This window comes from Budorcas taxicolor, chromosome 2 (assembly GCF_023091745.1).
Source record: "Budorcas taxicolor isolate Tak-1 chromosome 2, Takin1.1, whole genome shotgun sequence".
Classification (NCBI taxonomy): Eukaryota; Metazoa; Chordata; class Mammalia; order Artiodactyla; family Bovidae; genus Budorcas; species Budorcas taxicolor.
The window spans coordinates 4,101,929-4,170,723 of record NC_068911.1 but is presented as its reverse complement, the minus strand read 5'-3'; the positions used below and the strand labels follow the sequence as shown (position 1 = coordinate 4,170,723).

Genomic DNA, 68,795 nt, shown 5'->3' with positions numbered 1-68,795 from the left:
CAAATGCCAAGTGCGACTTTATGACTGAATGCGACTTAGCCACCGAGCACCAGCATGAGCGTGCTTACTGAATGGCTCCCTTTATTTAGGGGAAGAAGTTAGTCCCAGAGATGCCCTGACCCGGCTGAGTCACTCAGGGAGCCCGGACTGGGCCAGCTCAGCTCCCCGCCAAAGGCCTGGGCCTCCGGGACTGAAAAGAGAGCCGTCTCCCCCCCGCACCCCAGTTCCTTCCAGGACGCCCCACCTCCACCCAAGTCTGGGCTCAAGGATGAGGGGGTCCCCGAGGATGCGGAGAAGGCCCCGCCCGGTCTCCCCGCTCCCTCCCTCTCTCCCTGAACCCTCGGGCTCTACGCCCACCGCTACCCCCGCTTCCTCCGCTCCCGCGGGTCCCTCCAGGAGCCCAAAGCGGGGGTGTGGGTTGGGGGCGGGTGGAGAACTCCGGGGTGGGTGCGGCCAGAGCTCGGGGGTGGGGCCTCTGTGCGGGCAACACCCCCTCCCCAGCCTATTCGGAGCATCCCTCCCGCCCACCCCCAGCGCCCAGGAATTCCGCTGAGTCACTTCCGAGGCCGCCACTGCGCCCACGCGGAGAACAATAAGTGTCATTCAATTCACTAGGCAGCGGCCCGGCGCTCACCTGGGAGACCCGGCCTCTGGCCTGTCGAAACGCCCCTCCTTGGCCAACAAGGCCAAGCCTCCCTCGTCCCCTGCCGTTCTCCCCACGCCATCCCTCTGGCCACGCAGCCTCTTGCCTCAGGGCCTTTGCATTCTCCGTGCCCTCTGCCTGGCACACTCTTCCTGCGCATCACCACCCCGCCCCGCCCCGGCCCTTCCCGGTCACTGCCGAGGCCCCTGCTCCAGCGGGGATGTCTCCGGGAAGAGCGAGGAAGCATCAGCGAGCCTGACCCGCACACTTTAGGATGGGCACCTGTACTGGGAAAGATGTGCGAATGCAACCCGGGAGCGCCGCGTGCCGCACGGTACAAGTGGACAGGTGTGTGCGCGTGTGAACGTGTGCGACCGCCGGGCAGCGTGGAGGCCGGGCGCGCCGAGCGTGCATCCCGAGAACTCCCAGCCCACGCGATGTCGGTCTCGGAGTTTTTGTCTCCCAGCTCCAAGCCCACCCTTCTCTGCGAGGCTCCAGTTCGGGGCTGTGAACTACCATTCCCAGAATGCCTGGTTGCTGCGGAATTCCTGTCGGGATTCTCCAATTGGAGGCGCGGGGGCTCTTAACCTTTCACCCACGCGGATGCCGTTAGCATCTGAGGATACGGAGGCGATCCTTCTCAGAATCATGCTTTTAAAAAAAACCGCAAACATTTTAAGGGTTCCTGGTGTGTTTATTCCATCCTGTGTTTTTTAAACTGGTAATATACACATGACATGTGCCTTTTCCTAGCCCATTTCCAACAGTGGAAACTGGCAGACTTAATTTTGGGGGCTCCTAAATCACTGCAGATGGTGATTGCAGCCATGAAACTAAAAGATGCTTATTCCTTGGAAGGAAAGTTATGACCAACCTAGACAGCATATTAAAAAGCAGAGACATTACTTTGCCAACAAAGGTCCGTCTAGTCAAGGCTATGGTTTTTCCAGTAGTCATGTACAGATGTGAGAGTTGGACTACAAAGAAAGCTGAGCACCGAAGAATTGATGCTTTTGAACTGTGGTGTTGGACAAGACTCTTGAGAGTCACTTGGACAGCAAGGAGATCTAACCAGTCCATCCTAAAGGAAATCAGTCCTGAATATTCGTTGGAAGGACTGATGTTGAAGCTGAAATTTCAATACTTTGGCCACCTGACGTGAAGAGCTGACTCATTTGAAAAGACCCTGATGCTGGGAAAGATTGAAGGCAGGAGAAGAAGGGGACGACAGAGGATGAGATGGTTGGATGGCATTACCAACTCAATGGACATGAGCTTGAATAAATTCCAGGAGTTGGTGATGGACAGGGAGGCCTGGCGTGCTGCAGTCCATGGGGTTGCAAAGAGTCGGACACAACTGAGTGACTGAACTGACTGAGCCCGTTTTAACTGCAGCTTCCTAGCAGTAAGATATTCACGCTTGCGAAACAACTTTCCAGAAGCTTTTCATTTTGCAAACCTGAAACTCTATACCCAATAAATTCCCCTTTTCACCCTGGCCCCAGCGCCCCAGACCCTGGTAACCACGCTTCTACTTTCTGTTTCTGTTTGACTATGGAGCTGTTTCAGGTCAGTGGAATTGTACAGTATTTGTCTTTTTGTGACTGTTTTAATCACTTGGCATAATGTCCTCAAGGTTCATCCGCCTTGTGGCATATGTCAGAATTTCTTTCCCTTTAAAAAGCAGAATCATATTCTATATATATATGTATATATATACCACACCCATTTTATTGATCCATTCATCCATTCACAGACAATAAGAATCATGCCTTTCAATGCATAAAATAAAATGCATAGAATTACAAAGGAATTACAAAAGGATACTGTAGCAATAGCAGTTGTCAAGAAGTTGAGGGGCTTCCCAGGTGGCGCTGGTGGTACAGAACCTCCCTGACAACACAGGAGATATAAGAGACACAGGTTCAATCCCTAGGTTGGGGAGATCCCCTGGAGAAGGAAATGGCAACCCACTCCAGTGGGTTGGAAAATTGCCTGGAAAATCCCATGGACAGAGGAGCCTGGTGGGCCACAGGCCATAGCGTCGCACAGAGTTGGACATGACTGGACGACTCAGCACTGGCAAGCACAAGTTGAGAGCGCAAATGTGTGATACAGTGACCAACAAAAGTATTTCTTTATTATACGTTGAATAATTACATGCCTCAACTCTAGAAACTCTAGGGTGTGGACTCCAGTGGGATTTCTGCCCAACAGACTCCAGTTTTCTAATTTTATGGCTCAAGTGATCAGTTAGTATGTGGTAAATCCACTTCATTCCTGAGGACACCACGATCCACTAGCTGCCATCCGAAGTTCCTGCAGGCCAGAACTTTCCGGAAATAGCCCCATCTCTGTGTCACTTGCCCACCTTGACTCTAGCACTTAAGGGCTGGTGCTTGGACCCTGCCCTTCAGGATGGCATCAGCCCCCTGGGATCAGGAGCCCATGGCAGTGGAGCACCACCCACTCACGGCAGCCCAGAGAGGAGGGTTGCTGGTGCCCGGGCACGCTGGCATTGCCTTGCTGATATATTTCTCAGAGGCATGCAAGTCACACGTGCCAAATCACTTTCTTCTGATTCTTCCTCCAATCATGCCTGGGAAGTTCTCTCACGCCTGCCTCAATGAATGTAGACCACTGATGGGATGGGATGTAACTCCAGACAACAGACCAAGCAAATTGTTGGAGGCCCTTTCAGCTGCACCAGCTGACACATTGCATCCTGACCCCGGGACGCAAACTCACGTCCGTAAATCCAGCCCAGTCCAGTCGCACAGTCTCCCTGCTTAACTTCCGTGGACCGGACACCAGTAGAGCCCATCTCCATGGAGCCCAAGCTTCCTGTTGATGGAAATTAGCAACATCTATCTTTCTCTTGGGGTATCAGCTGTTTCCTCTGGGGTCAGCTTTGACCACTGAGCCCCTGGGGCGTGCTGAAATCAGACCCTAGTTCTGCGGCCGAAGGCCACAGGGATGGTGGAGCTAAAGCCTGTAACAGGGGTCCCTTCAGGTGAGGGTGTTGGAGTGCCTTCCAGCCAGAGAAGGCTGGATTCATCAGATGCTGGAGGAGGGGCTGCTTTCACCAGTGGGAAGACTAATAAACCCAGATTCTCAGCTTCATCTGCATCTACCTGGGTGTCCAGACTCAGGGCGCCCAGTTCTGTGGTGCATTCGTGGGCATGAGAGGTGGGCGTTCCCAGTACTCTCCAGACCTCAGCTTCCTCATCCGGAAAAGAGGCAGAGAAATGTTCACCCCAGTAGGGTGGCTGGGGGCTGCCACTGGAGAGTTCAGTGGGTGGATGACAGCTGGGCCCTGAGGCAGCTAAGGACGCTCCTCTCGCTGGATGCTTTCCCACGGCCGCTTCTTGTCCAGCAAGGCCTAGGGGAGGCAGGGCCTGCGGCGGTGAGGGTGGGTTGAGAAAGGGATGCCATGAACGGGGCGTGCCTGTGAAACTCTGGGCTTGGTACAGGGAGGATGGAGCCGGTCCCCAGTGCATCCTGTGGAGACGTTACCTTGCCAGGGAAGACTGCCCCCACTAGAGGGCACCCAAGAGCAATGTCTACCAATGGTCCTGCCTCCAGGCTGGCCCCACTGGCTGGCCTGTACTCTCTCTGCCCAGGACCACTAACCTCTCCGGGACCCCCTGGCCTCTCCTTCCTACTCCAAGGGCCTCCCCTTCACTTGGGCTGCTTCCTGGCCCCTTCCTACTTTGTGGTCCCCTGGCCACGCTCCCGACAATTCTCTCTTGCTCATGCTTGTCTTTAGCTGGGTCAGCCTGGACCTTGTCCCTTAACCTCGCTGCCTCTGGGGGTCTTCCGTCCCCATCAGGGTCCTGGTGGCTTTCATCGGAGCGCCCGGGTGCAGCGCCCACCTGTGTGTACCCCTAAGTCTCGGGAGGAAAAGCAGACTCTCGTTTTACTTTCTCTTCCTCTCCCCGAAGGCCCTTTCTTGACCCCGCACCCTCCCCCAATTCCTCCTTGCTGGCTTGGCTGGCCCTCTGGAGCCTCCTGCACCGAGCTCCGTGGGCAGGGCTCCAGGACTGACTGGGTGGCACACCATCCCATGTCCTCGCTGCCCATGGAAGCTGCCTGTGGACCTGGCCACCTGGAGTCCGAGGCCAGGCGACCTGCAGGCCTGTGTCCTGTTGAACGTGCCAGCCCCGAGATTCACCTGGAGTGACCCTAGCCCCAGGGATGGGGCAGCCAGGACAGGACAGCGGGGCCCGGCTTGGCTGGCCCCGTTTGTCAGAAACACAAGCCTTTCCAGGCCAGGCCAGGCCAGGCCATTAGCCACTCCTGTACAGCTCAGACACCTTCATAGGCACCCCCCGTTCATGGCACCCCTTTGCCCGGCCTCCCCCAGGCCTTGCTGGACAAGTAGGGGCCATGGGAACCATCCGGCAAGAGGAGTGTCCTTAGCCGCCCCAGGCCCAGCCATCACAGGCCGTTTAGCCTACGGCCTAAAGACCTTCCCCACCCCAGCAAGTCCTCCTCTGTCCCGGGATTGTTGAGGAATAAGGGGGCCTGACACCCTCCCTCTTCGTGGAGCACCTACTGGCTGCCTCGGGCTCAGGCTCAGCACTTGGCGTGCACCCATCCGCATGGTTCTAACACACCTGCCCCAGAACAATAATGCTGGCCCATCATACAGAAGAAGAAACTGAGGGTCAGAGAGGTTGACCACTGAGTCCAACTCCTGGCTCCGTGCTTCACTCATTCCTTTTGAAAAATGTGAAATATTCTGAGTATACAGAGAAGTCTAGAGAGGAATGTAGTTCACCCCCAGATCTTCTCATTATTTCACCGTATTCAGCTCTGTTTTCTTGAAGAAATACAAGGTTTCAGAATCAATGGATACTCCACCCTGAAGCCCTGGTGGCCCCTTGCCATCTTTTTAGATGGCCCTGAACGATAAATGGGAGTGTCCTGTGCACCCATTCCTTTTTAGTTTGGTTTCGGTGCAATTTAATCTATAGTAGAGGTCACCAGCCCTGACTGTACAGCTGGGTCCTGAGTGGAAGGCCCTGGGACCACCACCCTAATTAGCACACAGGCAGGGGCCCCACCCCCCACCCCCACCCCGGACGACCACCATCCTGACTGCTGTCACCCTTGGCTGCCTTTGGCTGTAAGGGGCCCCTGAGCCATGCTGCCTGAGGCTGCCGTCTGAGTGTTCCTGACCCGGCACGTAGGTCGCATCTCGTGCCCTTCTTATCTACCGCCACTCCTGCCGGCCGGTATTCGGTGGTTTCACAAAGTATTTTTTACGTTTTGCAAACTGGACCTGACGACCTTATGCTTTTCTCCCCGGGGCTTTGATGGGGTTGATCTCGGTGCAGACCTCGGCCTCCTTCGCAGGCATCTTCTGGAGGGCGCTCTGGTACCAGGCAGCTCTGGGGTTAAAGCGCCCGCGCGCCGGCCTGGTGGGCCGGGGTACGGGCCACGGGTGTCCGCGGCGGGCCCCAGCTCGGGACCCCCCCAGGCCAAGCCCCCTCCCCGCAGCTTCCCCGAGGGTGTCCCCCGCCAGGGCCCAGCCGCGGCTGGCCCTTCGGAGAAGCGGGGACGTGTCGAAAGGCGCAGCCCCACCTCGGACCCCTCCGGCGCCCCGCGGATCACGGGAAGTTCGGGGAGGAAGCTGAGCGCTGCGCGCGCCGGGCGGCCCGCGGGCCGCATGACTAAGTTTGGCCGCGCGCCGCGCCGCCGGTTGCCTTTTATGGCGCACTCGCCGGCGGCGGACGTGGCTGCCCGGGGCCCCCGGCCGAGGGGCTGCGGGCACGGTTGAGAGGGGGCGGCCGGCGGCGGAGGTGGGGGGGTTCAGCTTCGCGAACTTCCCCGGAGGGCCGCCCATCCTCTGGCCCGCTTCCCCATCTCCACCCCCAGCTGGCCAGGCCCGGCCTCCCCATTCACCCAGAGGGAAACTGAGGCCGGGGAGGGGTGCCGTCCCGCCGGGGTCACCTCGCACTGCGGCGGGGTGGCTCCCGATGACACCCGAAGGCCCTGCTTCCAAGCCCGGGGCCAGGCCGGCAGGACTCACACCTCCAAGGGCGCGGAGCTGCGTTTATTGAGCGTTCCCTTTTCGTCTCCCAGCCTCCAGATTTCTCGGCCTCCCAGCAGTCCTCTGAGTGCGGGTTTGGGTCCGCGAACCCCAGGGCTCTCTCGAGGTCCGGGTGGGGATGGGAATGGGGGACAGAAGCAGCTCCCCTCCCCCTCCTCCCCCTCACCTGCGCCGGCTGGCTATTTATTGTACTTTACATTTGCACAAACCCAGGAGATGAAAACCATCTCCCCATTTAATAGATGGGAAACTGAGGCTGTGAGGCTCGGGTCTGGGAGCTAAGTGGCAAGGCACCGAGGGACGTCTGGGAGCGGGTACCCCAATCCTAGGGGTATCAGAACGCACAGAGGCCCGGCACGAAATAGATCTCTGTTGGCACCTGCGGCGCAGCTTGACCCTGGGGCACGCTGCGGTTTCCAGATGTTCTTCCGCCCCCGCCCCCGGCCCTGCCACGCTGCGGGCCTCACTGTGTTCACATGCACCACGGGGGGACTCCAGGGGATCCGGTTTAGTTTGGAGCGGGGACCCCACTCGGGGTGGCGGTCTGGGAAGAGAGAGCAGCGATTTAGAAAATTCGGGCGCGGGGCTGCGCCCCCCTCCCCACCCTGCGTCCCCCAGGCCCGCGGCGGCTCCCTGGGGGGGAGGGGCCGGGGGTGGGCAACTCCGGCCACCCTCTCCGGCCGGGCCTGTGGGGCGAGCACCCCCTCCCCGGGCGCTCCCAAACCTCGCCTTTTATGGAGAGGAAGCTGGGCCAAGTGGGCCGGGCCGGCCCGAGGGGCGGGGTGGGGGCCTGGAGCTCCGGCCGGCCCGCGCCGGACACGCACTGGGGGCGCCGGGGCTTATCTCTTCGCGAGCTGAGCGGCCCTGGGACCCGGGAGGCTCTGAGCCGCGGCCACGTGAGCCGCGCGGGCCTGGGAGCGCCAGATAATGACCTCCCCACCCGGGCCGCGAGCGCCGAGCCCGCGGAGGCGGGGCCTGCGCCCCTGGGTAGCCGGCCCGCCCCGGGCTCCAGCCTCCCGGGGGATGGGCTTGAGAACGCTCACCTTGGGACCCCAGACAACGGCTTACCTGGGGTGTCTGGGTGGACCCTCCACCCTCTGATTTGACTTAGGCAGCCCCCCTCCCTCTGACTTGGGAGAGTCAGGGCCTCTGTCCCGCAGCTCAGTGTCCCCGCCCAGACTCCCAGCAGAGAAAGTTCTCCTCCACCTTCAATGGCCTCCACCCACAGCCTGGGCCGCTTTGCGGGAGGAGGGCCAGGATGGGCTATGGAGTTCTGAGAACCCAGTATTCCGCCCGATCCGCGTGGTCCAGGGTCCAGCTAGAACCCTGGGAGGCTGGTCCCAGGCCATTGGGCTCCATTTTGCAAATGGGCACACTGAGGCCAAGACAGAGCAGGGCGTGGCTCTGGGTGGTTCCGAGTTTCTGCTCATGTGCCGTGTGGCCCGGGAACCCGGACCAGAGGGTCTGGGCACGGAGTGCTGGCCTGGATATGCCCGAAGAGTCCTCAGGACTGCCATGTCATTCTCCTGAGCCCCCTCTGAGATCCCCTGGCCTTGAAGGGACTTTGCAGGCTTAAGGAGCTGAGTGACAGAAGAGGGGTGTGTGGCAGGGCCTGAGGACTCTGGTCCAGCCCATCGGCAAACATCCTGTGTCACTCACACAGCCCCCTCCCTCCCCCGGGGTCAGCAAGACCTGGCCCGTCCTTCCTAGGTGTGGGGTCTGCTAAGGTCTCTAGGCCTGTAACAGACACCTGCCCCCAACCCCAGGCCTGAGGTGACATTTCCATGGAGGGTGGGGACAGGTGGGGGTAATACATGTAGACTTGCAGGTTCCTGAGCTGGAAGGCTGGCTGGCACCACACCCAGTACACCCTGGGGAAAGGTCACTGTCATGATTAAGTCTAGATAGGCCCGCCAGTGCCCCTGATGACAGGGAGAGGCCGGATTGCAGCCCCTGCCCTTGGCCCTTGGCCCTCTGTTCACAGGAACCCTGGGAACGGGCTAGGGCAGAGCCAGGAAGCTTAGGTTATCAGTTGTTCCACGACCACCTTTCTCCTCCTCCCTATACCCGCCACCTGCTCCTCCAAAACCAACTGTGAGCAGGCACCACAGAGGGGCCACTGGTCCCCGGTTCTTTCCCGGGAAAAAGAGCGGTGGTGACCACAGCCCAGCCGCTCCGTGCTTTTTGACCCCTTGACTCACACTCTGATTTCATCCTTCCGGCAGTCCCACACAGCTTCCACCCCCATTTCACAGGTGAGAAAACTGAGGCCCTTTCCAGGTCAAGGGACTTGCCCAGAATCACAGAGATGACAGGTATGCCCCTTCCTGCCTCTTGGGGTTGCCATGGGGACAGAGTCAAATTATAGAACATCAGAAAAGTGAGCATATCACAGACAAACAAGTTATCATTCTCATGACTATTATTATCATTATTTGTGTACCTATATTTCTAATACGAACTTCTATTTGGCTAGAAGCAGAGAGAAATCTGCCATCTGAGGCTACAGTTTGCTTTGGAGCCTCCTGGCCCTTTCACAATGTAGAGCCAGCTGCTGAAACATGGGACGTGGCCCTGCCCCTCTCCTGCTCCCACACCCTCTGTGGCTCCCCATTACTGTTGCTGACGAGTCTCAGCTCCAGAGTTTATGCCCCAGTCCTCTGGGAACACACCCGCCCCAGGCATCCTGGGCGCCAGCTAATCCCCAGGCCTAGGAAGCACTTTCCTGGCTGAATTCCAAGGGGACATTCTTTCTCTGTGGCCCTGCTGCTTGTTTCCTTCTCTGGGCCAAGGTGGAGGCTGACGAGGAGAGGAAGGGGCGCCTAGACATGTAGGGGGAGGGAAGCCCAGAGGCCTGACAGCTGCTGCCTGCTGCAGGGTTCTTGTCCCTAGTCTCCAACGGGTTCTTTGATGGGTGTCACGGAACCCCCAGCGCTGAGCACCAGAGGCTGGCCTGGTAAGCTTGTGTCCAGCTCCCAAGAGGACCTGTCTCTTGCTCTTATGGGCTCTAGAAGCAAAGCTTAACCCAGCTCTGCGAGCCTCACTCAGACCCTGCCCACTTCAGTCTCCCCACCTGTACACATGGACCAGAATTCAAGGCCCAGCACATTCCTTCCAAGGGATAAGGACACATAGACCCCTCTGAGCTGTGCTAAGAGGGCTCCCCCAAGCCCACGCCCACCCTAACTCTGCTTGCCCAGCTGGGGTCTTGCCCAGTTGGGCCCTCAGTGTACTCTGCTGAGAGCTGACCAGAGCAGAAACGCTGTTGAGCCCAGACCTCCATACTGAGGTTTCTATGGACTCCAAAGGGCCCAGCCACATCAAATGTTTGCAGTTCTCCCAACATACCTTTCTGTCAAGCCCTCTCTAAATTGGCTCCTTTGTGAACTCCTATTCACATGTCAAAGCCCAGCCCCCAAAGCCCCATCCTATAGGAACCCTTGCTTGATCCTCGGACTGAGTTGCTCCTCCTCCAGTTCAGCACCTCGTGTGTTCAAGATATCAGACAGTTGTTTTCCCCAGGGACCCCTGGAGAACAAGGTTCAAGTCTGACCCGTGAGTGTTATCAGACACCAGGTGAGTCAGCTGCAGCCCAGAGACCCGAGGACTTGCTGTGACACCTACTCTCCTATATTCCCCGTCAGCATCCGCTGGAAGGTGTGAGCCCTGAGCTGGCCCACCCCGCCCTCCCCAGGCCTATTCCTCATCAGCTTTGGCAGTCCTAGGACATTATTCCTGCCAGGGCTGTGCCCACACCCTCCTGGGACAGGGTGCTCACACCTTGGAGAGACAGCACGTCAACTCCTGTAACCTCTGTTCCTGCCATAGAGAACTGGATCCATTCATCTTCCCTTCCCTTCCTCTCCTCCTTCCTTCCATCCTTCTATCTGAAGACAGAAGCTCAAAACTGCACTAACTTACACCCTGAGAGGGGGACCCCACAGTGACCAAAACGGACATGGTCCCTGCCAGTGGAGCATGGAGGAAGAGAGCATGATCACATAGTTACATCCAATAATTGGCTGTGATGAGCATCAGAAAGAAGTGTAGGAGCCACAAGAACGTTGCCCTTGTCTAGGAATCCAGGGAGGCTTCCTGGAAGAGGTGATGTGTACACCAAACCCTAAAGGAGAAGCAGAACTTAAAGAAGCAGAAAGGATGCGTGTGGGGAGCAGAGTCCATTACAGACAGAGAGAACAGCAAGGGCAAAGGCCCTGAGGCAGATAGAAGTTTGGTGTTCTAAGGATTAGAAGGCAGAGTGTCTGGGAACATAGAGTAAGGCTGGAGGGGCATGGGGGTGGGGTTAGCCACACTCCCAAACTAGCCACAGTCTCTGCACCTCTGTGCAGTGTCAACGTGCAGCTCCTTGAATTGCCACAAGCTGAACACTCACAGCTTCCCAGCACCCAGATCGACAGACAGGCTCCAGAAGCTTCCATCACGCCCTTTCTAGAGGTCCTCCACGTAGGGCACCGTCTTCTGCACACAGATTGGCTCCCCGTCTTTAAACTCTATGACAACAGGATCAGAGAGAATCCATTCTTGCCTGTGAAGTGGGAGTTCACTGTGGTTTTCATTTGCATTTCCCGGATAACCCGTGATGTCAAGTCTCTTCTTATCTTTCCTGGCGATGTGGAGATTTGGGTGGACTTTCGTTTAAAATGCCCCTTCAGGGGCTTCCCTGGTGGCTGAGTGGTAACAAAACTGCTTGCCAATGCAGGACACGTGGGTTCGATCCCTGATCCAGGAAGATCCCACGTGCCTTGGAGCAACTAAGCCCATGACTGCTGAGCCTGTGCTCTGGGGCCTGGGAGCCATAACGACCGAGCAGCCCGTGTGCCCTGGAGCCCGAGCTCCACAAGAGAAGCCACCACGAGAGGCCCGCACTCCACGACCGGAGTAGCCCGCGCTCGCCACAGCTAGAGGAAAACCTGCGCACAGTAGAGAAGACCCAGGACAGCCAAAAAAAAACACAAAAAGCCCCTTCAGGGCCGTCCTTGGCGTCCAGTGATCAAGACTCTCGCCTCCACTGAAGGGCGCACAGGTTTGATCCCTAGTTGGAGGACTTAGGATCCCGCAAGTTGTGCGGCGCAGCCAAAAACAATAATGATGATGAATAAATAAACAGAATGCCCCTCCAGGTCTGTTTCTCACTCCCCTCCCTGCCTTCCCCTCTCTTTCTTGCCCAAAGGCCAGCCAGTATTCTCTGGTGGAGAAACAATCAGCAGGAGATGAAGAAGGAGGCAGTCTCCACCTCCCACCGTGGCCACCGCGTCCCAGGCCCGCAGACCAGGGAGAGGCCCCTGTTGGAGCCCCCGCCCTTCCTGCAGCCCCCCGACGGGCCCGGGACGCAGTGCGGTACGTGGCCAGTCACGTGGTGTGCCCGTCCCGAGTGGCCAGCCACGGCCACCCTGTACCCACTCTGGGCAAGGCCCAGCTCCGGCGAGTCTGTCGCGTGCCTGTTCCCTCCCGCAGCTCTGCGATGTAGCGAAGCGAGGTGGCCAAGGCCAAGGCCACCAACACACAAGCAGCTCAGCTGTGTCCCCGGGACCGGAGGTTGCAGGGCTGGACACATAACTTCCCACCCCCTCCCGCCATCCCCTGGCCTATGTATCCAAGAATCAGGATGGCCCAGCCTGAGCCCGCAGAGAGGGAGCAACGCAGGGCCGACAGGAGGCCCCGGAGGCAGCTCACTGAGGGACAGATGAGGGATGAGGCCGTCAGTCCCGCAGGGCTGGGTACAGCCAGACCTGGGCCACCAGGCTGGCGTGCGCGTCCACCTGAAGGCGCAGGCACCCTGTGGCCCAGGGTTGTCCCAGCAGGTCGGCCTGCTCAGGCTGTTTAGAGCCATCTTGGCCGAGGGGTGCGGGGCCCTGCACCCGTCCTGGACAGACCAGCCCGGCTCTGTCAGCAGAAAGCTGGGCCTCCTCCTTGACATCCTGCAGGCACACAGAATGCAAAGTTCCAGCCCTCCAGACTTGGGCTCCTCCACCTTGCACCAAGCTCTGTGTGATGCTGGGTGAGCCTCTGCCTATCTCTGGGCCTTGGTTTCCCTTTCGGTAAGTAGGCAGGTGACGGCTGGCTTCTAGACTGTCTGTGACAAGCCCCTGAAAGGTCCAGAAAGCCCCCCCGGATGGCGCTGTCGGCACTGGGTCTTGCTGACCCTCCTGGGCTCAGAGATGCGGAGTCCCTTTTCAAGGACATCCAGGGTGAGCGACAGAATCGAGACCTACTCAACAGAGCGCCTGAAAGTGAACCAGAAAAGGAAAGACCAGGGTCTCCAAAAGACATGGTCTGCCTCTTGGGGCCTCACAGTGGGGGTGGCAGGGCGGGGGGAGGAAGCCCACTCTCTCCTGGGGTACCCCACCTGCTCTGGGGCTCCCTTCACTCTGCTCGACTAAGAGGGCACGGCACGTAGCCCCCTGGCCCTGGGCACAGCGGGTTTACTGCTGAGTCCTACCTGGGTCCGGACCGACTCCCCAGCCTGGCCACTGCCTGGTCACAGCTGTGTGCCTGCAGTGCCACGGGTCTCCACGGCTCAGGTGATTCAGCCCAGATTACTCCCTGGGGGCCTGGGAAGTGGAAGGAGCAGGGCCTCTGGGTCGAAGGGAGCCCTGCTTGCTGTCCCAGAGGCCAACAGAGGCTGCTGTGCCAGGGGAAACTCCTTCCCCGCCTGGCCCATCAAACCCAGGTCTGAGATGCGGGCCTCCTACGGGCTCACACAGAATCAGTCTCATCAGATACGGACCAAAGGTGTCTCCCCTCAGTGGACAGTGCAGGCCAGGGAGGAGTGGTCCCCCGTATCACACACAGGAAGCTCGGGTTCCTGACCAGCCCAGACGGTGGCTGAGATTTCTGGCTGAGGAGGGCCCGGTTACCCAGTGGCGTGGCCCAGCCGATCAGGTTTCCACCTGGATGGGTCCCAAGCCCAGAGGAGCCGGCGCCAGCTGAGGAGGGCACCGCATGCCCCAGTGAGCCGCGCTGCCCACTGGTCTCTCTGGGCCTCAGTTTGCCTGCCTGGAACATGGGGAACAGCAACTGTCCGGAGGCTCCCGGATGAATGGGGCCCCTTCAAGACTGGCCCCAGAGTCCTGGGTGCCGGAACCTTCTGGTGATGGACTCCCCACTCTCACTGGCCTAAGTTTGCTCCTCTGAGAAATGGAGAGATTGCAGTTTGGCCGGCAGGGGTACGGTGAGCTTTCTGTGTGCGCCCAGGTGGGGCTCGCCTCTGCTGGCCACGGGCCCTCGGGGACCCTGCCGGCCGGCCCTGTCCTGTACCCCGAGGTGGGTGAGCCCGTGGCTCGTGAGTCACCCCCGCCCCGCCCACCTGCACTTTCCCAGCGGCTCCTGTCCCCCTTCCCGTTCCCCTTTCACTTCCTCAGGCCCCTCCAGCCTCGGGGGGCATCCCCTCCTACCTCCGCTCCCCCAGCAGAGAACAGGCCACCCAGCCAGGGAGGGGCCAAGCCCCCAACACTGACCATGTTGCTGGGTGCCCGGGACCTGAGCCCCCACGTCAGGTCACTGACTGCCCCTAGTCCCCTGGGGCCAGAAGCTCCCTGCCCCCAACCTCTTTCCGCAGCCCAGGGTCAGGGATCCCAGGCGCAGGGGGACCCTGTGGCCTCCTGTCTGCACTGTTCCCCTGGGCAAGTCTGCCCACACTTTGGGTCCTGAGGCCCAAGGACCCCACTTGGCCCTGAACATAAAATTGCTGCTGACCCCACACCACTTGGTTCAACCTGGTCGCCTGGCTTCTCAGGCTGCTGGCTGGAAAAACAGGGGTGCCAGGCTTCGGAGCACTGACTTAGGTGACCGGGGTCAGGTCACCAGCCACTCCTGGTGGGCGGAGGTGGACCCAGGCCCTCAGAGGCCTCCACACCCCCCGGGGCAGGCACCTGAGACCAGGATGCCCCCCATCTGCCTGGGACAGCTGTCAGACCCCCTCGGGAGCTCCCCGTCTCACTGCCGCTTCTTGGGGAGGGGGGCAACTGGCCCTCCTGGCAGAAGGGCCGAGGGATCAAGAGGGGCTCAGCTGCGTGTGTGTAGAGGGGGGAAGCCCACGGAACCTCGTCTCTGTTTCTGAAAAAATTCAACCAAATAAGCCAGGCTGGGAACTTCCCAGGAGGGCGGCTTTTCTCTGGGTGCCCTGGGGGACAGGAAGAGAGAGGGTAGTTTTGAAGGATTTTTTAAAACACTCCCAGGGAGGGTTAGAAGTTCCCAGTTTCTCCGGGGCAGGGATCCCCCTTGAGTAGATGAGCATCAGGGAGGCGGGGAGGCCTAGGGCGGGCTGAGGCGCTGGAGGACGCCTGGTACAGGCCCCAGGAGAAACTCTGGCTAGAGGCCTGGCCGGGGTGGGGACCAAGGCCTGGCTAAGGCCCAAGAGCACGAGGCCTGGCCCAGCCCTCCTGCCTCTAGGCTCCCCTTTGGCTGGCTGGGCACCTCCTCAGAGGGCTTTGCCTCTCTCCTTCTGTCTGGGGCACCAGCACTTGCTTTATTCGGGGTGTTGTCTGGGGCTGTTCCTCCCTGGAAGCATGCCTGGCTGGTTGGTGCTGGTGTGTGGGATTCAGGAGCGGCGTGATCCAGGAGGCTGGGCACCCATGGTCTTGCTGTGGAATCCTGACTGGGTCACTTCCCCTCTCTTGAGAGGGAGAGCTGCTGCTCTTATGGCAGAGGAGGGAGGCACTCACAGGAGGCTTCCTGGAGGGGGCAGGCAGCCCAAGAGCTGGCCCTGAAGGCTGAGGGAAAAAGTTGGGCAGGAGACAAGAGGAACCTCAAGCCCAGTCCCACCCAGGACCTCAGAAACCCGAGGCCCAGAATCGCCTCTCGAGACCATCCCAGGAGCAGGGGACGGGGCAGAGAAACAGCAGGCTTGGGGGCTCAGGACCCACTGTCCTGTGACCAGGGGCTCTGGCTGCTTTCTCCAGGCCTCGGGAGATAAGCGCTGAGGAGGCAGTTGGGACCCAGGAATTTACACTGTGGAGCAGCCTTTGATCCCTGTCCCTGGGGACATTTTTACCTAGGGAGGATCAGTGAGTGGCCTCCAGGCCCTACACCCAGAGCCCTTCACTCCAGACTCTGGGCGTCAGTAGCCTCATCCGTGACAAGGGCTGTGCTTGCTGGAATGTCGCCCCTGGTTCACCAGTTGCCCCTTTTGGGGAACCCATCGCAGGCTCACTGCCCTCCTGGAGCCAACAGTCTGAGACAGAAGGTCTCCTCCCCTCTCTCTCCTGCCGTTTCTTCCTCTGAGAAATGGAGCCTGGGGTCCCCTAGGGCAGGGCGGCAGCGTCGGGGCGGGCTCTGGAGGAAGGCGGGGAGTGGTCCTCTGGTATGGGCTGTAAAGGTCCGCTGGCCTGGAGGCCTCTCGGGGAGGGGAACCGCAAGAGGGAAAGAAGAAGAAGAAAAAAAGCACCAGAAACGCAAGTGCTGTCGCCATTGGCTGAGCCGCCTAAGGGCCCCGGGGGCTGGGTGCTGGCCTGCCCCAGTGACAGCTCGGAAAACTCCCTGCAAGGGCAAAGTTCCCGCGAACGGCAGAGGACCTGCTCACTTCCTCTCCTGCGCGCCTCCTCCCTCTTCCTCCGGCCGCTCCACTTCCTCTTTCCCTCCTGCTGCCTCTCAGCTCCTCCCAGCCCCCCAGGCTAGCGACTCAGCCACCCCCCAACCCTCCATCTTCCCAGGGTCCTTTCTCAAGGCCGAGGACACCCAGGGGTCACTGATGCACTGTGACCAGAGCCGGTGGGGGGGGCGGGTTTGGTGGGAGGAGATGGGGAGATGGACGCTGGACAGAGACCTGGAAGGACTCGCCTTTGGTCAGCGAGGCTGGCCCTGTGCAGTTGTCTTTGGTGGGACGGAGGTGTACGCTGCAGATCCCAAAGGACTCCCTCAAGGAAGGGGCCTTCTGGGATGGGCCTTGAAGGATGCATAGGAGACCACCAGGCTGCTGCAGACACAGACAGCCAGGAATCCTCCAGCCCATGGTGGGTGGGTGGGGGGTGGGGCCCCTCTCTTGAGAAGAGGCGCAATGGCGGCCTAGGCCCTGCATCCCAGGGACTGGCCTTGATCTCCAGCCCACAGAGCCTTCGGGGGCCACCTGAGTCTCGCACGTGTTGCCCCAAGGCCCCGATTCCCACCACAGCTCCTGAATCACAGGGCTGGCAGGTCCCAGGGTAGCTGGCCAAATGCCCGTGACTGAGACACAAGGCCAGGGACAGGGCAATCTGGTCCCTGGGAGGCAGGGAGTGGATGGATTGGAAACATTCACCCAGGCCGGGGTGGTGCTGGGGGAGCTGTCGAGAGCAGTTCCCTGGGAATGCTAGCCTGCGGCTCTAAGCCTCGGGGGCTCTGCTTCGTGCTGAGAGCTGGTCACTCTTCCTACCTGTTTGTGGCCTCGGCAACCTTCAAAGGCCCTGCCACCGGCCTCCTGCAGTGGGCTGGACCAAGCTGCCTCTTCCCTGGCCAGATTCCACATCCATATATGGACTAATCTTTCGCTGGTTTCAACACACACTCAGTGAGCACCTACTATGTGTAGCAAAGCCCTAGGCAGGCCTGGGGTGCCTGCAAACAGACCCCTGGGGACAGGCAGGGCCCCCACCTGGACCACCCTCTCCTCTGTGTGAGAATTCAGTCTGTCACCACCTCTGAGAAGCTGCGTGTTCCCCCAGGCTGGGCCAGGTGCCCCTCTGGGATTCTATGCCCTCTTGGGTGCCTCTTTGCCAAACGCTGACCACTGCTGTCCACCCTCTGGGGGGAGGGGGAAGCTCTCCCTGCTAGACTGGCAGAGTTCAGATCAGGGAACCACCCAGAACACTGCAGGGCACCCAGGTCTGGCCCAGTGTTCGGGGGAGGTCCAGGGCAGGTGCAGGTGTGCTGGGCCTTGGCTGAGGGCAGCTGGTCTTCGGGGACTGTCACTGCTCCCCCAGCCCCCTCACTCCTCGCTGGCACGCTGAGTGTCCTTCCCCAGTGCTTGGTGGCCTCCAGATGGTCCAGGGCAAGTCAGCTGCACGTGACAGGCAGACGATGGCCGGTGGGGCCCGGGCCCCAGGGCTGTGCTGAATGGCCCAGCCTGCCTGCACCCGGTAGAGCTTGGCAGCTGCCCGGGTTAACGGCCCAGGGTTGGCCTTGGCTGGGTGTGACCAGGCAGTCCTGAGGCAGCCCAGCTCCATGGAAACGGTTCCTCTGTTCTACAGATCCCACCCCTGTCCAGTCCTGCAGCAGGGGAGGCTTGGCCAGCCGCTGGCCCCTGGGTGGGTTGGGGGAGGGCTGCCCTGTCCCTGGGAACCGGGGTCCCTGTTAAATGGCCACAAGCCCCCTGAGTCCCCGGTGTTAACACAGCTCTGAGCCCCAGGTCTGAGTAATAATGGCCCCCTTATAGCACACTGAGAACACCCACTTAACAAGCGGAGCACCCCCAGTCAGAGGTCCTCCTGGCTTTCTGGACAGTTGGGCTAATGTTGGTAAGGGTGGCGGGCTCTCTGTCCACCCCTTCCCCACCACATCTGTTCCCTAAGCATGCACCCACAGCGACCAGGAACCCGGGCATCTGTGCCGACCCTTGCCCACCGGGGCGCTCACTACCCTGGGGGTCCCACAGAGACAGAGGCAGGCTGGGTGAGGGCCTGGCCACGCAGGGCCGGACCCGGGGCAACTGCTTGGCGGGGCGGCGGCCCGGGGCTCGCACCCCCTGCCCGTGGGGCCGCCCAGCACCCCAGCGCGGCCAACGCCAAAACTCTCTCCCTCGTCTTCCTCAATCTCGCTCTCGCTCTCTCCCAGTCCATCGCTTTCTTTTTTTTTTTTTGCAAAAGGAGGGGAGAGGGGGGTTAAAGAAAAAAAAAAATGCTGCACTGTGCGGCGAGGCCGGTGAGTGAGCGGCGCGGGGCCAATCAGAGCCCGCCGTTTCGAAAGTTGCCTTTTATGGCTCGAGCGGCCGCAGCGGCGCCCTATATAACCCGGCGGCGCGAGGCGCAGCCACCGCCGAGACCGCGTCCGCCCCGCCAGCACAGGCCTCTCGCCTTCGCCGCTCCGCCTTCGCCGCCGGTCGACACCGCAACCAGGTAAGAGGCCCCCAGCGCCGGCCGGGCCGCCGCTGCGTCGGGGGGCCGGCGCCTCCTCCGGGCAGGAGGGCTCCCCCGGCATCCTGGCTCCCGTGGACGGCCGCCGGGCTGCAGAGAGCGGGCTCCTACGCTCCTCTCGCTCTGGGCCGGAGCTGCGCTCGGGGCGCGCTCCATCGCGGCCGGGGACGCCCTGGATCTCTGTCCGCGAGCGGGCGGCTTTGCTCCTCTAGGGTGATCTCGAGGCGGCCGCGGGGAGGGAGGGTGGGCGCGGCGGCGCGGCCCGGCGGAGTGGGGGCTGGGGGGCACTCGTGCGCCTGCGCGCTAGGTTCGGGAAGTGAGGGCGGGGCGGCCGGCCGGAAGGGGTGGGGCCGCCGCCGCGCGAGAGCGCCTGCGCGCACTTCCTCCCGGCGCCGCCGGCCGCCTGGCGGGCGTGGCCGCCGCCGCGCGCCGGCCGGGTGGCGCTGGCGGGGCGGGGCGGGGCTGGCGCCGGGTGGGTAGGGGGCGGAGGCCTGGCTTCCTGCCGCGCGCCGCGGGGGCCGCCTCCAACCCGCGTTTGCCTTTTATGGTAATAACGCGGCCGCCCGGCTTCCTTTGTCCCTAATCTGGGCGCGCGCGCCGGCGCCCCCTAGCGGCTCGAAGGCGCGCTGCGCCGGAAGTGGGTAGGGCGGGGGCGGCCGCGCCCGACACCCCCCTACACGCCGGCTCACCCCCTGGGGGTCCCCACAGTTCGCCATGGATGATGATATTGCTGCGCTCGTGGTCGACAACGGCTCCGGCATGTGCAAGGCCGGCTTCGCGGGCGACGATGCTCCCCGGGCCGTCTTCCCTTCCATCGTGGGGCGCCCCCGGCACCAGGTATGGCCCCAACCTGGGGGTCTGGCTTAGTGGGTGGGTCCTGGGCTCTTCGGAGCTGGCGGGGAGGAGGGGGGAGGGAGGCCTTTTTGGTTTTCTGGGTGGGGGGGGGGGTCGGTGGGACTTGGCCAGAGCTGAAGGCGCCTCCTCGCTCCTCTCCCCGCAGGGCGTAATGGTGGGCATGGGGCAGAAGGACTCCTACGTGGGGGATGAGGCTCAGAGCAAGAGAGGCATCCTGACCCTCAAGTACCCTATTGAGCACGGCATCGTCACCAACTGGGACGACATGGAGAAGATCTGGCACCACACCTTCTACAACGAGCTGCGTGTGGCCCCTGAGGAGCACCCCGTGCTGCTGACCGAGGCCCCCCTGAACCCCAAGGCCAACCGTGAGAAGATGACCCAGGTCAGTGGGCCGCCCGGCCTTGCCTCAGCGCCCCTCCTTTCTTGCCCTTTGCCACGCCCTTTCTCACTTATTCTCTCTTCTGCCATTTTCCTAGGACTTTCTTCTCTGAGCTGAGTCTCCTTTGGAACTCTGCAGGTTCTATTTGCTTTTCCCCAGATGGGATCTTTTTCTGGTGTTTGCCTTTCTGACTAGGTGTTGAAAGCATAAAGTGCTGTGGGTGTAGGTACTAACCCTGGCTCGTGTGACAAAAGCCAACCGAGGTTGCTGCCAAGCGGCCTTGGAGTGTGTATTCAGTAGGTGCACAATACGTTCTGAAGTAAATCCCCATCCTGGGATCCCCAGCACACTTAGCCGTGTTCCTTGCACTCTTCTGCATGTCCCCAGTCTGGCCTGACTGCCCCTTGTGGCGTCCCAAGTATGACGTGGCCCGTCTCCCCCTACAGATCATGTTTGAGACCTTCAACACCCCTGCCATGTACGTGGCCATCCAGGCTGTGCTGTCCCTGTACGCCTCTGGCCGCACCACCGGCATCGTGATGGACTCCGGTGACGGGGTCACCCACACGGTGCCCATCTACGAGGGGTACGCCCTCCCCCACGCCATCCTGCGTCTGGACCTGGCTGGCCGGGACCTGACGGACTACCTCATGAAGATCCTCACGGAGCGTGGCTACAGCTTCACCACCACGGCCGAGCGGGAAATCGTCCGTGACATCAAGGAGAAGCTCTGCTACGTGGCCCTGGACTTCGAGCAGGAGATGGCCACCGCGGCCTCCAGCTCCTCCCTGGAGAAGAGCTACGAGCTGCCGGACGGGCAGGTCATCACCATCGGCAATGAGCGGTTCCGCTGCCCTGAGGCTCTCTTCCAGCCTTCCTTCCTGGGTGAGTGAGAAGGCCCTCCCTGCCTACCCCACACGAAGGTCACCCTGTGGCCACACTGGAGGCTAAGTTTGCCTTCTTTCTCTCCCCAGGCATGGAATCCTGCGGCATTCACGAAACTACCTTCAATTCCATCATGAAGTGTGACGTCGACATCCGCAAGGACCTCTACGCCAACACGGTGCTGTCCGGCGGGACCACCATGTACCCTGGCATCGCAGACAGGATGCAGAAAGAGATCACTGCCCTGGCACCCAGCACGATGAAGATCAAGGTGAGCGCCCAGCTGGAGGCGGACGGGGTGCTGAGGGGCGTGGTGGCTGTCAGCCGGTCCCATGGTCACCGGGGAGATGACACCAGGGCCCTCACTGCTTCCTCCTCTCTCCCCCCAGATCATCGCGCCCCCTGAGCGCAAGTACTCCGTGTGGATTGGCGGCTCCATCCTGGCCTCGCTGTCCACCTTCCAGCAGATGTGGATCAGCAAGCAGGAGTACGACGAGTCCGGCCCCTCCATCGTCCACCGCAAATGCTTCTAGGCGGACTGTTAGTTGCGTTACACCCTTTTTCTTGACAAAACCTAACTTGCGCGCAGAAAACGAGATGAGATTGGCATGGCTTTATTTGTTTTTTTTTTTTTTTTTTTTTTTTGTATTTTCTGATTTTTTTTTTTTTTGGCGCTTGACTCAGGATTTAAAAACTGGAACGGTGAAGGCGACAGCAGTCGGTTGGATCGAGCATCCCCAAAGTTCTACAATGTGGCCGAGGACTTTGATTGTACATGGTTTTTTTTTTTTTTTTTTAAATAGTCATTCCAAATATTGTGAGATGCATTGTTATAGGAAGTCCTTTGCCTTCCCAAAAGCCACCCCCCTTCTCTCTAAGGAGAAGGGGCCAGTCCTCGCCCGAGTCCACACAGGGGAGGTGATTGCTTTTGTGTAAATTATGTACTCCAAAAAAAGTTTTGTTTTTAATCTTCGCCTTAATACTTGTTTTTTTTTGTTTGTTTTATTTTGAATGGTCAGCCATCACGGCCCCCTTTTTTTGTCCCCCAACTTGAGATGTATGAAGGCTTTTGGTCCCCTTGGGAGCGGGTTGAGGTGCGGAGGCAGTCAGGGCTTTCCTGCACACTGACTTGAGACCAGTTAAATAAAGTGCACAATTAAACACGGCCTGTGGTTGGTGGTGGTTGTGTGTTGGGGGCAAGGGTGGGGCCTCGCTGAGACACCTCTTTCCCTGGGGGTTCTTGGAGGGTCATGGGGGAGGAGTTAAGGATTCTAACCTCTCAAGTTTGTTAGAGATAAATGCCCTGGCCTGGCCCTAGTGGTTCTGATACTGAGATGCTTGAAGAGTCAGGAGCCCTGGAGTTGGGGGGTCTTTATACCCACCTCCGTGGTTGGGTGGGGATCTTTGTGACTGTCTTCTTGGAATGGGGGCGGGGCCTCCAGAGTCAGAGACTTTGTCCTCACTTTCAGAACCTGAGGCGGGCTAGGCTCTGAGGCTGAGCCCAGGGGTAACACCTGCCCATTCACCTGGAATGACTCCCACAGGAGGGGATCTTCCTATAGGTGCGCAGGGCCCCCACCCCAACTTGTGAGTGAGGGGCTGTGGGGTTGGCAGAGATGGCTCTGGGGGGATTTGGCCAAGGTCTGGATCCGTCCTTGGGACTGGTGGGTTCCCAATTTCAAGGGCAGTTTGCCCCAGTTCTTCCAAGACCCTGTCGTGGGGCTACAGCCTGCCTCCCACTGACACGGAGGGAAAGAGGTAAGGTTCCCCTACGAGGGATGGGCCCCCTATCTCTAGAGGGAGTGAGAGGCACAGAAACTGACCCCCAAGTCAATCCAGATAGGCGGCCTTAAGGGTCCCCCCCACCATGAACCTGGGGGTCCGTCCAGCACTCCGCTAGGAGTTGTGGCCCCTGGAGGCGGAATGACCCACCGCCTCCCATCTCGGGGAGAAACAGCGCAGACCCTCAGGAATGTACTTTTGCCCAGTATCTTGAGAGGGGGTGTGGTCAACTCCAGGTCTGGAGGAACAGGAGAAATGTGAGCGCAAGGTGGTTATCTTTGCGCTGGGAAGGGGACTGATGGCTTCCAAAACCAAACAGGAACCCACAGTCCTGGGCTCGCCAGGCAGGTTTTGCTGGGTCAGCACACGAAACAGCAAGCGGGTGCAGAGCGTCCCATCCAGAAGGGGTCCTGTTCTCCAGGGCATCCCAGACCGCCTTTTTCACCTGGCCCAGAGGAAGAGCAGGGTGCCAAGGACAGGCTCAGAAAGCAAGGGCTGAGAAGGGAAGTCCCTCCTGGGTCGGGTCAGTTCTAGTTAGTTCTGGTCTAATTCTGGGGTGGTGGTGAGTCCTGGAATCTGGGAGATACAAGTTAAGTTTCCACCTTGGACTGCTTATTCATTCCTCAGGTAAGAGCTGGGCGCCTACTGTATGCTGATGCCTTGGACACAGACCCAGCCCTGGAGGAGCCGTCAGTCTGGAAATTCCTCTTACCCCGCCCCTTTTCTTCCTACTTCCCTGCCTTCCTCCTTCCAAGCACTATTTGTCCCCAGAATGGACTGCGGTGGAGAAACCAGCTGTTCCCTACCCTCATGAGGCGTCCTGTTCACTGGGGAAGATAGAATAAACAGGAACGTACGGCGCCCAGCAGCAATGAGAAGAAAAAAGTGCAGAGGCTGAGAGTGAAGAAGACCACAGGGTCGGTCAGGGAAGATGGGGGCCATTTATCACGTCCATATATCCAAGCTCATCAAAGCAAAAAAAAATAAATAAATACAGGTAACCAAAAAGAGCAGCAGTCATCATTTTGCCTTTTCCCAATAACAAATAAAGTAATAAAGGACCGTAAATCTGGTTGATGGGGGGTGGGAGTGGCCATGGCTCTTGAGTAGGAGGTTTCTTCAGACACATTTCTTGTGGGAGGGGTGTGTGAGCTGGCCAGGAGTCACCTGGGGAAGTGGAACGTGGGCATGCGCGTCTCAGGCAGTGGCCCTGATTGAGTGAGGACAGACGCCCAGGATGAATGAGAAGGGTGGTTGGGGCTATGTGTCTTTTCTATGTGGCCCTGGAAAATCGTGTTACTGTCTACATGCCCATCTGAGAAATGGGGATGTCAGTAACAGCAGGAAGGGTGCTTGTGAGCAGGTGCCCCCTCAGTCTTTCCCTTTGAAAGGAGACACACATTTGACCCTGCAGGTGCCGCCCCTTCCCTCCAGGGCCCACTGTTGGGCTGATCATCCAGATTAAGCCAGAGGGTGCTGATTGCCTCCCACCTTCCTCCTATACGCATTCTACAGGTTAGAAAACTGAGTCTCAGCGAGGCCAGGTACACCAGCCCCAGGTCACCCACCTTATGAGTGAGGACGCTGGAACTTGACCCTGACATCTGGAAAGCCTGAGAGATCAACAGGCCAGACAAGGCAAGGTTCAGGCCCCAAATGTCTGTCTTGTTCTGATCTTGGGCTTCTCCACTCTGACCCTGGAGTCTCCTCCCTGCTTTCTCAGGTGGCTGGCTCCCCCGTGAGGCCGCTCTGAACACCGGCGCTTCACCTTAAGGAACCGAAACCATCTCTCACCGCCCAGAACGTCCTTCCTCCCAGAAGCACCCTCTGCCTGGAGGGAACTGCACCCCAACAGGTGCCCTGAGGGGAGGGGAGTCTTAGCAAGTTGCAGGGGCTCAGAACCTTAGGTCACCGCCTTCATCCTGATGTGTCTTCCTGGAGCCCAGTGGTGAGGGAGGCTCACATACCCCTGGTGACACTGTTGGAGGCCAGTCATCTCTGGGGGGAACTGAGGTCGTGGGGCAGCTCTAGGGGGCCAGTGGCAGGTGGTTTGAGTCGCCAAAGGGGCTCAGGGACTAGGATCATTCAGAGCCCCTGCCAGCGGTTGACGCCTCATTCACTCCTTCACCTTACTGATCATTCAACTTGTATTTTGAGCACTGACACAGTTTTGGAGGAAGGGGTGTTCAGTAGTGATGTCCTGACATTGTCCCTGCCCTCAGAGGACTTCCAGTCTTGCCCCACTGTCCCCAAGGGGGCCCCGAGCCACAGGTGGCTATTTACATTTAAACAAATTACAATTGTGGGCTTACCTGTGGCTCAGTGGTAAAGAATCCTCCTGCCCGATGCAGGCGATGTGGGTTCAATCCCTGTTCCAGGAAGATCCCCCTGGAGAAGGAAATGGCAACCCACTGGAGTATTGTTACCTGGAGAATCCCATGGACAGGGAAGCCTGGCATGCTGCAGTCCATGGGGTGGCAAAGAGTTGGATGAGACTTAGCGACGGAACAATAACAAAATTACAATCAAGAATTCAGTTTATCAGTTGCACAAGTGGCAGTCCAAGCGCCCCCTGGTCAGCACAGCTGTGGAACATTCTCCTCCTTACAGAAAGTTCTAGTGGATGGCACTGGCCTGGTGGGAGGACAGATGTGGACCAAAAACTCATTCTGATAGTTCTTTAATTATCCACTGGGATAAATGCCTTCAAGGAATACTTGGAAGGACAGTGACAGAGGAGAACAGGACTGCTTTCTGCGGAAAGGATGTTGGGAGGATAATGAAACAGGGTCAGAGTTGGGGTGAAAGGGGCCCAACAGAAGGGGCGGCACAGGCAGAGACAGAAGGAGGGTCTTCCGGAGTGAGAAGGTCAGATATGCATATTTCAAAAATAAAGAGACTTTAATTTGTAGAGCAGTTTTAGGTTCACAGGAGAACTGAGCGGAAGCCATTTCCCATATGCCCCCTGCTTGCAGAGCCTCCACCATCAACACCCCCAGCAGGGCTGTGCCTTTGTCTCCACTGATGAACCTACGCGGACACGGCAGGTCACCCATACTTCACATTCGGGCTCACTCTCGGTGTTTACCTGGGAGGGGTTTGCACAGATGTCCGCCGGTACAGTATTCCGCCCTAAAAGTCCTCTGTGCTTGGCCTATCCGCCCTCTTCTGGTGCCCTTAACTCCTGGCCGTTCCTGATCTTCTGATTGTCTCCATAACATCTGCCTTTTCCAGAACGTCATGTCGTCTGTGGCCTTTCCTGATCGGCTTCTTCACTCAGTAATATGCCTTTAAGTTTCCCCCATGTCTTTTCGCAGCTTAATAGCTAATTTCATTCTTTTTTTTTTTTCCAGATTTAAAAAAAAACTGTGTATACACTGCTTTGTTTCTTTTTGGCTGCACTGGGTCTGCGTTGCAGCGCATGGGCTTTCTCTCGTTGCCGACAGCGGGGGCGTCTCTCTAGCAGTGCGCAGGCGTCTCAGGGTGCTGCTCACTCCTCCTTGCTGAGCTCTAGGCTCACGGGCTTCAGCAGTTACGGCTCGAGGGATCTAGGGCACACACCAAGGAGCTGTGACGCTTGGGCTGAGTTGCTCCGCAGCACGTGGAATCTTCCAGACCAGGGATCAAATCCATGTCCCCTGCATTGGCAGGCGGATTTTTACCCATTGGGCCACAAGGGAAATCTCAATAGCTCATTTCCTTTGAGTGTTGAATAATATTCCATGGTTTCGATGGACTGTGCTCATTTATCTGTTCACCTGCACTTCTTGGTGGATGCTATTGAGGGAAGTGTCACCCAAACCCAGAAAGGCCTGTGACAGCATAGGAGCAGTGAGGCGTCAGTGCAGGCCCCTCTCCCGGTCTCCTTAAGGCCCACACTCAGTGATTTCCAGCTCAAGTGTTCCTTGGAATTGGGGATCCCAGGACACATGGAGCGCCTTCCTCACTAGGATGAGTAAGAATTACTATGGTTCCAGCTTATAAGTATTGAATGGCTCCTCTCTGCTGGACATGTACTTGTATAATCATATTTAATTCATCATTGATTTGACAAAGTTGATTGAGGGTCTGCTGCTGCCCTGCCTTGTGCCAGTGGTGGAAAGAAGATAAACACACCAGCACAGAGAGAAACAAACCTGATTCTGGCTTGTAAAGGAAGAAAAGGAAGGGGCGTGGCAGTCAGGAGGGTCTGGGCCTGTGAAACTCCCCCACACGCCTGCCTCGGTCAGAGTTGAGCTCCAGTATGGAGGCTTGCATAGTTAAACGACGGGGACTCCATTAATATGTGCGTCTGGAGTGGTACCTAAAGGCTGACCAAACCACGAGCTCTCCGAGGCACTCACTTGTGCCTGTCCCCACAGAGGTCTGCCCTCGGAGCGCTCTCGATACTAACTGGATACTAACTGGCTCCACCTGGTGAGGTGGGAGGGAAATGACGCCCAGAGAGCGTTTGACGTGAAACTTGACGTACTGGGTTGAATGGTGTATCCCGAAGGTTCAGGTTCACCTGGAATCACAGAATATGACCTTACTGCAAACAAGGTCTCAGCAGACGCCATTAGTTAAGATGAAGCCATCCTGGCCTAAGGTGGATCTGAACTCCAGCATGACTGGTGTCTTTATAAGAGGAGAGGGAATTCTCTGGCAGTCCACTGCTTAGCACTTGGCACTTACACTGCTGAGGGTGCAGGTTCAATCCCTGATCAGGGAAGTAAGATCCCATGAAAAAAAAAAAAGGAGATACACACACACACAGGCAAAGAGGGAAGATGGCCCCAGAGGCAGAACTTGGAATATGTGGCTACAGGCAAGGAACTCCAAAAATTGCTGGTGTGTGTGTGCTAAGTTGCTTCAGTTGTGTCTGACCCTTTGGGACCCTGTGGACTATAGCTCACCAGGCTTCACTGTCCATGGAATTCTCCACGCAAGAATACTGGAGTGGGTTGCCTTGCCCTCCTGCAGGGGGATCTTCTGAACCCAGGGATTGAACCTGCATCTTTTGCAGTTCCTGAATTACAGGCAGAGTCTTTACTGCTGAGCCCTCCAAGAAGCCCAAGGATTGCTGGCAACTCCCCACAACATAAAAAGAATCAAGGAAGGATTCTTCCCTTGAGCCTCTGGAAGGAGCATGGTCCAGTCAACATTTCCATTTCTGACTTCCAGCCTGTAGAAGTGTGAGAACGACTTCTGTTGTTTAAGCCACTCAGCGGGCTGTAGTCTGATACCCTCCTCCCAAGAAACACACTTGCTTAGGTCACCCAGGAGGAAGTCGGAACAAGCATTCAAATCCAGTTCTTTTTGTTCACAGGATTTTTAGCACAGGCTCTAGACACAGAGCTTCAGGAGTTGCAGTGCGTGGGCTCAGTAGTTTCAGCTCCCGGGCTCCGGAGCAGTATCACTAATTGTGGTACACAGGCTTTGTTGCTCTGCTCCACGACATGTGGGATTTTCCCGAGCCAGGAGCCAGGTTTTAGCTGTGCCCCCTTCATTTGCAGGCAGATTCTTATCCACTCATACCACCATGGGAGTCCGATAATGATTCTTAAATGCAAAACGTTACGGGTGAGAGCATATCATCTATACATTAATTTACCCAGAAAATGTTTATTCAGTGCCTATGTCAGCGAGTGCTCCACATACAGGGTGTCTACAGTTTATTGGGGGAGGACAGAAAAAAAAAAAAAGACACAGTAGATCAGATGGTTCGAAGACTTATGGAGAAAAATTGCGCAGGATAAGGGCAAGTTTGGGTGTGTGTTCAAAGAGGATGGGGAGGAGGTAATTCTGTTCTCTGAGAGAGAGAGAGACAGAGAGAGAGGGAGAGAGAGTGTGTGTGTGTGATGGGGAGGAGGTAATTCTATTCTCTGTGAGAGAGACAGAGAGAGAGAGAGAGTGTGTGTGCCTGTTGATTGGCTCTCTGACTCTCTGACAGGTGGTTTCTTAACACTACAGACACCAAGAACAGCAAATGCAAAGGCCTAGAGGCAAGAGAGTGCTCAACCGGCAAGAGGGGCCCGCACAGCTGCAAAGGGGAATGCAGTGCTTAGAAGAGCTGGAGATGAGGTCGGAGAGCAGGTGCGGGCCGGCCTGGCCTCGCGGGCTCACCCCGCGCCCTAGTGGGCCCTTTCCTCTGTGCCGCATCCAACATGGCGGCCACATGGAACCCGCCCGCGGGCGAGCGGAAGTGCGTGTCGGCGGGCGCCGGAAGTGGCAGAGGGCCCCGCCCCTTACTCGGGTCTCTGTGGAGCTGCGGACGCGCCGGCTGTGAGCATCCCTGGCCAGCCAGGCGGGAGGTCCCCGGAGCTCTGGCTCCGGAGGCAGCGGCTCGGCCCGCCCTCGACATGGCCAGCTCTGGAGAGGTACGGCCGGCGCCTCTCTCCGCCCTCCTCCCTGTCCGGCGGCTTTGGCCCCGCTCGGTTCTCCCCACCCCAACTTCGGTTCCCCTGCGTCCTTTCCATTTCGTTCCCTGTCCCGCTCCATCCTGCCCGTCCCCACCTCGGTTGGCTCTGTGCTTCCCATCTGGTCCCCCAACCGCGGCCCCGGGCGGTCGTTCACACTCCGACCCTGGCTTTCGGCCTGGCTTGGTCCTTGCTATCCCGTACCTGGCCTTGGCCTCGCCGGCTCCTTCCCATCCCGTCGCTGGCCTCCCGTTGCCCCATCCGTGACCCGTCCCGCCCCGTAGGACCTCACCCTGTATCTGAAGGTGTAAGCTCTCTCAACCTTCGGTTTTCCGTACCTTTCCGAGTCCCTCATCCTGATGGGCAGACCTCTCCCCGCTCCCTGCTTTCCCAGAGTTTACAGCTCCTCTGCGCCTCCCCGGCCGTCCCTGCCCCGGGCCTTGGCTCAACTCTTGGAGCTCTGAGATGTTCCTTCTCCCTGCCCGCTTCCCATCCCATCCTCTGTCGCTGAATGTTCAGTTTCAGCCTAGCCCATTTTTCTCTGAGCCTGCTTGTCGTGTGACTTGGGGGTGAGTGGGGGGTAGTGGAGGAAAAACCACTTCACCTGGGGGCCTTATGACTTAATTCTGAGTGCTCCACAGTCTGGGTCCGACAGAGAATCCCGCCGAGTTCCTGTAATGTGCAGGGTATTTTCTCTGTAGACCAGGGAGTGGGGGTCTGGACCCTGACTAGGGCCTTCCCGTTTGCTGCTTCCTTCCTACTTTTACGTATACTTGTGTGCAGCTGTGTTTGTGGCTCTCGTCGGGGATCAGCAATCAGTGAACTTCCTGAGTCTTACCGGCTTGCTTAACTGGAGTAGATGGGGCATGGGTAAATGGAAGGTGGCTAGGGTTACTGACAGGTCTTCAAGTGAATTTGGGTCAGAGGTGGCCCCTAGGTTGAGAGGGAGGCTGTGTGCCCCCCACCCCCACCCCCAACACACACACACACACTGGTGGTAGCCTTGAAGGGCCAGAGAGTACTAGCTCCCCAGGAAGAGTCCCCGGGGGTGGACTGGCCGTGTTAGCAGATTTTGGTTAGTTGCATGTGCTTAGTGAGTGGGGGCGGGGTGGGGGCGAGGCGTGGAGGGCATCTGCTGCTGTGGTCTTATGCGGTCCTGGTGCAAAGGCCCCTCTGTTTCTTGAAGTACATGTTGGGGAGCTGCCCAGTGAAGCCTCCTGTCACATCGTGAGCATCTCTTGGCTTGAGGAGAGAGAGGAGAGTCTTGTTCTGTCCTGGATGTGGAGATAAGGTCCCTTTCTCTGTGCTGTGCTTAGTCGCTCAGGCATGTCCGACTTTTTGCGACCCCATGGACTGTGGCCCGCCTGGCTCCTCTGTCCATGGGGATTCTCCAGGCAACAGTACCGCAGTGGGTTGCCATGCTTTCCTCCGGAGGATCTTCCCAACCCAGGGATTGAACTCAGGTCTCCCGTGTTGCAGGCGGGTTCTTTACCAGCTGAGCTACCAGGGAAGCCCCTTTCTCTGGGTGGATCTTATGACTTATTGATTGAGATATAATGTGCATATCATAAAATTTATATACTTTTAAAATGTGTCTTTTTACTTTTTGGCTGCTCTGTACGGCATGTGAAATCTTAGTGCCTACACACCCTGCAATGCAAACATGGAGTCCTAACCACTGGACTGCCAGGAAAGTCCTTAAAACTGACACTTTTCACGTGTATAATGCAGTGATTTTAAAAAATGTATTCACAGGGTTGTGCCACCATCCCCACTGTCTGATTCCAGAATGAGGCGGTCTGATTTTGAGAGTCTTTGCTGGGTTTGAAATGCAGATGTCCTTCTCCTGTGCTTCTGAGGAGCTGGGCTCTGCACTTTGAATAGTTCTTCAAAAGATTCTGAAGCAGTGGTTCACTGACACCCAGTTCAGTGCCTCTTTCCATTGGGCATTAAAAGGTGATCCCTGTTCATGAGCTGTTCCTGGCTGAATGAGGAGCCAGGTAACAAGGCAGTAAAACGCACCTGATGAGGCCGGAGGGGGTGAAGAGTGGCTGGGGCAGCGGTGCAACAGCAGGGTGAGTTAAGTGTGTCTGGGGTGCTGGAAGGGCTTTCTGGGGAGGGATCCTTGGAGCTGAGGTTTCCAGAGTAGCAGTTTCCCTTCTGTGGTGTGGGCGTCATCGAGTGGAGGGAGCAGCCTTGCCAAGGCTTGGAGGTCTGGCTGCTGGGTACTGGGGGCCATTCTGGAAATTGCCAACTAGAGAAGCAAAGACTTATGAAGAGGGCAGTGGGGCTTGCCTGGCTGGTCCAGTGGCTGACTCTCTGCTCCCAAGGCAGGGCGCCCGGGTCAGGAATTAAGATCCCACACGCTGCAGCTGAGAGTTTAATACTAAATAAATAGATAAAATTTTAAGAAGGCAACGTGAGAAGCATCCTTTCAGGTCGCTTCTTTGATTAAAAAACAGCATCATAGAGTTCCACATACTTGCAAAAGAATGTTGTAGTGAACGTCCCTCTATGTACTCATCGGCCAGTTTCTAAAAAGTTCTTGGAGTGTAGCTGGTTTAAACTGTCGTGTTTTAGTATCAGGTGTACAGCAAGGCGAATCAGCTATGTGTATATGCACACTCTTTCAGGCTCTTTTCCCATGTAGGTCATTAGAGAGTGGTGAGTAGAGTTCCCTGTGCTTCGTCGCCCAGCTTCAATAGTTAACACAGGACTGGTCTTGGTTCGTCTCTGACCCTCGCAGCCCCTCCTTGCCCCTTGGGTTATTTAGAGCACATCCCAGACACCTCCTCAGTTGATCTCTGAACCCTGCGATTTCGTTGGGTGCCTGACTATAAACACTCAGACAGTGAACATCCTAGGAGGGGATTTTTTTACGGGGCTAGTACCTAGGTTTCAGCTTAATTTGGCTTAACTTTTAAAAAAATTGTGAAATATTACACATTCTGAAAAAGAACGTAACACAGTTTATCGAATAAACTTTTTGAGCCCCCACTTTTGAAATGGTTTTCAGCGTGTCGTCCGGTGCTAGCCGGCTGGTTTCCAAGTGTGCCTGATAAGGATCACCTGGCCCTGAGCAGGGATTTCCGGACACCCCAGGAAGCCCCTGGCTGGACCCTACCGGAAGCCCCTGCGGCCCTCTTCCGGTGGTGGAGGGTGGGGCGGTCTCGGGCTCAGCCAATCAGGCCCTGTCTTGCGTATCCTTGCCCTCTGACCTCGGATTACTTACCTGACCTTTTTTTAAAAGATGGAGTATGGGATTGCCTCAGTTTCCCGTGCTGAGAACACATTCTCCGGAGAGGCAGAGGGAAGCGGGAACGGGTGTATTTGGGTGTGCGTGGATGTGGGCCTTGTGCGGCCCACGTTTTTATTTGGCGAATGAAGAAGCGAGAGGCCTCCTGTCTTCCTCCTGGTGAGGCCGCCTGTGTGCTGTTGCCTCCGCAGAGCCTTTCCTGGGGGCTGAGGGGTGCCTCGGCTCCAGGGAGAAGACTGTACTGGTGCAAACCCTGCAGGACTGGGCCTCCTCCCAGCATGGGCCTTCGGGAGACCAGGGGGAACCGATCTGCCCTGCTGCCTGCGCAGCTCCTCATACAGGCCCGCCGCCCCGAAAGCCCGTGCCTGGGGTGGAGCGCGGGACGCCGGCCTCGGGGCAGCCCTGGGGGCGCAGCACGTGGAGAACGCGATCCCGCAGCGTGTGCTGGGACTGGGCGGAGGAAACCGCTGCTCAACTCCTGCTTTGTTGTGTGTGTTTTGTGGGTTTTTTTAAATGTAATTTCTGGGTGGGAGCCTAACTGCGGAAATTATATGATGCTGGCGTTCCTGAGAGAGTTTTCCTCCGGTGTTCTCTTTGCTTTGATAAATCTGCGAACCGCGGGGGGAGGTCAGAAGGGGTTAGCCTTGAGTTACTCGGCGGAATTGAGGCCCAGCCCTTCCCTCTTGTCCCCCAGAAGCCCGGCACACCGAGCTCGCCTGATAATGACCACCGCTGGTTCCACCCGCCCTCGCTCTCGGGAGACGGAGTCCCTCGGTCTAGGGTGGGGTCTGGGAATCTGATTTTTAACAGATGTGCCTGGGCGATCCCAGATAATTGGACCTGGAAAATTTCTCAGGAAAGTAACGTATGGTTCGAAAGACTGGACCCAGAATACAGCGACCCAGGGCAGCTTGTGGACTTGGGCCTGATGGCCGCCTGCTGCCCTGGTAAAGGTGGGAGGAAGGAAAGAGGGAAGAGAAGGCAAATCTGGCTGCCGCCTCTCAGGAGGACGGGAAAGTGGGAGGGGCCGGTGCTGGTCGCTTGGACGTGCAAACGTTTCCTGCCCTGGCGAGGGCTTGCTTGGCTTGATGTAGAGGCCAGAGAGGCTCGCAGTCAGAGCTCCCAGGAATCCCCTGGTGTCTGCATGGGGTGCGCAGAGGGGCCCTTCCTCCCGGACTTAACGGTTGCCATGGCAGCAGCACGGCTTTCCAAGCCTTGACGCTTCCATCCTTGGCAAGTATTACCAGCGAAGAAGCAGGCTGGAGAAGGTGCTGGTAGACGGAATCACTGGGCAAGCCGGTAGAAATAGTTCTGGGTACTACACTGGGAATGTCACAGGCGCCCCCGTCAGGTCGGTTTAGAGGCAAGAGGGTCCCTTCCAGCAGTGTTGGAAAGATACAGGGATGCCTCTCTCCCACCCCCCTCAGTGGGCTCTTAGAGAATCCCAGTTCCGGTGGCCTTGATTCAGGGGTTTCCTGTTACACTAACAGAGGCCTAGTCCCTCTCCCTCTTGGTTGTACAAGGCACTGATCAATAAGATGGGAAGCCCATATTTGGACAGAAACTCTTGTTGATGTTTGCAAAAAGAAAATGAAACGGTAAGACGTGTGGACATCTTACTGGAAATAGCAACAAGGGTTTCTAACCAGAAGTGGAGAGAAGCTGTGCTGCCTCCGTTGTTTTTTTATGAATCTTTAAGATTTTAAAATGGCATTGGTCTGGTTGGTGCTGCTTAATTATGAGGTCTTCATCATTTCTTCTCTCCTTTTACTCGTCCTTAACAACGCTGAGAGGTACCCATCTGGCACTGTTCTAAGAAGCTGATACACAGTAACTCCTTAACCTATCACAGTGATCCTGAGGGGTGAAGGCCAGGTGTCATTATTTCTGGATGGAATTCACCTGCCCAAGGGTTTTAAGACTGACACTCTGGGCTAAGGAGGAGAAACGGCAGCTTTCACAACGACAGCCTCGGCTGATGGTCGTGAGTTGAGTTGGAAACCTGCCAGACTTGGCTGAGGAACTTAGGTAGGAAGAAAAATATCTCTTAAATTAAAAAAAAAAATTGAAATTTCACTTCGACTCTGTTATGTTTGAAGAGATCCTGGTGTGTGATTCGAAAGGGGGCTTTTGGAGAATGTTGGGGGCTCTCGCTCTGTAGTTAAGAGTTTTGGTAACAGCTCCTCCCCATGGAGCACGGTGAGGACTTCCCTTGGCTGAGGGCCGCCCTTGGGGATCCCATGGAAATTTGGTGCCCCTTATTTTCAGGACACGTGCGATGACAGTGACGCGCCCCCCGCGGCAGCCCCGGTGGCAGACAGCACCCACCTGCTGGGCTTCTCCGACGAGATCCTCCTGCACATCCTGAGCCACGTGCCCAGCACGGACCTGGTTCTGAACGTCCGGCACACCTGCCGGAAGCTCGCAGCGCTGTGCTTGGACAAGAGCCTCACCCACACGGTGCTGCTGCAGAAGGACTATGAGGTGAGGGGCCCAGAGGTGGCGCCTGGCGCGGGGGCAGAGGTGGGGGCAACCGAGGCGCCCCGCTGAGGCCTGGGGTGCCTGCAGGGATGACGAAAGCTGGGCCCAGGGACTCTCCGGTGATCCAGCGGTCGGGACTCCACCTTCCAGTGCAGGGGTGGATGCGGGTTTGGTCCCTGGTGGGGGAGCTGAGAGCCCTGCCTGCCTTGCAGCGAAAGAACCAGAACATAAACAACCAGGGCAATATTGTAACACATGCGGGAAAGACTTTTCCAAGGTGAAAAGCCTGGGGCCTAAAAGTATGGGTGTTAGCCACCTGGGCCAGGGTGTAGGCGAGGTGGGTGTTGTTCTGGGAGGGTCTTAGGTCCTGGCACCAGGCTAGGAGGGAGACCGATTTCCAGGTTGAGAGTTACCCAGGAGTGGGTTTGCAGACCCATGAAAGGCCCTCCTGTGAAGTTGAGCGCAGTCAGAGGCGCCACCTCGGCCCAGCGGCCGCAGCCGGGAGTTCAGGTTGCCTGCATCCTCACCAGCGCTTGATGCTGTTCGTCTCTCTGGTGGTGGCCATTCTGATGCACGGGAGCTGGTATCTCACTGAGGATTTCACTTGGTTTCCCCAGTGAAGGACGCTGGCACTTCTCCTTTCATCAGGTGCAAGGGCCATTTGTGCATCGTCTCGGAAGTGTCTGCACACGGCTCTTGCCCACTCGCTATTGTCTGTTTCTTAGTGAGTTTTGGGAGTTTAGTGTGTGCTCCGGCGCGAGTCCTTGGTCAGATGTATTGTGGCTGTTTCCTCACAGTCTATGGCTTGCCCTTTCAGTTTATGAGCAGTGTCTTTTGAGGAGTGTAAATATTTCATTTTTGTTGTTATTCGGTCACTAAGTTGTGTCCTGCCTCTTTGGAATCGCACAGTTTGCAGCACACCAGGCTTCTCTGTCCTTCACTATCTCCTGGAGTTTGCTTAAACGCATGTCCGTTGAATCGGTGAGGCCGGTCTTTTGAAGAGTGTAAGTTTTTTACTTTGCTGATGTCCAGTTGAATTTTTGAGCTCCTGCTTTTTGTATTCTGTTGAAAAAATCTTTGTGAGACCTGAGGTCGTGAAGATTTCCTCCTGCTGTCTTCTTTGCTCTTTTTATCTAACTTTATATGACTTTCAGGTGTACATGGTAATGGTTTGCTGTTTGTGTGCACTGGGGAATGATCATGTCGAAGTAACAGTTGTTACCTTCAGTTCAGTTCAGTTCAGTCGCTCAGTCGTGTCCGACTCTTTGCGACGCCATGAACCGCAGCAGGCCAGGCCTCCCTGTCCATCACCATCTCCCGGAGTTCACTCAGACTCGCGTTCATCGAGTCAGTGATGCCATCCAGCCATCTCATCCTGGGTCGTCCCCTTCTCCTCCTGCCCCCAATCCCTCCCAGCATCAGAGTCTTTTCCAATGAGTCAACTCTTCGCATGAGGTGGGCAAAGTACTGGAGCTTCAGCTTTAGCATCATTCCTTCCAAAGAAATCCCAGGGTTGATCTCCTTTAGAATGGACTGGTTGGATCTCCTTGCAGTCCAAGGGACTCTCAAGAGTCTTCTCCAACACCACAGTTCAAAAGCATCAATTCTTCAGCGCTCAGCCTTCTTCACAGTCCAACTCTCACATCCATACATGACCACAGGAAAAACCATAGCCTTGACTAGTCGGACCTTTGTTGGCAAAGTAATGTCTCTGCTTTTGAATATGCTGTCTAGGTTTTCTTCCAAGGAGTAAGCATCTTTTAATTTCATGGCTGCAGTCACCATCTGCAGTGATTTTGGAGCCCCCCAAAATAAAGTCTGACACTGTTTCCCTTTTTTCCCCATCTATTTCCCATGCAGTGATGGGACCGGATGCCATGATCTTCGTTTTCTGAATGTTGAGCTTTAAGCCAACTTTTTCACTCTCCACTTTCACTTTCATCAAGAGGCTTTTTAGCTCCTCTTCACTTTCTGCCATAAGGGTGGTGTCATCTGCATATCTGAGGTTATTGATATTTCTCCCGGCAATCTGGAGTCCAGCTTGTGTTTCTTCCAGTCCAGCGTTTCTCCTGATGTACTCTGCATAGAAGTTAAACAAGCAGGGTGACAATATACAGCCTTGACGTACTCCTTTTCCTATTTGGAACCAGTCTGTTGTTTCATGTCCAGTTCTAACTGTTGCTTCCTGACTTGCATACAGATTTCTCAAGAGGCAGGTCAGGTGGTCTGGTATTCCCATCTCTTTCAGAATTTTCCACAGTTTATTGTGATCCACACAGTCAAAGGCTTTGGCACAGTCAATAAAGCAGAAACGGATGCTTTTCTGGAACGCCCTTGCTTTCTCCATGGTCCAGCGGATGTTGGAGGTCTAACTTTTTTTCTCGTGAGGAGGACTTTGAAGGTCTTCTCTTGCAGCGTTCGCATGTGCAGCATGCCTGCACCTTTGTGATGAGAATGTGGGTTATCAGCTGTAGTCCCTGTGCTCTGCCTCACATCCCCAGGACTTCGTTTATAACTGGAAGTTTGTGCCTTCTGATTATCCTCTCCCTCCAAATCACCAATCTGTTCGCTGTATCTATGAGCTTGGTTTTAAAACTTCCTCTCTAGTTGTCTGACACTATTATATCAGTTTCAGGTGTACAACATAATGATTTGATATTTTTATAGATTACACACCATAGAAAGTTACTATAACATTATTGACTGTATTCCTATACCGTATGAGTTTTTTTTTTAGTTCCGCATATAAGTGAGACCTTATGGTGTCTGTCTTTCTCTTCCTTCGTTCACTTAGTGTAATTACTTAGCTCACTTAGGGTAACGCCCGTAAGGGCCGTCCGTGGTGTTGCAGATGGCAAGGCTTTCTTCATCTTCTCTTTTTTATGAGAGGAGTGCCACACTGTGTGTGTCTCAGTCACACCTTCTTTTTCCGCCCGTCTGCTGATGGACGCTTAAGTTGTTGCCATGCCTTGGCTGTTGTCAGTAACACTGCTGTGAGCCTGGGGGTGCAGAGGACCTTTTCGAGTTAGTGTTCTTGCTTTCTTGGGGTAATTAGCCACAAGTGGACTTGCTAGATCATTTGGTAGTTCTATTTTTAATTTTTTGAGAAGCCTCCATGCTGTTTTCCCTAGTGGTTGCATCAATTTACATTCCCACTAACGGTGTCCAAGGGTTCCCTTTTTACCGCATCTAGGTCAGTGCTTGTTATTTTGGTCTTCTTGATGATGGCCATTCTGACAGGTGTGAGGAGGTTTTTTAAATTTTAATTTTTATTTATATTTTTTGGCCGCGGGATGCAGCACGCAGAGTCTTAGTTCCCTGAGTAGGGGTCGCTGCCTGCACTGGGGTCTCAGCTACTGGACCACCAGGGAAGGCCTTATCTGGCGTGTTTAGAATGTGTCTTTCACCTGGGCGGTTCCAGGTGTGGAGATCGCTGTAGAGACGCAATCGTGTGCACGAGCCTCACACACACAGACGCTCGATGCCGTGTTGTCTGAAGGCCTTGGTGGTCGCTGGGTGGGCTGGGTGTACTGTGGCTCCCTGACCGTCCAGGCCAGGTTTTTGAGGAACGTGTAACCATGTGAACGTGCACGTGATGTAAAAGAAAGCAAGAGCCAAAGCCTGCTTTCCGGACACGATTCTACTGTGTGATTTGAAAGAAACCCACATAACATGAAACTTCTCTTCCTAACCATTTTAAGCATACCATTCCGTTAGCCCTAAGTACATTCACAGGGTTATGCAACCGTCTTCACTCTTTCTGAAAGTCTTTTTAATCGTCTTAAACAGAAGTATTGGAACTCTTAGGCAATAACCCCGTTCCCCTTTCCCAGGCCTCTGGCGACCTCTGTTCAGCTCGCTCTCTCTGGTCTTGCCTTTTCTGGGTCTCTCACCTCAGTGGGATCAGACAGAAGGTGGCCTTTATGACGGGCCTCCTGGAGCATCCCGCCCTCAGGCCTTGCCCCATGCTGTCGCAGCAGCCCGGCTTCTTCATTCCTCGCTGCGCCGAGCAGAGTCGCACCACGTGGACAGACCCCACTGCCTTATCTGCTCAGCGGTCAATGGACAGCTTGGCTTGTGGCCAGTTTTTCGATTCTCGTGAACGGTGCTGCCGTGAGCCAGGGTCTGCTGGCGTCGGTCCAAGCCCCTGCTTTCAGTCCTCTCGTGTGCACACCTGACCGTGGACTTGTGGGTCACGGGGTGACTCTGGCTTTTCAGGGGATCCACCAGACATCTCCCTGGGGGCTGCCCCACTTTCGCCTCCCGCCTGGCTGGGGCTCTGACAGCTGGCGGGAGGTGAGTGTGTGGGGAGGAACGAGGCGGCTCCCTGACGGTCGCAGGGGAGGGTGTGCGCTGTGGGGGGCGAGGGTGGAGGCGATGCTGGTGCCTTCAGCAGCTCTGTCCCCCTCTCCCCGCCGTCCGCAGGCCAGCGAGGACAAGGTGAAGCGGCTGGTGAAGGAGATCGGCCGGGACGTGCAGCAGCTCAGCATGGCCGGCTGCTACTGGCTGTCGGGCGCCACGGTGGAGCATGTGGCGCGCTGCCGCGGCCTGGTGCGCGTCAACCTGTCGGGCTGCCCCCTGACCTCCCTGCGCCTCTCCAAGGTGCTGTCGGCCCTGCCACACCTGCGCTCCCTGGCCATCGACGTGAGCCCCGGCTTCGACGCCAGCCAGCTGAGCGGCGAATGCAAGGCGACGCTGAGCCGCGTGCGGGAGCTCAAGCAGACGCTGTACACGCCCTCGTACGGCGTGGTGCCCTGCTGCACCAGCCTCGAGAAGCTGCTGCTGTATTTCGAGATCCTGGACCGCACGCGGGAGGGCGCCGTGCTCTCGGGCCAGCTCATGGTGGGCCAGAGCAACGTGCCGCACTACCAGCACCTGCGCGTCTTCTACGCCCGCCTGGCCCCCGGCTACATCAACCAGGAGGTGGTACGCCTCTACCTGGCCGTGCTCAGCGACCGCACGCCCGAGAACCTCCACGCCTTCCTCATCTCCGTGCCCGGCAGCTTTGCCGAGAGTGGGGCCACCCGGAACCTGCTGGAGTCCATGGCCCGCAACGTGGCGCTGGACGCCCTGCAGCTGCCCAAGTCCTGGCTCAACGGCTCGGCCCTCCTGCAGCACATGAAGTTCAGCAGCCCCTTCTACTTCAGCTTCAGCCGCTGTGCACTGTCCGGCGGCCACCTCCTGCAGCGCGTCATCGACGGCGGCAGGGACCTGCGGAGCCTGGCAGGCCTGAACCTCAGCGGCTGCGCGCACTGCCTGGCACCTGACTGCCTGCTCCGCAAGGCAGAGGACGACATCGACCCCGCCATCCTAGAAGCGCTGGTGGCGGCCTGCCCCAACCTACGGCACCTCAACCTCTCAGCCGCGCACCACCACAGCCCCGAGGGCCCCGGCCAGCACCTGTGCCAGCTGCTGGCTCGGCTGCCCCGCCTGCGCTCCCTGTCGCTGCCCGTCTGCGCTGTGGCCGACTCCCCGCCACGGGCCGACCGCGCGCCTGTCCCGCCCGCCATGCGTGCGGTGCCCCGCGGCTTCGGCAAGAAGGTCCGCATCGGCGTGCCATCCGTCCCCTTCCCTGGGCCGGCAGGCCCCCAGCCGTCCTCGGTGTTCTGGTCGTTGCTGAAGAACGTGCCCTTTCTGGACCGCCTCGAGCTGATCGGCTCCAACTTCTCATCTGCCATGCCGCGCAATGAGCCTGCCATCCGCAACTCCCTGCCCCCCTGCAGCCGGGCGCAGAGCGTCGGGGACGCGGAGGTGGCTGCCATCGGCCAGCTGGCCTTCCTGAGGCACCTGACGCTGGCCCAGCTGCCCAGCATCCTGACGGGCTCGGGGCTGGTGAGCATCGGCCTGCAGTGCCAGCAGCTCCAGTCGCTCTCGCTGGCCCACCTGGGCTTGATGGGCAAGGTGGTCTACATGTCCGGCCTCTCGGACATGCTGAAGCACTGCAAGCGGCTGAAGGACCTCAGGTGAGGGGGCCCGGCCGCCCCTCCATGGCCCCTGCGGGCCCTTCCGCGGCCTCCAGGGCACAGAGGGGAGTGTGGAGTGCAGCCTTGAGTTCGGCGAGCGTTTGCATTCCTGCCGCGTGCCTGCTGAGACAGAGGGCACAGGCCTGAGAGTCTCGAGGGCTGGGGGCTTGACCAGGGTCTGACAGTGTGTAGTGGGGAGTGTGTAGGCGTGGGCTGGAGCGACAGCGGTTGGTGGCATCCCGGCAGAGCACACAGGAGGCTGTGCTCCTGAGCCCAGGCTGGGACATCGCCCTTGTCGTTGGCTGTTTGAATGCCTGTGTCCCAGAGGCTCAGGCGCTGGTCAGAGAGGGGCCCAAGAGGTGGGCAGACAGTGGGGGGAGTCTGAGCCCCTGCCTGTGCCCACAGAGCCTCACGGAGCAAGCTGTGGAGGCCAGATCCTTACTGGGCGGAAGGGTGAGGGATGACGGGCGGGGCACCCACACACTCTGCCCCAGGGCACAGCCAGTCATGGCAAGTGCCCCTTCCTCCTCCTCTGCCCTGGTGCCTGGCCGCAGACACTGCCGGTCACTTGCACTGAGCTTGGCTGGCCCTCCAGTGCTGGCCGCCCACAGGTGGAGTGGATGGGCTCCCCACACCCGCCACACCTGCGGTGAACACCTGTGGTGGGCGTCTTTGGGGACGGACCTGGGGGTGGCGGGCGCATTAAGGGAAGAGAAGAGCGTTGAGAAGTCTGTGTGGCCTGCGCACTGTCCTCTGCTGCTTGAGCAGTGAGATCCCCAGTGGGAAGCGAGGCCCCACGTCGCCACCTAGTGACCGCGGCGCCGCAGCGTGTCCGTCGCGGGCTGGCGGCATGGCCATCCTGCAGGCGGCCGGGGCTGGGCTGGGGGGTGACTGCAGCCCAGCAGTGCTGGGCCAGGGCTTGTCTCCCCTGCCCCAGGGGGCTTCCTTCCTGCCGGACCCAGAGAGAACGTGAGGTCTTTCAGAATCACGCGCAGAGGGACCCCTGTTCCCCACGGTTTTAGGAGCTTAGGACTTCTACCTACATGTGATTAAAGCCCCCAGCTCCCTGCTGCGTTTCATTTCAGGGCCTGGTGGCTCCCGTTTGGGATGGCTCTGAACAGACATCCCGTCACCTCAGACCTGGTTTTAAAATCCCTTCCCCATCCTGTGCCTTGTCTGTGTCCCTGGGCATCAGGAGGCTGAGTGCGGGCCCTCAGGCTCTCGTTTGGGGAGGGGGAAGACAGCCCCTTCCCCATTTCTGCCTCGCCCAGGGCGTCGCTGCATTCAGAGCGCTCAGGCTCTCCTGATGCCTGGAGGCTTTCTGCTCCCAGCAGAGACCCACTGCCTCTGAGAGGAGCGGGCTCAGGGGTTCTTGCTGCTTGTCCTGGAAGCCTCTCCTTTGATGACGAGAGCCCCCGGCTGCAGACCAGCTTCTCGGGGGCTGCCCAGGAAGTCACTCTCAGTTTACTGGGCAAGACGGGCCTTTCGGGGTTCCCTGTGGGTCTCACATGTTGATAGAGGCCTTGCCAGCCTCCCAGGCTCACCAAGAGTGTCTGCGTCTGTCCCAGGTGTTACACCACGTTTATGCAGGGGGTGGTTTGTGCAGTGCCTGGGCCTTGGCGGTGGGGACGGCTGGACCCAGAGGGCCCAGGATTGTGGCACCCCAGGTGTGGCGGTGTCCCCACAGTGCAGGCCTGGCCTGGCCGAGGGCTGTCCTGTGCCTTCCTCCCAGCCCTCGTGCTAACAGGGAGGGTGAGGGCCCACAACGGCCTGCACAAAGGCCATCAGAGGCCTGGGTGGCTGGTTGAGAGGGAGCCTTGCCTGGTGCCCACTCGCCGCCCTTTAAAATGTTCTCCTGGCGGTCATAGGGGTCAGACGTAGCTCCCTGAGCTGCGGTTTCCTACAGATGTGCCCGAATCTCCATCACCCCGTGAAGCCCTCCTCCTTGCCTGCCGCAGCGCCTGTGCGCCCTCTGCCCGCGCTGGGCGGACGTCTCTGGCCGGCCTCTCCCTCTTGTGTCGCCATCCTTGAAGTGGCTTGGGCCAGGTGACCGTGGACTCCCCCAACAGTCAGCGAGTTGTCAAAGCTCAGGTGACAGCCACGCATGCCTGAGAAGTACCGCTGGGGCCTGGTGCTGATCCCCAGGGATGACCCTCATTAACAGTTTTCCTTGTGGGAAGCTTTCAGGTGGACTGGATCCACGCTGACGTCTGTCTGTGAGGCCGTCTAGGTCTTCCTGTGTGATTTACCAGGAAACGCTCTTAAGCTCTGCTTGTGCCCCAGCTCCCTGCCCCGGGCTTCTCTCCCAGTGTGCTGGGGCTGCCCTGACAAACAACCACCACCTGGGTCACCCAAGACAAAGGGTCATCCTCTCACAGTCAGGAGGCCGGAAGCCCCAGGTCAAGGTGGGTGGGAGCCTGTGCCAGGCCTGCCCTTCAGCCTCTGGCGGCTGCGGGCGGTGTGAGCATTCTTGGGGCCGTGGGCACGTCCCTGCAGTGCACCCCGGCTGCCACAGAGCACCTCCGTGTGCTGTCTCCTGGCCTCTGAGGGGCCGGCCATCGGACCAGCTCCTGCCCTAGTCCTGCGAGCCTCATCGTAAGTCATTTGTGTCTGCAAAGACCCTGCTTCCAAACAAGGGCCCTCTCCCCCACAGCCCACGCAGGTCCCGAGGGGTGGGGCTGCAGCACGTCTTCCGGGTGCCCGGTGCAGCCGGCCCCCGCGCCCCTCCCCATCCTCCCGGCTCTCAGGCACTCTGAGAAGGCAGTGCAGCCCGCAGAGTGAGCCTGCTGGGCCTGTGGGCCCCCGGACAGGAGCCCCACTCCACACACATCCATCGCCCGCCGTCTCACGCCGCGTGTCCTGTCTCCCCGCAGGTTGGAGCAGCCCTACTTCAGCGCCAACGCCCAGTTCTTCCAGGCGCTGAGCCAGTGCTCCGCGCTGCAGCGCCTCTGCCTGGTGTCGCGCAGCGGGACGCTGCAGCCCGAGGCTGTGCTGGCCTTCATGGCGCGCTGCCTGCGCGTGGTGGTATGCCACCTGTTCACCGGCGAATCGCTCACCACCTGCCGCAGCCTGCAGCAGGCCCTCCTCCGCAGGTGAGTGCGCGGGCCCTCGCAGGCGGCAGGACTCTCCTCCTCCTCGTCTTCCGGCTTCTCAGGAGTTCCCCGGGGGACAGCTGAGAAGAGCCCGGAACCCACACGGTGCCACCGTCACCCTGCAGCCTTAGGCTCCGGGTGTTGTTTCCCCCTCGTCGTTTTTCTGCACGGGTTCGCTTCAGAGCCCCTGTCATGCCTGATGGGCTGTCTTCTGGAGAGCTCTGGGCCAGCTGGTTGCCTGGGGAGGCTGCTTCCAGCCCAACCTCACACGAGGGCCTCTGCCCTCTTCTTTCCTGGGAGCCTCCACCTCGAGCCGCGGAGGCCTGGCTCTGTCCCCGTGCTGTTTGCGGACTGGTGCTCTTCCCGCCCTCCCAACCCCGCTCCCCAGTGTGCAGTTTCCTAGAAGTGATGGGCGTGTCCAGGAGTGGCCTGGCTGTGTGCTCTCCTACATGGCCATCCCAAGCCTAAGCTCCCCTGTGGGTGGGAGAGCCCCTGGCCCACAGCCTCGCCCATGTGAGACGCCGCCAGCCTCTCCCGGGGCTCCTGGACGAGCGTGTCCTCGCACCGTGAGTCCACGTGGTGTTTCCGGGGAGCATCGTTTCCGTGCCCGTTGCCGGGTCGCAGCTCCTCGTTGGTGGTCGATCTCCTCATTCCTGGTGGGCCCTACTGCGGGGCTCTTTCAGGGAGGGGCAGTGCTTGGGGCCAGTGAGCCCACAGTGCAGCCGCCGTGCCATCGCCTGTTGTGGGCCCACCTCTCTGCTACTGGCTTTCCCTGCCATCCGTGTTCACTGTGGATTCAGGTTACGGCTGTGGGTCCAACAACCTCCCCTACTGACCCTCCTACGCCCTAAGCTTCCTCTTAAACCTGCCACTTGTCCTGGCCCCCGGTCCGAGAACGGCAGGCAGCAAAGCCTTTTGGTTGGTGTATAAAACTCAGCTTCGTGGGCTTTGAATGACAGCTGCAGGGAATCTCTGGGGCACCTGCCAGACATGAACCTGACCCCTGCGTGCGCAGAAAGTTCAGAGACTCCTGTAAATGCTGCTGCTGTGGGTGTCAACCTGGGCACATGGCAGCTGCCTTTGGCCAAGTGTGTGTGTGCTGTCGGTCTAGCAGGAAATGGTGAACTTGGCTTTGCCTGCAATTTGTAGGGAAGCAGTTAAGCGATGTCTGCAGGGTCCACTCCGGTGGCACACTCCAAATCCTGTGACCTCTCACCTATGTGCTCCGGAAGCTCTCTGTGGTGCTCCGGAAGCTCTCTGTGGCACTCCAGAAGTTCTGGTCCCTGGAGTCCTCTGCGAGGGCCAACTATGTCAGGTGCAGAGATCCTTCTGGGGTTTCTAAGCCTTCCAGTGCACACTGGAGAAGTCAGGGTTGGGGGTGGCATCTAAGTCTCAAGAGAGGTTGACTGCAGTTGCCTCTGGCGGCTGTGCGCCTGCCAGCCAGGCCTGGTGAAGCCCTTCCCGATGCTAAAGAGTTTTCTTTTTTCAGTAAGTGTGCTAAGTCACTTGAGTCGTGTCCGACTGTGTGTGACCCTAGGGACTATAGCCTGCCAGGCTCCTCTGTCCATGGGGTTCTCCAGGCAAGAATACTGGAGTGGGTTCCATGCCTTCCTCCAGGGGATCTTTCCAACCCAGAGAAGATGGTATTTTTAAAAGATCTGTAAATACGCGTAACCTGAAGTTTACGGCTTTGACTGTTTCACGGTGTGCGGTTAGCGGGACTGAGCACACTCACAAAGGGAGCCGCGTCCCGCTTTTACTTCTGTGGGCTGTGCAGACGTCTTCTCAATCTCCAGCCTTCCATGTCTCTGCACTTCGTTCAGATTTAGAAGCAGCAAGTGTTTGAGGGGCTGTAGGCAAGGGTGGAGAGCTCACAAGATTCTGCCTCCTTGTGGGTCTGTGTGTCCCCCTTGCCCATCCGGGCCTTTGCAGAAGGTGTGCAGTGTTTACACACCAGGCTGTGTCCTTCCCTAGCGGGTCCTGGAGTTTGACAACCGCTCCAGCAGGAACGTATATCGGCCCCCAAGACTGGAGTGTGGACTTGGAGCAGCCCTTCCCGGGGAGGGGAGTCTGCCCCGAGCGGGTCCCCAGGGGCATGAAGCGCTTAGGCCCTCTGGAGAGGGAACGTGGTGCCACGGTAGTGCCCCTGGCAGCCGTCGAGTGTAGCCCGGGGGTCCCAGCCCCCCTCTCCCAGATCTCCATGTCCTGCGGATGGGGAAACGTGACGGAGGAGGCCAGGCTGGGCACAGAGTTACAGACGCGCCATCAGCCAGGAGGTCTCCGGAGTCATAGGGCTCAGGCCGCCCCACCACACGGTCCTTGTGGGGTCGCCGGTCCTTGCAGTTTGCTGTCGCCTTTCTCAGGAGAAATCCTAGCAAGAGTTTTCTCCTCCCTGATGTTCATGATCTTTCTAAAAACTGAGACTGTGGATCAAGCTGTTTTCAAGTGGAAGCTCCCCTTGGCTCCCCCAGCCAGAGTGGCCAGCAGTTCTAGGATGGAGTTGTATGTGGTTTTGTGCTGATTTTGTTGAGTTAACGCTCCATCAGGGGAGTCTCTGTGTGTTGTTAAATCTGCACACGTTCCCTTTTAATGCCGTTTGCTGTCCATCACAGAATGTTGTGGTGGCTCTGGCCTGGCCTTCACAGCTGATTCTGCACTCGTGACGCCCTCTTCTCTCAGCCTGCACCTGGGAGCCTGGAGAACAGCCGGGTGTTGTGGGGGGGCACTCCCCACTCACCATTGTGTCTCTGCCCTCGGTGTCCGGGCCTGAGGTCGACGTTGGCGGGGTAGACTTCTTGGCCGCAGGCTGGGGCCGTGGCGCGGACCCGCTGAGCGGCTGAGGTGCCCGGAGCCCTGTGCGTGCTGGAGCGTGGCCCCCCCGTGGGCTCCTCCTGCCATGTCCTGCCTCTGTGGTTCCCGCCGCCCCAGAGCCCTGTGAGCTGTGCGCCCCGAGCCCCAGCACAAGTGGGGAGACCGAGGCTCTGAGAGGCGGTGGAGGTGTAGCGGGACCCGCGCTGGAAGGACGCATCTGTGTTCCCACAAAGCCTCTACTGCAGGGCATGGGGTCCCGGCTGCGCTTCTGCGAGGCGCCCAGCAGGTGGTGCCTTGGCTCAGGGTGATGGCGCCGGCTTCAGACATCACAGCAGGACACATTCCACCCGGAATCATGACCAGGAGGGGCTTGTCGCCACCTTTTCTCATGCGGTTCCCTGCCTCAAGCTCAGAGGATGACTGAAGCACCTGCCCGCTCACCTGCATGCCTCTGAGATCCAGCGGTTACGATTCCAGGCTTTCCCTGCCGTGGCTGGGGTTCCATCCCTCATCGGGGCACCAAGATCCCACAAACCACCCGGTACAGCCAAAACAACAAAATAAGGCAAAACAAAACAGAAAATCATGTATGGAACGTGACCTGCCGGCCCTGTTACAGGCAGAGACCTGAGTGTCCTGGCCTCCTGCCTCCACAGCCGAGGGGACGGGCCCAACACAACCTTCACACCAGGCAGATGGCCGAGGGCGCGGGACAGACAAAGGACCCAGCCTCCCCTGTGAGAAAGGCCGGAAGAGCCCTGCTTCTGGAAAGTGCGGGGCGGGCCATGGTCCGCTCTGGTACAGGTGGTGGTGACCTCCTGGAGGGGGGTGGCTGCAGTCTCATGTGGGCACTGGTCACACGGGGCCACACGGCCCCTGGAGCACGTTGGTGCAACCCTTTCCACCCCTTCAGGCAAAGCCCACTCATGTTAGTGGAGGGAGGGGACCACCTGTCACCGGAGGCGGGTGGGCCAGCTCTGTGGAGGCTGAACGCACAGCCTTGACCCAGCCAAGCTCCAGGCTCCCGTCCTGCAGCTGGGCCTGAGGCAGGATTTACACCGAGCTCTTCCTGGTGGCGGCAGCGCTGTTTGTTTTTAACAGAAGACGGAACACAACCCAAGAGCACATCAGTAGGACTTGCTGTTTAGTCCGTCATTCATGCTTGACTCATTTGCGACTCCATGGACTGTGGCCCTCCAGCTTCTCCGTCCATGGGATTTCCAGGCAAGAACCCTGGAGTGGGTTGCCGTTTTCCTTCCCCAGGGGATCTTCCCGACCCAGGGGTTGAACACACGTCTCCTGCATTGCAGGTGGACTCTTTACCACTGAGCCACGTGGGAAGCCCCCCATTTGTAGGAGGGCTGGAAAGTAAATTATGACACATCCAGCCAATGTAATGAAACGCAGCCTATAAGAGACTTGGGGTCACCAGGGGAAGCTTTCCGTGTGTCTCAAAAGCAGGGGCGTACCCTGTTTCTCTCTGGCGCCTCTCGGAGATGTTTCTTGAAGGCTATGAGAAGTCTGCGGTGTTGGTCCTGGAGGTGTCTTTGTTGGGGGGAAGGGGCGATGCCCCAGGGACACCCCAAACCAGCTGCTCTGTGTTCCGCTTCACCCCAGCCCGCCTCCTTCAGGCCTTGCTGGTGAAAGAGCCTCACATCGAGTTACAGCTCCAGGGGCCTAAGCCCATGGGGTTTACAATCCTGTTATTCCACGTGGGTGGGGGACCTGTGAGCCCTGACAGGGAGGGCCTCTCCCTGCCTGCTCCTCTGCACGAAGGCGGATCCAGGCTGCCCCAAGGGGCCCTGGGGGTCCCTGCAGGCTTGGCGGGGAGCTCGGAGGGCACGCCCCGCACACCCGCCTGGAGCACGTCTTGAGTTCTGGGAAGCTTTAGTAACTGTTTTACTCTTGGCCACCGCCCACCTCCTTGCTTCTTGAAAATCCCTGTTACAGTGAGAGGAGCTTTTATAAAAGGTCTTATGATTTTGGCTTTTCTATAACACTTTTATCTGGGTGGGGCGGGGGGCCGAGGCTGCCAACTTTCATTTCTTTTCTAGTTTCTCAGGCCAAGAAGCAAGCCAGCGCTGTTGCCAGCCCAAGGCCTCACCCAGCCCCTCCTGGAGCCCTTCCAGCTCCGAGGTACCTGCAGGGCCAAGCATGGAGACCGAGGTCCCTGGGGCCCCCTCGTGCACTCGTGGACCTCGGGCTCAGAGCTGCCTGCTCAGAACGCCCCTCTCTGTCCGCTGGGCCGTGGCCGGGCCTGAGGTCCCGGGGCTGTGGCTGCCCTGTCAAGTCCTTTGTCGGTGGCGAGCTTGGGGCTCAGCCTCCCGGACAGCCGCCCCCTGATGTCAGCCACAGGCAGACGCACCGCGGGCCACCCCTCCTCGTCCCCCCGCCCCCGATCGCTCTACGGCCACGTCCCCTTGGCTCTTTGCTGTGGCGTCCGAGTCCTCCATGGGCCCGTCTTTTGACATGTCGACGTGTTTGTGCCCTCGGACCCAATGGCCCTGTTTCTGGAATTTATCCTGAGGAAACAACTCAACTGTGTGAAACGAGGCTTACCAATATGGTCATGGGAAGGGGTCCTTAAACCGTGTCCCCTGGGGAAGTGGCCCGCTGGCCGGGACGGAACCATGGAGAAGGTGGTCCCCGGCCCGGGTGCTTTATTGCTTTGGGCGCAGGTTGGACACAGCCCCAAGGACTGAAGGAAATTCACCAAACCCGACTCACGTTGTCTGCGTCCTGAGACATCAGCCAGGCCGTGTCCAGGAGGAACGCGCTCAGCACAGCTGGAGAGGGTGCGTTGGTGCCGCGGGAGGGGCTGGCAGAGCTGCCGGGGGCTGGGGGCCCTGTGCTCACCTTACACTTTGGCATGTTTTCTCTCTGAACACAACAATGGTTTTAAGACAAGCAAAAGCTTGTCTGCTCCCTGGAGGCTCGGAGAAGGCATTTGGGGCAGCTGAGCTTCTCAAGTACCCAGACGCCCCTTGGAAATCCCCTGGTGTGTGTGTAGAAAGTTTTCTTCGGCGTGGCTCCTCCCTTCCGGCCGCTGCGAGTGGCAGAGAGTCAGTCTAGTTGAACCTTCTGAAGCTCTGTATCTTGTTGGTGCCCTTGGGCCCCCCAGGAGGGGCGGCATCCAGGGCGGCTTTTCCTCTCGCCATCTAGAGCTTTTGTTGCCCCTTGTGGGGGCCAGGTGGCCGAGCTCACAGATGCCAGGTTCAGAGTGTGTGTGGACTGAGTGCGGGCTCCAGACATCCTGCCTCTTTCTACCCTAGATGAGATCCAGGCTAGCTGTGTGAGGGGAGGCAGGGGCTTCCCCGCCTCTGCTGCCCAGGATGGTGTGGGGGTTGCTGAGGGCGGAGCCGGGCATGGGGGGCCGGTGCCCCGGTGGGGCTGCCCGGGAGGACACGCCCACCATGCCTGGAGGTGAGCCCATCAGCCTGGCAGGCCTGGCTTTTGTCCTTGCAACCTGAGGCTGCATGCAGCCGTGGGTCTTTTCGTCTCGTGGTGCGATTCGCCCTGGTCAGGGGAGCGGCCCTCAGAGGCAGCCTCCCCTGCTGTGGCTCATCTGTCTCATTCTGAACATGGGGGACAGCAAGGAGTTTAATTTTCTTTCCTTGTATCGATTACTCCAGTCTCAAGCCACACTTGAACTGTACACACAAACGTTACAACCCATGTGCATGTAACCCTGCAAAGCCCGTGGATTGATGGCCCTCCATACGAGCCCCACCAAGAGCCTGTCTCCTTGCCCCGGGAAGGGAGAGGGAGCCCCAGCCCCACCCTCGGAGGAGCGCTGGCTCTGCCTGCTGTTGCCCCTCGTCCGTGTTTTGTCCAGGCTTCTCGCTGCGTGGGGACGGTGAGACTCCAGCTGGGAGGGCGTGTGGGCTCCTTGGTCTGGGAGGTGCCTTTCAGAGGTATGAGGGCAGCTGAGCACCCCCGCCAGCCCCTGCTCTGTCAAGGTCGGGGCCGACCTGGGTGCTGACCCCAGAGAAAGTCTTGGGAAGGATGTCGGTTTACTTGGGGCAGGAGTCTTAGGTCAGGGCTGCTCGGAAGGGGCAGCTGCATTCCGGGCTCCGGTGAGAAGTTAATCCCCTTTGGCATTTGACAGCGGCTCCATAAGAGCCTCAGGGAGGCAGGTGGGCAGGCAGGCGTCGTGTACGCACGTCCCACACCTGAGAGTATTTTGTTTCAAGTCAAGTAGATCGCACAGCAGGCTTGCAGGTGAGGACTTGCCCACGAGGCTCATGGTCACAGACGCTCCCGCCAGGAGCAGAACGCGATGCTCAGAACCAGGAGGCATTTCCTCGGCGTCTTTATTGCCACAACATCAGGTTTTATGAATGCCTTTCTGGCGTTCAGTTTGCACATGCCGTAAATCCAGTGCAGTGCTGCTGGGGGGCGGGGCTTGGCTGGGGGAATCTGGGACCACGGTTTCCTCATTCCTTGCAGCAGGCGTGGGCTGGGGGTTGGCCTGGCTTTAGCTTTGGCAAATCGTGTGGCCACCTTCTTGCCCCTCGCCCTTCATGATAACATGGGATGGAAGTTCCTCCCATGACCAGAGGCACCTTGGCTTCCGGGTGGGAAGGGGGCGGTCACCTCGCTGGCCAGGGGCTGCGGGGAGGTGACCTGTAGTGAAGTGACATCTTGTCAGCTCCAGCGCCGTGCCTGGCCCGGCAGATGCTCCTTGTAAACTGTCCCCCCCTCCACGGGGTGGAGCCTGGCGCCTGAGGGTGCGCGAGGTGGAAGGCTGGTCTGATGTGCTGGCAGAGGTCGGGGCTAACGGCAGGCGCTGGGGTGAGTCCTCCCAGCAGAGTGACGGCGTCACCTGACTTGGCAGTCGGTGTCCTTCTGGGTGGTCTGTGTGTGCATGGGGTTGGCCGCCTGGCCCCCGCCGAGTCCTGCCTGTGCGACCTCAGTGCTGCGGCTCCCTGGTGTCACCTTCAGGGACACCCCCCACCCCGCCGCCGCCCCGTGGGGACATGGCCTGTCTGCGCGCGGCCCGCTAACGGCTTGCCTCTGGTTCAGTTTCCAGGCGGAGCGGCCGGCGCTGAACGTCGTCGTCTTCCCCCTGCTCCACGAGGGCCTGACCGATGTGATCCGGGACGTACCCATGGTGCACCTGGATGAGGTCACCTTGTTTAAAAGCAGAGTGGCCGAGGAGCCCCCCAACCTGTGGTGGTGATGGGAGTGGGCGCCCAGCCGCAGCCACGGACCCAGCACGGCCTGGACGGGCGCGTGGCCTCCCCCTCAGCCACGGCTACTACCCCTGCCCGCGCCCAGGCCTGCACCCCCGGGGTCCCGGGGGAAGGAAGCCACTTCCCGGCGCCCGCCCGGCCCCTGAGCGCTTCCTTGTGAGGACTCCGCCTCAGCGCCCTTTGGCTGAGATGGGGAGGAGGGAGGCGAGGGTGGCTGGCCCGTGACCTGGGGGCCCGGCTGGGGTGCTTCCCGGGGTGCGGACTCGCTGGAGCCAGGTCCCCAGAGCCCCGCGTGGCCCCAGTGCCCCTGCCCAGGAGTGTCCCTTGACTCCGTGCTGCTGGTCGGCGGCCTCCAGGCTCTGGGGAGGGGCAGAGGGGAGCTCCAGGTGTATGGCTGCAATTTGGGGCTCCCTTCTTCCTGTTAACCCGATTTCGTCTCCGGTTCCTTTCCAGCCAGACGACATCAGGCAGGTTGGGGCCAGTGGTGGGGGGCTGGGCGTCCCTGGCTGCACGCGGTCACGGCCGGCTTTAGAAGCTGCAGGTCCCTGATTCTGTGGAAATGTAGGCAGACCTGCTTCGTTAGAAAAACTTGAAATATTAGAGCCTAGAAAGGACATGTGAGGCTGGAAAGACAACCCCATTACCCCGTTTCAGAGAGCTGTATTTAGCACTTTAAAAAATGGCACCGCAGCTATTCCCAAAATGGGGGGCAGCCTCCCCGTGTCCCAGCCTCACACCCTGGGGTCACCAGGAGCCTCTGCCTTGTCACCGCGAGACTCTCCTCCAGAGCCATCACCCGCATGGTTGGTGGGCTTCCGAGGGTGCCGGTCGGGGTCCCTGCACCCAGAGTCTTGCCCCAACACCCCTGGTGACACTCCTGGAGATGTCCTGGGAAGGCTGGGTGGCGTCAGGGGGCTTTCCAGCGGGGGTTCCTGAGTCTCCAGAGAGGCTGCCTCCCCCCACTCTGGGCTGTGCGTCCTCCCCAGGGCCCGGGGCTGCCTGCCCCGACTCTGGGCTGCGCATGCAGAGTCCGCCAGGCCCGCCTCGCCGCCGCCCCACCTTGGCTGCTGTCTGCGCCGAGGCCCAGCCTCACTGGCTTCCTGGTCTGTTGCACACGCTGGCTGCCCCCATTGGCGTCGCCCGTCCTGTCGTTCGCCTGTCAAAGGGACCTGGACCCTGAGCCCACCTTCGCCTGCCCTTCCCGGGGTCCTCCCCCCACCAGGCCCAGGGGATCAGGAGGCCCTTCGGAGGGCAGAAGCGTGCCTAGGGTCAGGGTCCCGGAGGCACACAGGCCCCCAGCGCTCTGGTCAGTCCTAAGTGCCGTCCGTCTGGCAGCCTCCTGCCCCGCGGCCCTGGGCCTGCTCTTGCCTCCCTGCACTGGGCAGACCGTGTGTTTGCACGTGGAGCTGGGCTCCTCCCCTGCCCCATGGCTTTCCTGCCGTGGGTGCCGTTGTCTCCTCTGGAGCGTGGGGTGCCCCCTTCCCTCCCCAGGTGCCGCTGACAGTTTTTTGCCTCCTGCCTGGAGGGACCGGCGTGCCAGCTGCTCCAGGGAAACGCCCCACGGTAGGGCCCTCACCCCACGGGCCTGGCTGGCTCCTCTCGCGTCCTCGCAGGTTGCAGGCCACGCTGCCCTGGGCCCCGGAGAGACAGGGCCACACGCTGTGGACGAGGGTCTGAGAGGTGGTGGGATCCCCCCATCCATTTCTGGGCATTTCTGTCGGATGCACCTAGAGACCACCTGAGGGCCGTCAGGAAGGTGGTGTGGGGACCGACTGACCGCTTCCCTCACAGCAGGGCTGTGGCCAGTTTCAGCCTGACCAGCCGGGGGACTCAGCCCAGGATGGGGGCAGGAGACCCCCGGGGCCCTGGTACTCATGTCTTTTCATCCAGAGCAGCTGGGCTCAGGCCAGAGACGGACCTTCCCACTGAGACCCTCCCTGCAGGCGGCCATGGTTCTCATGAGCAAGCGCTTTCAACCAGCAGCCTCGTCTATGCCAGCCAGTAGGGCTAGGAGGGGCCGTTCATGGGACGTGAGCTGCCTTGGAAAGCAGCCCCCTAAGAGGGGGCTTGTGTTTTTAGTGTCCCCCGACCACCCTTTACTTAGAGCAAGCATTTCCCCTGCTCCTGCAGCCGGGACAGGACTCACCAGATGTCAATAATGTGCTTATTTTCACTAAGTGCTATTTTGGCACCGTTGTTAATTGCAATTTATATTCTGCAGCATTTTATGCTGGGAGAAGAACCCACCCTGATGATCCCCAATTGGCAGAACTAGGCTGTTAAGTGGCGGACCATATGCTGCCTGCAGAGAGGGGCCTGGTCAGCACTGGGGCCTGCGCGTGCACACGCGCGTGTGCATGTACATCTGTGTGCCTGCACGTGTGAGTGTAGTCTGCCATGTAAGGGTTCTGTTTCTGGTGTGCACATGATTGTGGGAGCACACATGTCTGCATGGTGTGTGTGCGTGGTGTGTGTGTGAGACAGACACCGGGGAGCGGGGAATGAGGGAGGAGGGGACCCGGACGTTTCTCTGTTAACAAGAGACCCTAGCTGGCCTCCCGAAGCCGCCCCTCTGCAGAGGCTCTGCCCCTGGACCCAGAGGCCCCACCCTAGACCTAGAGGTCCTGCCTGCTCCTGGGGCTGGGCTCTGCTAAGTCAGTGCCTCCAGGCAGCCCAGCCAGCGGCCTGAAGGTACTCCTGGTCCCGGAGGCTTGTCGGCTGCCTTTTGAGGACCTGGGAAGACAGGTCCGAGGGTCCCTTCTCCGCCAGCTCTCCAAGGGCTTCTCTGCTCGGGCCTGGGGCCAAGGCACCCTCTTCCAGCGGCTCTGCAAGGCTGGGTGTTCAAGGATGCTCCCTTGACCCCCCGCCCCCCCCCCACCCTGAGGCGGGATCCGGGGCCCCAGGGGCAGAAGTTTGGCAGAGGCCTAGCCTGGGGAAGCAGGGCCGGGGTGCCCGGGTCTCTGCTGGCTGAAGGGCCTGAACCCAGCGGGCACAACCTCGTTGCCCCGGTGATTTCCTGGTGCATGGCCAGGATGGTGGCGGGTCCCAGTGCATAACCCGCCCAGCAGGGGACCTGCCGGGATGGGTCCTCCCTCCAGTCCTCCTCTGAGCAGCACCGCTCAGCCTTCTGCTTCCTCTCAGCCTCCCTGTTCCGTTAAGATTTGAATAGTGCTGAGACCTTGGAAAAAGAAGGGAGATTGGTGGGTGAGGATACTGGAGTGTGGCCCCTGCTGAGGGAGACGTGGATGCCGACACCTGTGGTCCTCGTGGCCTTGGCCTTGGGCCCCCTCCCCACTGACCAGAGAGGGCTGGGGAAGCCCCTCCCTGTGCGGAGGGGCTCAGGGCGCAGGATTCTGATGAGCAGTGTCTCTGGTCTGCAGGGTGTGATGAACAAACACCCACAGAAACTCACACAACCCCAGGTCCCACACAGGCTGACCAGCATCGTCTAAATTACTTTGCGAAGTTTTTTCAAAAAACACTGAAGTATGAGGTCTTGCATTAATAGCACAGGGTTGGGGCACCAGCTGTACCAGACTCCAGGCCAGCAGTACCCAGAGGCTGCCCTGCTTTGCCCACTGGGGGGCCGAGGGGGTCTGAGCAGTGGGGGCGGGCAGAGGGCTGTGTGCAGGCGCGTGCTTTTGCCCGTGTGCCATGCCACGTGACACCCCACGGCCGTCGGTTGCCTCCAGCCGGTTCCTGGCCGCCACTTGGGCTACTGCCCGCCCACCCACCTGCCCATCTGACCACTGCCTGTCCCTCCGGCCAGAGAGTCCCGCTCAGCACAGGATCAGTCATGAGGGAGTGGGGCGGGCGGGGGGGTGGGGTGCCAGGCTGTCCCGCGGCATTTGTGTATGTGACCAGGTGCTAAGTGACCGAATTCGCGTCACCTGCCTTTCGATGACAGACCTCTTTGTCCTTTGGTGAAGCTGCTCCTGAATTTTGTGTTCCAACTTACATTTCGAATGGGTATTTTCATGTAAATTTGTGGCATGTTAAAAGTTTCAAATAAAGTGGAATTGATTTAGCAAAACAGCAGCTGTGTGGTCCTTCCAGCTGGGGCCCCCCCTGACCTTTCCCCTGCAACCCCGGAGGGTGGGCCGAGGTGGGGGCGCCCCGGTCACCTGCTGCTGTTCGGGTGTTGAGGACAGAATCTCTACCGGGCTGCTTGAGAGTCCCTGGAGGGAGACGTGAGACCCCAAACGGGGCCCAGTTGCTGCCTGGGGCCGTCAGGGGGTAGCCACTGACTCAGCCTTTGGAGGCTGGAGAGTGGGGGTGGGCAGAGGCCACGAGGAGGGGCACAGCCAGGGCAGGGCTGGCGGGCAGGGATACAGGACACCAGGGGGACCCGAGTTGCCCTCCACATGACGGCTCTGTATGGCTGGCAGAGGCCAGGTCAGTGCAGGTGTTATATGGGGGCTGTGGGCACCAAGTCAGTTTCATTTTTACTTAATACACATATTTGTGTTTTCCAAGTGTAAAATGTACGTAACATAAAACTTGCTGTCTAAACCATTTGTGTCTGGACAGTTCAGTGGCGTTCAGTACATTCACTTTGTCTTGTAACTGGCTCCACCATCATCTCCAGAGCACTCTCATCCTCCCAAACTGAGACTCTGCCCCACTAACAACTAACCCCTCACCCGCCTGCCGCAGCCCCTGGCACCCACCCGCCTCCCTTCTGTCTCTATGAAGCTGACTCTGGGGAATTCATCCAGTGAAATCACACAGTGTGTGTCCAGTTGGGACTGGCGTGTTGGCGGCGTCGATTTTACACGGAAACTTCCTGCCCTAGATTGGGTTCCAGGACCTGCCTGCAGCCAGGGGGAGGATGGAGAGGGACGGTTGAAGCAGGAGCGCAGGGCAGGTGGGCAGATGTCTGGGGAGAAGTGGGGACCTGGACTTGGGCCGGGCCCAGAGGTGGGCAGGACAGAGGGACAAGGGCAGGGGCATCAGGTGGGCAGGGGGCCCAGCGACGCCTCCTGACCCCCCCGGGTGCTCCTCCAGGTGAGCCGCCTACCTGAACAGCAGCAGCCACTCCGGAACAGGAGCCTCTGTCCCTCCCGGTTCTGCCCGAGCCCCAGGTGCCCCCATGGGACTCCCCACAATGGTTCACTTCCAGCTGGGAGCAGGTGAGCAGACTGAGGGGATGATCCTTGAGTGGTCTCAGCAGTGACCCTCCCAAGAGGGGCAGGGTTGACCCTCTGCCCTCTGTGTCCAGGGCAGCAGCAGCGGGCATTCATTGGACAGGAGGGTGGGTGCGAGAAGCCCCCACGGGCTCTGCTTCACACACACAGGAGACGTGGTCCTTGGGGCCACAGGCCAGTGGAGTGGGGCGGGGTGGTGCAAGGCTTAGAAAACCGCACAGCAGCCCCTCAACTCCAGAGTGAGAAGAGCCTTTCGGAGACGCTCCGGGCTTCCGTGGGCGCCTGTCTCACAGATTGCAGCGAGGTGGCTGACCTGGGCTCTGCCGCGTCCAGAGCCACTCGGGCCCCGGGACTTCCTTCACTCCCGTGCTGGGGGGTCAGGGCTGGCTCTCCTGGGGCCTCGGCTGGGCCTGTGGCTGGGACGCCCCCACATGGGCAAGTCGGGCTTCTCTTCCCATGGCGAGGGGTGGGGGCGCCCACCAGAGATGTGCCCTCAGACCTGCCGTCACATGGGTGCCCACGCCCGACGTCCACACACACTCATGCTTACACACATCCACTCACAGCTGCACGTGCACACAGCCACCAGCACTCTAGCACACACGCTCACGTCTGTACACTGCACACACCTGACATTCACACCACCCCCACCCCGCACTCTCACAGGCAAGTCCACAGACACCCCTGCATTCGTATTCATACCACACACTTAGGCCCCACCCTTTCTCACACATTCACACAAACAGATTCACACTTTCACAGGGTCGAACACTTGCTCACACACCCACACTGATGCCCCCATGTTCACACGTGTCTACTCACATATGTACATTTGCACGCACACACGTGGATGTATGTAGCATTCATCCTCACATCCACCCGTACTCACGTTCACACCCAGTCACACTCAGACCACCCACACCCAGCATTCAGGGACACAGTGCACTTCCACATCCCGTGCACTCTCACACATGCACACACACTCACATGTAACATGCACACACGTTCACTCACCCACACAAAGGGATGGCATTAATTTCACACACCAGTCGGTGAACACAACCAATTCACTGAAAGGTAGATTTTCTATTATGGTCTTCCCAGGGAACTTGAAAATTTCCGAGAGGTAGCACAAAGGGGAAGAGAAATCACCCCAGTCCTCCCCAGCCAGAGAGAACCTCCGTTGCTGTGTTTGTTAATGTCCTTCAAGCCTTTGTTCCGGGCTTTTAGAAGCCGTCTGTAGCGCTGATCACCGGACTGCGGCCCTGTGCGCATGCGCAGCGGGGAAGGCGGCTGCCTGTGTCCTCCAGACTCCTCGTTTTCATGGTGCAGCTCCGCTGCCGCTGGCCGGCTGGCCCCCCACCGTCGGACAATTAGGTTGTCTCTAATTAGTCACTCTTCCAAGGAAAATGGCCCGAATACCCTTGTGCTGGAGCGTTTTCTATATTTAGAAAGATTTCCTTAGGAGAGACTCTGGTTAGTGAGATTTCTGGGTCTAAGGGAGAATTTTTAGAGGCAAGGAGGAGCTTCTAGGAAACTGGAAACACAGACCTGTATTTGGGGAGTGGGTTTAGCATCTTTGCCCAGGATGACAGCCCCCGTCTCAGCCCTTGGGCTTCAGGACGCGGAGGTCACCTCTCCACTGTGTTCCACACGGGAATTTTTATTTGCCACGCTCCGTGACTTCAAATGCACTAACTCCCCAGGACGGAAATGACTGTGAAGGCGTCCAAGCGAGCAGTGCGGATCAACTGAAAGTAATAGGCTTACGATGACGCAGGGGGACTTCCCCGGTGGTCCTGTGGCTAAGACTCGGCACTCCCAATGCAGGGGACCGGGGTTTGATTCCTAGTCGGGGAGCTAGTTTGAATGCTGCAATTAAGATCCTGTGTGCCTCAGTGAAGATCCAGTGAAGCCAAATAAATAATTGTTTTTTTCCTGCTATATGGTGATTCCCTACCACATGCCTCTGTGTCCAGGGAGGGTGGTGACCTCCGCCTGCATATTCCCCGATTGAGGCTCCTGGTCTCATCCACAGCCCCAGCCCCTCCCACCCACTTACCTCCTAAACGGACCTTGGGCCTGGGTCCTGGCAGCATGAGGCCCGACCATCTGCATTGACAGAATATGGCCCCCAAAGCCACCTCCACCCTCATCCCCAGACCCCGTGACGATGCTTGGTTACTGGCAGAGGGGAATTGTGTTTGCAGCTCATGAGGCTTTGAGATGAGTGGTTCTTCTGATGAGCCCAGTGGAATCACAGAGGCTCCTGAAAGTCCAGGAGTGGGGCTTGAATGAGGCCTCAGCCTGATGTTCCCGGAGGAAGGGGTCACGAGCCGAGGAAGCAGGTGGCCTTTGGAAGCTGGAAAAAGCCAGGAGGTGGACTGTCTCCTAATGCCACCAGAGGGGACACAGCCCTGTTGACACCTTGATTGTTACCCCAGTGAACCCCGGGTCAGACTCCTGACTTCCAGAACGGTGGTCATTGACACAATATCAGCGATAGGAAAGGAATACACGGTGTTTGGGGGCGTCCCCCACTCTGGCTGTGCTCTCAGAGCCCACCAGGAAAGCAAGGCAGGAGAAGAGGGGGGTGGAAGCGTGACTGGCGGGAAGTGCAGGCACGCTTCCTGTGGGCGGGAGGACTTCTCAGTGTGTGTTTTCATTCTCTTCTTTTTCCAGATTTTCTACAGTGGGCACAGATGAAATTAATGCAGAGATGAAAACAAAAAACACATAAGAAAGGAAGTGAATAAAATAATGTCATTAAAACCATATTCTAACAAATAGAAAAGAAGAAAAATAAAAACATACTCTAGGATGACTCTCAACAAAACAGATCATTTCTAGATCTATTAAAAAATTGTTCACTGTCTATTAATCCCAGAGGCAAGTTGCAAGATTCTATACAAGATATGATGACCTATTTCGGTTAGAAAAAGTCCTTCCTAGGGCAAGTTTGTGCAGAGCCAAATCTGGACCAACACAAGTACACACCAGACTTTGGTGGAGGAGTCTTTAGGGGAGTGGGCTACCTGGTGGTCCGATGGTTGTGGCTCTGAGCTTCCACTGCAGGGGGCACAGATTTGATCCCTGGTAACGGGCTTCCCTTGTGGCTCAGATGGTAAAGAGTCTGCCTGCAAAGCGGGAGACCTGGGTTCAGTGCCTGGGTCAGAAAGACCCCCTGGAGAAGGGGATGGCAACCCACTCAGGTATTCTGGCCTGGAGAATCCCATGGACAGAGGAGCCTGGTGGGCTGCAGTCCACAGGGCTGCAGAGTCAGACACGACTAAGCAATTAACACACACTGGGGAAATAAGGTCCCACACGTACGGCTTGGCCAAAAGAAAAACAAAAAACACATGTTTCTTGAAAAACAGACAAAAAGACTAGATTCCATGAGAAACAACATTTGGGTAGTTCAGACCATCGCTGGGGTGGCGATGGACCCCCCTCAGATTAAGGTGGTTGGGGAGAGCCTGGAGCCAGCCCGTGGGGGCGAGTGGTCCAGACCCTCCTCCCTAAGTGTGGGGGCAGTGAGCCATTCCATGACACCTTGGTGGTCTGAGAAAATTCTTCAAAGACAGAGCCCAGTTTCTACCAGAGACGCCATGAGCTTTCTGCTCCGTTACCTCGTTCTCCAGAAAAAAACCGTGGAGGCTCGGCTCCCCCCACCAACAGCCGCGGCCTGCCCGCTGGCCAGCTGCTCTGGGCCCCCCGCCCGGGACACTCAGTTTCAAGCCACAGAGCAGGGCTCCCCTGTTCTGAGGGCAGGGTGTGGAAGGCCTGCGTTTCTTTTAAACTTTTCTTTAAAAAAATCAGTACAGAAAATCACAGAAAACAGCTTGATGAGTTAGCGTAATGTACTGAGAGGCAGGGCTTCCCCGGTGGCTCGGCTCAGACGGTAAAGAATCTGCCTGCAATGCAGGAGACATGGATTCGATTCCTGGGTCGGGAAGATTCTCTGGAGGAGGGCATGACAACCCCGCTCCAGTATTCTTGCCTGGAGAATCCCACGGACAGAGGAGCCTGGCGGGCTGTGCCCGATAAGGTCGCCCAGACTCAGACAGGACTGAAGCACCCAGCTCCAGCCGTGACCACGCCCCTCGCCCAGCTGTGCAGGCGGGCCCTGCTTTGACCCTCCCCAGCGACACTGCAGCTCAGTCTGGCAGTTTTCATTGCTGTATCTTCAGGTCCTGTCCAGAGGGTCCCGTCTGTCCCTTTCTTTCCTGAACAATTGATATTTTGGAGAGCCCGGGCCAGCCCACCTGGAGAATTTCCTACGGTCTGGATTTTTCCTGACTGTATCCCTCTGTGCCGATCTGCATGGTCTGTGTTGCTTGCCAATGGGCAGCTGGATCCAGAGGTTTGATCAAACTAGGGCTCAGTTCTTCATCATTAACAGTTTTTTTTTTTTCCCCGCTGATTTTGCTTTTGTCTTAAATGTAATATTTGGAATAGGAATATATATTCAAGTGATTCAACAATGAATAACAGGAGTGGCCCTGGTGGCCTAGTGGTTAGGGTCCTGAGCTTTCATTGCTGGGGCCTGGGTTCAGTCCCTGGTCAGGAATCTGAGCTTCTGTGAGCCAGGCAGCCTGGCAAAACAAACAAACAAAACAGGAAATTTCCCAACAGTCCAGTGGTTGAGACGTGGCCCTTTCGCTGCCGGGCCCACTTTAATCCCTGGTTGAAAAACTTGGACCCTGCAGGCAGGCTGTGCAGTCAGGCCACAACACAAAGAAAAACAATGAATAAAAATGAGAAGATTCCTGGTGAGATGGCCCTTTCTTACTCCTGTCCCCCAGGCCCCCAGTTCACCACCCATTCCTCTCTTCCCAGGGAACCACTGCTTTGATTTTTCATATCGGCCTTAATATGAATATTGACTCCAGCCCTGCCCCTCTTTGAACCACTGTACCCATCTTTAATTGCACAGTTCTGTGGCACTGACTCTCACACTTTGGCAGCCATCCCCACCACCCATCCTCGGAGCTCTTTATCTTCCTTAACTGACACTCCGTCCCCAGGAAACGCTCACTCCCGCCATCGCTCCTCCGCCAGTCCGGGCACCCACCCTTCTGCTTTCCTTCTCTGTAGTTTGACTATTGTAGGTAGTTCATGTAAGTGGAATCATATAATGCTCTGGTCTAAATATTTGTGGCCCTACCCATAAATTTATGAGCTTCCCTGGTGACTCAGATGTAAAGATTCTGCCTGCAATCCAAGAGACCTGGGTTCCATCCCTGGGTCAGAAAGATCCCTGGAGAAGGAAATGGTTGCCCATTCCAGTGTTCTTGCCTGGAGAATTCCATGGACAGAGGAGCCTGGTGGGCTACAGTCTATGGGGTTGCAAAGAGTTGGACCTGACAGAAGGAAATTTATATATTGAAATCCTAACCCCCCACAGAGATGGTATTATGAGGTGGGGCATTCGGGAAGTGACTAGGTCATGAGGACAGAGCCCTCACAAATGGGATAAGTGCCTTGTAGGCAAGACCTCAGAGAGATCCTTTGCCCACCAAAGACAAAAGATCCAAATACGTCCGAGCTTTTCAAAGCGCCTATAGAAGACTCACTCCTCGGCTATTTGGTTAGTCTCCTGTCAATTTGTTGTTTATTTACCTCTTATTCTGGTCAGTCTGTTACTTGTTCCAACTGGTATTCATTGCCTCAGGCAGCTGCAGCATTAAAACACTTGCTTGTAATTGTTTTAGATAAACGCCCCTCTGTGAAATACTTAGCACTGAGTGAGCTCTGACTTAGGTTAAATAAAGGTAATCTTTTCCAATGAGGTCTTCCGTGAAACCACCAGACATGTCCCAAAATGCCAGGTTTTTTAAAATAAAGCTTTGGGAGAGCCTCAGTTCCGTTCTACTCCTTAAGGGGCTGGGAATGTGGGCTGTTAGTTTTCGAAGCTGTTGCTGAGCTAGACAAAGGAAGGTGGGATAGGACAAATTACAAATCCACAAAGCTTGATTCCTACTGGAAATCAGTTGGTTTTCTTGAATAAACACTCCCCTGGTTGCTGCAAGCCTCTGGTTAATTTCCAGAGTTCTGAAGAAGTTGATTTTGATAATTTCTGCCAGTTTTCTCCATTGATTTGATCAGGGATGAGTTTTTGAAAGTTCTTGCGCCTATCACCTCCCCATTCAGTTCCGACAGCTGTGTAGTACTCCACTGGATGGATGTATTGTCATTTATTTAACGCATCCCCTGTGGTTGGACATTTGGATGGTTTTGCATCTTTTGTGATTACCTGCAATGCTACAAATTAATCACTTGAATATCTGTCATTTTACACATGTGCATGTATCTATAAAATAAATTTCTAGAAGCAGGAATAGCTGGGTCAAAAAATATATGCGTTTGTCATTTTGATAGCTATACTGCCCAAACTGTCTTCCACGGGGATTGGCTGAACCAATTTACATTCCCAGAAGCAATGTACAAGAGTCTATTTCCCACAGTCTTGCCAGCAGAGGGTGTTCTCTAACTTTCAGATTTTGCAAGCTTGGTGGGTGAAAAATAGTATCTTTGTGTAATTTAACTGAGCAAAGTTGAGCATCTTTTCAGGTTATATTTACATACTTTTTTTTTTCCCCCCACATGAGAGTCTCAGTTCCTCGACCAGGGGTTGAACCCAGGCCCTTAGCAGCAAAGTGCTGCATCCTAACCACTGGACTGCCAGGAAAGTCCCAGATGAACATTATTTTATTAGGGGAGAAAAGAAAAGAGAACGATTTAAAAGTTGAATTCAGCGTGATAATAGCAGTTAACAGGGAAAGTCTGAACAAGGTGCAGGAGTAGTGCAGAAGAAGCGGTTCATTCTGCCTGGGAGGGCCGGGGAGAAAGCGCCCCAGGGCTGAAGCCAGCGTAGTCTGGAGTTGGGGGCTCATCAAAGGTTGCCAGAGTCAAACCCCAGCAGAGGTAAAAGTAAAGTCAACCAACAGGAGATAGCTGGTACCCACGTGTGTGCCCAAGCCTGGCTCATCAGACAGCCATGCCCCCAAGGAGGGCTCAGGGTCCTGACTGCCCCCAGAGGGCAGAAGCAGCCAGTGCAGGAGCTGAAAGCATCTGGGCTTGAACTGTCTCTGGTCCGCTGAGAGCAAGATGTGCCAGTAGTAAGAAGGGCTGGGAAGCACACATTTATTTCTAGAAACATAAAGGCCCTTGGGAATTGCCTATGGTCCAGGGGTTAGGGCTTGGCGCTTTCAATCCCTGGTCAGGGAAATAAGATTCTACCAGCTGCACGGTGTGACCAAAAAAAAAAAAAAAATGCCCTCATTTCCCTAATACAGAGAATGCCTATGAATCAGCATGAAAAAAATAACAGAACAATGAAAACCCCAGTGGCCTTTAAAATACCTGAATAACAGAACAATGAAAACCCTAGTGGCCTTTAAAATACCTGAAAAGATGGGAACTCCCTGGCAATCCAGTGGTTATGACTGCGCTTTCACTGCCAAGGGCACGGTTTCAATCCCTGGTCAGGGAACTAAGATCCTGCAAGCTGTTCAGCATGGCCAAATAAATAAACAATAATGATGAATAAGGTTCACTTGGGAAATCTAATTAGCATAGGTAAACAAAAAGAAAAATAATTCAAATCCCAATATTAATATTTTGGAGTATAACTTTCTATCCTTTCTCTTTGGAGTATTATGTGTATGTATATACTGAGGAAATAAAGATGGGGTTATACCCTACAAACAATTTTACCCAATGTTAGTTTCCCGACCAAGGATCGAACCCATGTCCCCCTGGAGTGGAAATGTGGGGTCTTAACCATTGGACCGCCAGGGAAGGCCCTGACCAGCGTTCTCTTTGATTGCTTATGTGGTGCACAGGTTTCTGCTTCACACGAGCTTCTGCGCTGTGATTTGTGACAGCTTTAATGACTGACTCGCGCTGCTGACCGATCCCCAGTGGTCGGACATCTAGCTTGTTTCCAGCTTTGTGCCTTTGTAAATGGTGCTGCAGTGAGCAGCCTTATAAACTTAGTATTGTGCATAACTTTCTCTTCAGGACAGAAAAGCAATCTTAGAAATAAAATAAAAGGTGTTTAGGATTTGAGGTGTCAGCACACACTGCTTCGTTCACCCCCAGAAGGAACACACACCATCTCCCTGGTCGTAGGGCTTCCTATCACGTGGCCCCCGTGGCTCCTCTGGCCCCTCCCTGGATGGAGAGACCCCATCGCCCGCCACGGGAGGACCCTGCTCCCCCTCCCTGTCTGAGCACTCAGGCTGGGCACACGGGGAGGGGCAGGGGCTGTTTGCCACGAGTCGGGCTTTGGGAACCCATGTGTCTGTAAAAACAAAATCTGAGGCTAGGGATCTTTGTTCCTAACTTGTGTTTAAACTTCTAAACGTTAAAACCAACCAACCAACCCCTGGATACAACAATGCCATCACCCTCACGCACATTGACCTTTTACATGGATATGGGTCGTGCTGGGCTGGGAGGTCATTCCCGAGGGTCAGTGACACACCTGGGGGTGGAAGAGAAAAGAAGTGGTCTAGAGTCCTAACACTGCCAGCGTGCCCGCCCTGCCCGCGCCCCCTGCAAGGTCAAGGCTGCTACAGGACCCTCTGTGCAGCTTGTAGTCTGAGCTCCTGGGTGTCGCACCTCCCCAGGCCCAGGGCACAGTAGGTCCTGTGTGGGGTTTGGGGGGCTGGGCCGTGGACCCTGGGATGGCTCTGAGCCAAGTGCTGCCATCCCCGCAGGAGATGAGGGAAGCCAATTCAGATGAGGCCCCTGGGCCCAGGGTCGGGGGAGGCAGCCGGGCACCCCAGCCTTGCCCACTGCCCCCAGCCCGCCACCCTCTGCAAAGGTCCCTGAGGTCCTGGAGCGTTTGTTCTCCGGTTGCAAAGCGTTTTTTCTTTTCCCTCTGTCCCTGGCCCGTGATTTTTTTTTCTTTTTGGAAGCAGCATTGTGCAGAGATAATAGTGCTTCTGGGAAACGAGGCTGAGAGTCTTGTTTGTTCAAAGAAAATATTTTTCTTCCACACACAAGTGCTGTGTTTACGCCGTAAATCGCCCTCCTCCGCCTCTGTCCTCCCGCCCCCCTTTCTTCTGGCTTCTGTCCCTCCTCAAGTTGGGCCCAGGCAGGGGCTGGTAGGGTCTTTAAGCCCTCCTTCCTGGAAGCGGAGTCCTGAGCACGGTTGCCCCCACCCTGCTGTTGAGGGGTTAGGGGCCCGGGGATGCTCTGGGTGAAGGGGGGCTGTCATGGGTCCTAGAGGGGCCCCCTGACTGGTCACAGCTGGGCCTCCCACCTGGGCGGGGGCTCCCCAGCCACAAGCCTGCGCATGCGAGGCTTTGCGTACATATCTGAGATGCTCCAGGCCTGACCGCCCCCGCGCAGAGCCCTTGGGGTCGGGGAGGACCCTCAGCCTCTATCCTCGGCCTGGTCTCTGGGGTCGCTGAGGCTGGGGTGACCTGGTGGCAGATCCCGGGGGTGCTACGGGCCCCTCCCCAGCCCCGGAGCAGCTGCCTCTACTCCCCCTGGAGCTCTCGGGACTCTTCAGCCCCCAGCCCAGGCCTGCCCAGCCCACGGGGCACAGCTTCAATTCTCCTGACCCACCAAAGCCACAGAAGGCCGTGTGCAGCCCTGCCCCCCCGCCCCACCCTCTCACACACACACACACACACACACACACACAGAGGTCCCGCCTGCCCCGAGGCACCTTCAGAGCCTGGGGTCCCTCTGGCCGCGCCTTCTGTGTCTTCCTGAGCGCCCCCAGGCCAGGCACCGTGTCTCCTGCCCACATTTGTCCCTCTGTTCACCTGCTGAGGCACGTCCACCTAGCTTCCAAGACTTGGTCGTTACGAATAAAGCGACTCTGAACAGTCATGTGCAGGGCCCCATGTGGATATCTGCTCTCATTTCTCTTGGGTAATAAATTCCTTGGAGGAGAATGATTGTATTGTGGTAGGTGCCTGTTTAACTTCGTAAGGAAACTGCTGAACTGTTGTCCAAAGGGATGGCGATATTTGCACTCCTCCCAGCTGGCTGTGATGCCATCAAACCATCTCATCCTCCGGATGGCATCTCCCACTCCGTGGACATGGGTCTGAGCAAACTCTGGGAGATGGTGAAGGATAGGGGAGCCTGGCGTGCTGCAGTCCACGGGGTCGCAAAGAGTCGGACACGACTGAGCGATTGGACAGCAACAGCAGCTGCTGACTGTGCGAATTTCTGCTGACTCACGTCCACGCCAGCCCTTGGTGCGGCGACACTTTCATTTCAGCCGTTCGAGAGGGTGCGCGTCCCCACATGGCTTCCATCTGCATTTCCCTAGTGACTGATGATGCTGAGCATCTTTCCATGCGCTTATCTGACACCAGTGTGTCTTTGGTGAAGTATCTGTTCAAATATTTTGCCCATTTTTTTCCAGTTGGGTTATTTGTCTTACTATTGTGTAAAAGTTGTTGTTTCCTAATAGCTGAACAAATCATTCGTCGGATATATCTTTCCTCCTCGTAACTTGCCTTTTTGGCTTTTTAACATAATGTTTTTCAAAGAGAAAACTTTAAACATTTCTTTTGATGAAGTCCAATTTACGGATTTATATTGACTTTTTGTGTTATTTTTTTCAGAACTTTTTGCCAAACCCAAGGCCACTAAGATTTTTCTCTTATGTTTTCTTCAAGAAGTTGTGTAGCTTTCGTGCTTGCTTTTAGTCCTGTGAGCCATTCTTTTTATTAAATACATTGACACTGTTGTGCAACCATGACCACCCTCATCTCCAGAACATTTTCATCCTTCCAGACTGATCTCTGAACCCATTAAACACTAACTCCCCCGTGCCTCCTCCCCCAGCTCCTGACAGCCACTGTTCTTTCTGTCTCAATGAATGTGATACTCTAAGGACCTGACTTGAGGAGAATCATACAGTGTTATTTTGTGATGGGTTTAATTCACTCAGCCTAATAATGTCCTCAGGATTCATCCATGCTGTAGTGGGCATCAGAACTTCCTTCCTTTTAAAAAGGCTGAAAAAAGCATTCTCTTGCATGGGTGGACTGCATTTTGTTAAACTGTCGACGGACACCTGGATTGGGTCTGCCTTTTGGCTCTTGTGAATAACATTGCGATAAACAAATATCTCTTCAAGGACCTGCTTTCAGTGCTTTTGAGTGTAGATCCGCTAGAACGGCTGGATTGTGCGGCGGGAATTCTGTGTTTAATTTTTGAGAACCTCATGCTGGTTTCCACAGCGGCTGCATTCTCCGTTTTAGGTTCCCACCAACAGCGCTCAGGAATCCCAATCTCTCTGCGTCCTTGCTAACCCTTGTTGTCCGTTTTTGTTAGTGGCTATCCTAGTGGGTGTGAAGCGGTTATCTGTTTGTGGTCTTTTCTTTTATTTTTAATTTATTAAGTGAAAGTTGCTCAGTCATGTCCAACTCTTTGCGATCTCATGGACTATACAGTCCATGGAATTCTCCAGGTCAGAATACTGGAGTGGGTAGCCTTTCCCTTCTCCGGGGATCTTCCCAACCCAGGGATCGAACCCAGGTCTCCCACATCGCGGGTACGTTCTTTACCAGCTGAGCCACCAGGGAAGTCCTGTTTGTGGTCTTTGCGTCTCTGTGATGCTTAGTGATGTCAAGCATCTTTTCATTTCCTTACTGGCCATTTGTCTGTCTTCTTTGGGAAAATGTCTGTCCAAACTCATTGCCCATTAAAAAAATTTTTTTTTAATTTTTATCTTTTCCTTTCCCAGTTTTGAATCCAGTTTGTGTATGTTGTGGAGTTGATGATCTTTTCCTAATCTTAC

The 68,795-nt window shown here is 57.5% G+C and overlaps 2 protein-coding genes across 2 annotated transcripts; both read left to right on the top strand.

Moving 5' to 3' along the window:
- The first annotated feature begins 18,677 nt into the window (after nt 1-18,677).
- Nucleotides 18,678-22,054, top strand: ACTB (actin beta). The gene is made up of 6 exons (XM_052636406.1): nt 18,678-18,748; nt 19,475-19,603; nt 19,767-20,006; nt 20,450-20,888; nt 20,978-21,159; nt 21,278-22,054. Exons 2-6 carry the CDS (start codon nt 19,481-19,483, stop codon nt 21,419-21,421), a joined length of 1,128 nt encoding a protein of 375 aa, XP_052492366.1. The 5' UTR covers nt 18,678-18,748; nt 19,475-19,480; the 3' UTR covers nt 21,422-22,054.
- A 6,861-nt stretch (nt 22,055-28,915) lies between these two features.
- Nucleotides 28,916-55,877, top strand: FBXL18 (F-box and leucine rich repeat protein 18). Its single transcript, XM_052657313.1, has 5 exons — nt 28,916-29,029; nt 34,593-34,808; nt 39,231-40,768; nt 43,642-43,860; nt 51,697-55,877. Exons 1-5 carry the CDS (start codon nt 29,012-29,014, stop codon nt 51,851-51,853), a joined length of 2,148 nt encoding a protein of 715 aa, XP_052513273.1. The 5' UTR covers nt 28,916-29,011; the 3' UTR covers nt 51,854-55,877.
- The last annotated feature ends 12,918 nt before the right edge of the window (nt 55,878-68,795 follow it).

What these genes read in the sequence shown, in the direction of transcription:
- ACTB (XM_052636406.1), top strand. Translation starts at nt 19,481, where the DNA reads ATGGATGATGATATTGCTGCGCTCGTGGTCGACAACGGCTCCGGCATG. An exon ending in ACCGTGAGAAGATGACCCAG is followed by an intron (nt 20,007 to 20,449) that starts GTCAGTGGGCCG and finishes CTCCCCCTACAG; the next exon opens with ATCATGTTTGAGACCTTCAA. An exon ending in CCAGCACGATGAAGATCAAG is followed by an intron (nt 21,160 to 21,277) that starts GTGAGCGCCCAG and finishes CTCTCCCCCCAG; the next exon opens with ATCATCGCGCCCCCTGAGCG.
- FBXL18 (XM_052657313.1), top strand. An exon ending in TGCTGCAGAAGGACTATGAG is followed by an intron (nt 34,809 to 39,230) that starts GTGAGGGGCCCA and finishes CGCCGTCCGCAG; the next exon opens with GCCAGCGAGGACAAGGTGAA. An exon ending in AAGCGGCTGAAGGACCTCAG is followed by an intron (nt 40,769 to 43,641) that starts GTGAGGGGGCCC and finishes GTCTCCCCGCAG; the next exon opens with GTTGGAGCAGCCCTACTTCA.